We start from the raw sequence: 72,089 nt of genomic DNA, 5'->3' as shown, positions 1-72,089 counted from the left end.
ACTTTGATCTTTTACAACTTTCGTAATTTATTTTAGAAAATATACACATTTTTCACAAAGTTCATTGAGTATTATACAACTTCTATGTTTCCCTGGTGGGTGTGTGTATGTGTGTGTGTGTGTATTTTTTCAAATAAAAATTTGTTTCAGCAGTAATCATGTGAAGTCATTTTTGCTCTCCCATAATAAAAAAAAAAAAATAAAATAAAAAGATTTGGCACTTAGACCACATTGCCCCGCCACTCTATAACTTGTTGTGGGACAGGTCTTGCCTTAGAAGCTTCAACACAATGTAATAATAGCCACAATAAGTCTCGGAATAACTACAACCCCAAGGGTAAGTACTGTTATTTCTACTTTCTCTTGGACAACACAGCAAACATGAAAAATGTGCCCCTCCATGTAACTGGTCTAAACAGGGACATGGGAACCAGTCGCTGAATTAGTGGCAAGTTCTGCTGCCCAAGGCAACTTCTGCAAAAGCTTCCTAACTATTAGGCAATGGAAAAATGGGATTGCAGTTTTCAACTGACAGAGGGGCTGATGTTTCTGTAATTTCAAGTAACTCAATGGTTAATGTTGAATCACCATATAAATTGTATCAAACAATGGAAAAATAGGCCTTGTTGGCCGAAAGCTCACTTTCAGACAGTCCTTTTGTTGTGCCTATCTGCAACTGAGCATCTCCACTATAGGATAAGTAGGAACTATCCTTTTCATAATTGTTACATATAAAGGGCGTATGCTGCTAATGGCACCAAAATTCCTACAGTCTGGATTGAAGTTCATACCATCAATTTGGGAGTACGACATCAATTTCAATGGACTTTTATCATTGCAAAAAATTAATAAGTCTACATAGAGAGCCAACTTTTTGAACAAATTCCAATTATTAGTAGATGTCCACAATAAGAGATTAATATATGATACAACCAAGCTTGCCTCTGAAGGAAAAGTTGTGCCTTCTAATAGGGAAATGTTGTAAGTACCATGAGTCAAAATACAAAATCTACAAACCTGCTGTTGCAGTATCGATATAACTAAATGATGTCAAACACTACACTTTCTAAGGCAAGACAGTTTGATCCAAAGCACATGGGAATGACATAACAAGAATTTAAATTCAAATTGGAGAATGGCATCATCAGGACATCTAAATCTGCATGGGCTACTCCTGCTCGCATTTTAGGGCTATTCAAGCAGGACGGCTCAATACATCTGCTTAGAGAATACAGACATTTACGTCAAAAAATAGTCCCCAATTGTTATCCTGTATCTCCCACACTAGATGTCCACTGTATTCTGCAAGGCAAAAATATATTTTCTAAAATTGATCTGTTTAGGACTTACAGTCAAATACCCATTGCTAAAAGGTTTTAATCACACCATTTGGATTGTATGAATTTAATGTAGTGTGTTTTGGCCTGTGGAAGCACCTTCAACATTCCTGCAATTCATTAATGAGGTTCTGTTTGGGTTGGATTTTGTGTTTCCTTACCTCAGTGACATTTAATCACCACACCCAGTAGAACTGAAGAACATCAAACATGCCTCAAACTAGTCTTAGTGCAATTGTTTAGTTACAGACTTCAAAACATCTCAAAATCAACCTTGAGAGTAAATGAAGTAGAATTCCTCAGGTACTGGATAACATCAGAGAGATCCCATTCACTACCTATGAAAGTGCAAGCAATTTTGGAGTACAAGTTACCTAACAAACTCAGTGATTCCATGCGTTTCTCGGTACTGTCAACTACTATCATGGGTATCTTATAGAAGTGGCACAAACTCAGGCTATATTGGATGTTTATCTTAACCTTTGAATGGGTGCACCATTTTTTATAACATGAGCAGGTAAACAACATACTTTGTACTCATGTAAATAATAGCTGTCTTTATGTTACCAAGTTAAACATATATGAACCAAATCACAGTTTAATCTTATTTAACTGAACAATGATACACTAAACACATATTATATGAGTTAAATCACTATTTAATTAATCAATAATACAATAAACTTTCATTAAATCACTCTGTTGCCATGTACAAGTGTTACTCCACAGTAATGACTCACTAGAAGCATTAAACAGAGTGTTCGCATCAAATTCCAGCCAACTGCTTATTCAGTTGTTAATTATCTCATAGGTAACTGCCTAATTGTGGGATTGTGCTACTGGCTCGGGATCTAGGCCATTTTTTTGCATGTATGGTAAATTTTTTCTCACTTAGCTCATTGTTTATTGTAGGTAACTGCTGTTCATTTGGACATACGGCAGCACAGCTTATCACTGTGCTACCTGAAGCAATAATGAATAGATAGGTATGGACTCGAAACTGAATAACAAGAACGGAATGGCACAAGACAAAGTTATTTGAGGATGGTGCACTTTATACATAGTCGCGCCCACTCAAGGGTTAAGGAAGCAGAAAGGAAGGATAACAGACAAATGTAGTAAATTGAGGAACCAGAGAAAATGTTCAAAAAATGTAAACAAGATATTGCAAATTTTGCATTATTGGCTTTTCCTAACCATTACACCTAATGCTAGCATAGATGCAATAGATGTTGCCATTGGTTCAGTACTAAAACAATTGGAAAGTGGAAATTGGAAACCATTTGCATATATATATATATTTTTCTTTTTTTTTTTTTTTTTTTTTTTTTTTTTTTTTTTTTTTTTTTTTACAGAAACTGAGTCAACTGCGTAAGGTTTACACTACCTACGACCAAAAATTGTTGGGAATTTACCTTTCTGTAAAAAGGTATAAGCATTTACTGAAAGAAAGGGACTCCATAACCTTCACTGATTATAAACCACTCCCATTTGTTTAAACAAAACAATTAAAAGGTATCTCCTCAACAGATGAGATAGCTGCAGCACATTTCACAATTTTTGATCAATATTTGTCATGTCAGTGGTCATGACAGTATTGTTGTGGATGCCCTATCCAGAGTTGTTGAGATAATGCACTGTGATGAAATCACCAAGAGCCAGCTGTAACATTAAACATTACAGTAACTCCGAACAGGGAACAACCCCCTAAACTTCTTGAAGTCATGTCCCCTTCCATCAGAAGAAAACACTTTGGTGTGACACTTCAACTGCACGTAAAAGACATTACATTCCTCAAGCACTTTGTTATCAAATGTTTCTCCATTTTCATGGTTTACCTCTTCCCAGCATAAAGACTACAATGGAATGGCTAACTAGTAGAGTTATTTGGTCAAACGTAAAAAGGGATGTGTGAAAATGGACTCAGTTCTGCTGCTTTACTGTATGGTTAAATGATGAGGGTGTCCTCTTGGGTAAAATATTCCGGAGGTAAAATAGTCCCCCATTCAGATCTCCAGGTGGGAACTACTCAGGAGGACATTGTTATCTGGAGAAAGAAAACTGGCGTTCTACGTATCGGAGCATGGAATGTCAGATCCCTTAATCGGGCATGCAAGATAGAAAATTTAAATAGGGAAATGGATAGGTTAAAATTAGGTATAGTGGGAATTAGTGAAGTTCAGTGGCAGGAGAAACACGACTTCTGGTCAGGTGAATACAAGGTTATAAATACAAAATAAAATAGGGGTACTGGAGGAGTAGGTTTAATAATGAACAAAAAAAAAAAAGAACGTCGCTGAGCTACTACAAACAGCATAGTGAATGCATTATTGTAGCAAAGATGGACACGAAGCCTGCACCTGCCACAGTAGTACAAGTTTATGTGCCAACTAGCTCCGCAGATGACTAAGAGATTGATGAAATGTATGATGAGATAAAATAAATAAATAAGATAGTGAAGGGGGATGAAAATTTAATAGTCATGGGTGACTGGAATTTGAAAGTACGAAAAGGAAGAGAAGGAAAAGAGTAGATGAATATGGAATGGGGGTAAGGAATGAAAGAGGAAACCATCTGGAAGAATTTTGCACAGAGCATAACTTAATCATGGCTAACACTTGGTTGAGGAAACAGTAAAGAAGTTGTATACATGAAAGAGGACTGGAGGCAGTGGAAGGTTTCAGACAGATTATATAGTGGTAAGACAGATATTTACGAACCAGGTTTTAAATTGTAAGACACTTCCAGGGGCAGATGTGGACTCTGGCCACAATCTATTGGTTATGAACTGTAGATTGAAACTGAGGAAACTGCAAAAAGGTGGGAATTTGAGGAAATGGGACCTGGATAAACTGAAAGAATGAGAGATTGTAGAGAGTTTCAGAGAGAGAATTAGAAAACGACTGACAAGAACGAGGGAAAGAAATACAGTACAAGAAAACGGGTAGCTTTGAGAGATGAAATAGTGAAGGCAGCAGAGGATCAAGTAGGTAAAAAGACAAGGGATACTAGAAATCCTTGGGTAACAGAACATATATTGAATTTAATTGATGAAAGGAGAGAATATAAAAAATGCAGTAAATGAAGCAGGCAAAAAGGGATAGAAACGCCTCAAAAATGAGATCGACAGGAAGTGTGAAATGGCTAAGCAGGGACATCAAGAGAACAAATGTAAGGATGCAGAAGCATATATCACTAGGGGTAAGACAGATGCTGCCTACAGGAAAATTAAAGAGACCTTTGGAGAAAAGAGAACCACTTGTACGAATATCAAGAGCTCAGATGGAAACCCAGTTCTAAGCAAAGCAGGGAGAGCAGAAAGGTGGAAGGAGTATATAGAGGGTCTATACAAGGGTGATGTACTTGAGGACAATATTATAGAAATGGAAGAGAATGTAGATGAAGATGAAATAGGAGATATGATACAAGGCCCCAGGAGTAGACAACATTCCATTAGAAATACTGATAGCCTTGGGACAGCCAGCCCTGACAAAACTCTACCATCTGCTGAGCAATATGTATGAGACAGGCAAAATACACTCAGACTTCAAGAAGAATATAATAATTCCAATCCCAAAGAAAGCATGTGTTGACAGATGTGAAAATTACTGAACTATCAGTTTAATAAATCACGGCTGCAAATTACTAACACAATTTTTTTACACACAAATGGAAAAACTGGTAGAAGCTGACCTCGGGGAAGATCATTTTGGATTCCATAGAAATGTTGGAACACATGAGGCAATACTGACCCTGCAACTTATCTTAGAAGATAGATTAAGGAAAGGCAAACTTATGTTTCTAAGCTTTGTAGACTTAGAGAAAGCTGCTGACAATGTTGACTGGAATACTTTCTTTCAAATTCTGAAGGTGGACAGGGTCAAATACAGGGAGCGAAAGGCTATTTACAATTTGTACAGAAACCAGATGGCAGTTATAAGAGTAGAGGGGCATCAAAGGGAAGCAGTGGCTGGGAAGGGAGCGAGACAGGTTTGCAGACTATCCCTGATGTTATTCAATTTGTATATAGAACAAGCAGTAAAGAAAACAAAAGAAAAATTCAGAGTAGGAATTAAAATCCATGGAGAAGAAATAAAAACTTTGAAGTTTGCCGATGACATTGTAATTCTGTCAGAGACAGCAAAGGACCTGCAAGAGCAGTTGGACAGAACGGACAGTGTCTTGAAATGAGAGTATAAGATAAACATCAACAAAAGCAAGACGAGGATAATCGAATGTCATTCAATTAAATCGGGTGATGCTGAAGGAATTAGATTAGGACATGAGACACTTAAAGTAGCCGATGAGTTTTGCTATTTGCGGAGCAAAATCACTGATGATGGCCGAAGTAGAGAGGATATAAAATGTAGACTGGCAATGGCAAGGAAAGTGTTTCTGAAGAAGATAAATTTGTTAACATTGAGTATAGATTTAAGTGTCAGGAAGTCGTTTCCAAAAGTATTTGTACGGAGTGTACCCATGTATGGAAGTGAAGCATGGATGATACATAGTTTAGACAAGAAGAGAGTAAAAGCTTTCAAAATGTGGTGCTACAGAAGAATGCTGAAGATGAGACAGTTAAATCAAGTAACTAATCAGTTACACAATACACGATAAATCAGTCTAATCTATAGGCTGTAAATTCAAATAAATACCTAGGTATTACAATTACGAACAACTTAAATTGGAAGGAACACATACAAAATGTTGTGGGGAAGGCTAACCAAAGACTGTGTTTTATTGGTAGGACACTTAGAAAATGTAACAGACTTACTAAGGAGACTGCTTACACTAAGCTTGCCCTTTTTTACACTACTGCAGCGCGGTGTGGGATCCTTACCAGATAGGACTGACGGAGTACATCGAAAAAGTTCAAAGAAAGGCAGCACAATTTGTGTTATCGCGAAATATGGGAGAGAGTGTCACAGAAATGATACAGGATTTGGGCTAGAGATCGTTAAATGAAAGGCACTTTTCTTTGTGGGATTGTTGCCAAGATAGATACGAAGCCCACACTTACTACAGTAGTACAAGTTTATATGCCAACTAGCTCTGCAGATGACGAAGAAATTGAAGAAATGTATGATAAAATAAAAGAAATTATTCAGATAGTGAAGGGAGACGAAAATTTAATAGTCATGGGTGACTGGAATTCGAGTGTAGGAAAAGGGAGAGGAGGAAACGTAGTAGGTGAATATGGATTGGGGCTAAGAAATGAAAGAGGAAGCCGCCTGATAGAATTTTGCACAGAGCACAACTTAATCATAGCTAACACTTGGTTTAAGAATCATGATAGAAGGTTGTATACATGGAAGAACCCTGGAGATACTAAAAGGTATCAGATAGATTATATAATGGTAAGACAGAGATTTAGGAACCAGGTTTTAAATTGTAAGACATTTCCAGGGGCAGATGTGGACTCTGACCACAATCTATTGGTTATGACCTGTAGATTAAAACTGAAGAAACTGCAAAAAGGTGGGAATTTAAGGAGATGGGACCTGGATAAACTGAAAGAACCAGAGGTTGTACAGAGTTTCAGGGAGAGCATAAGGGAACAATTGAAAGGAATGGGAGAAAGAAATACAATAGAAGAAGAATGGGTAGCTCTGAGGGATGAAGTAGTGAAGGCAGCAGACGATCAAGTAGGTAAAAAGAAGAGGGTTAGTAGAAATCCTTGGGTAACAGAGGAAATATTGAATTTAATTGATGAAAGGAGAAAATATAAAAATGCAGTAAATGAAGCAGGCAAAAAGGAATACAAACGTCTCAAAAATGAGATCGACAGGAAGTGTGAAATGGCTAAGCAGGGATGGCTAGAGGACAAATGTAAGGATGTAGAGGCTTATCTCACTAGGGGTAAGATAGATACTGCCTACAGGAAAATTAAAGAGACCTTTGGAGATAAGAGAACCACATTTATGAACATCAAGAGCTCAGACGGAAACCCAGTTCTAAGCAAAGAAGGGAAAGCAGAAAGGTGGAAGGAGTATATAGAGGGTCTATACAAGGGCGATGCACTTGAGGACAATATTATGGAAATGGAAGAGGATGTAGATGAAGATGAAATGGGAGATACGATACTGTGTGAAGAGTTTGACAGAGCACTGAAGGACCTGCGTCGAAACAAAGCCCCCGGAGTAGACAACATTCCATTGGAACTACTGACGGCCTTGGGAGAGCCAGTCCTGACAAAACTCTACCATCTGGTGAGCAAGATGTATGAAACAGGCGAAATACCCTCAGACTTCAAGAAGAATATAATAATTCCAATCCCAAAGAAAGCAGGTGTTGACAGATGTGAAAATTACCGAACAATCAGTTTAATAAGCCACAGCTGCAAAGTACTAACACGAATTCTTTACAGACGAATGGAAAAACTAGTAGAAGCCGACCTCGGGGAAGATCAGTTTGGATTCCGTAGAAATACTGGAACACGTGAGGCAATACTGACCTTACGACTTATCTTAGAAGAAAGATTAAGGAAAGGCAAACCTACGTTTCTAACATTTGTAGACTTAGAGAAAGCTGCTGACAATGTTGACTGGAACACTCTCTTTCAAATTCTAAAGGTGGCAGGGGTAAAATACAGGGAGCGAAAGGCTATTTACAACTTGTACAGAAACCAGATGGCGGTTATAAGAGTTGAGGGACATGAAAGGGAAGCAGTGGTTGGGAAGGGAGTAAGACAGGGTTGTAGCCTCTCCCCGATGTTATTCAATCTGTATATTGAGCAAGCAGTAAAGGAAACAAAAGAAAAATTCAGAGTAGGTATTAAAATCCATGGAGAAGAAATAAAAACTTTGAGGTTCGCCGATGACATTGTAATTCTGTCAGAGACAGCAAAGGACTTGGAAGAGCAGTTGAATGGAATGGATGGTGTCTTGAAGGGAGGATATAAGATAAACATCAACAAAAGCAAAACGAGGATAATGGAACGTAGTTGAGTTAAGTCGGGTGATGCTGAGGGTATTAGATTAGGAAATGAGGCACTTAAAGTAGTAAAGGAGTTTTGCTATTTGGGGAGCAAAATAACTGACGATGGACGAAGTAGAGAGGATATAAAATGTAGACTGGCAATGGCAAGGAAAGCGTTTCTGAAGAAGAGAAATTTGTTAACATCGAGTATAGATTTAAGTGTTAGGAAGTTATTTCTGAAAGTATTTGTATGGAGTGTAGCCATGTATGGAAGTGAAACATGGACGGTAAATAGTTTGGACAAGAAGAGAATAGAAGCTTTTGAAATGTGGTGCTACAGAAGAATGCTGAAGATTAGATGGGTAGATCACATAACTAATGAGGAAGTATTAAATAGGATTGGGGAGAAGAGAAGATTGTGGCACAACTTGACCAGAAGAAGGGATCGGTTGGTAGGACATGTTCTGAGGCATCAAGGGATCACCAATTTAGTATTGGAGGGCAGCGTGGAGGGTAAAAATCATAGTGGGAGACCAAGAGATGAATACACTAAGCAGATTCAGAAGGATGTAGGTTGCAGTAGGTACTGGGAGATGAAGAAGCTTGCACAGGATAGAGTAGCATGGAGAGCTGCATCAAACCAGTCTCAGGACTGAAGACCACAACAACAACAACGGTATCTTCTCATGAAATTCCAATCACCAACTTTCTCCTCCGAATGCGAAAATATTTTGTTGACACTTACCTACATAGGGAGGAACGATCACCGTGATAAAATAAGAGATATCAGAGCTCGTACGGAAAGATATAGGTGTTCATTCTTTCCGCGCGCTATACAAGATCGGAATAGTAGAGAATTGTGAAGGTGGTTCGATGAACACTCTGCCAGGCACTTAAATGTGATTTGTAGAGTATCCATGTAGATGTAGATGTGCTGAATAGAATTGGGGAGAAGAGAAATTTTTGGCACAACTTGACTAGAAGAAGGGATTAGTTGGTAGGACATGTTCTGAGGCATCAAGGGATCACCAATTTAGTATTGGAGGGCAGCGTGAAGGGTAAAAATTGTAGAGGGAGACCAAGAGATGAATACACTAAGCAGATTCAGAAGGATGAAGGTTTCAGTAGGTACTGGGAGATGAAGAAGCTTGCACAGGATAGAGCAGCATGGAGAGCTGCATCAAATCAGTCTCTGGGCTGAAGACCACAACAACATATGGAATGAAAATTCAACACACAATGCTGTATCATCCTCAATGCAATGGCAAGAATGAGTGACTACATAAACTTTGAAATCTGCAAACATGGCCCATAATACTTCTAACTGGGTAGAAACTTTATGTATTATTCTACTGCTGTTGTACACTGCAGTACGAGAGACATCAAACCACTCCAATGTGCAGGTGGTGTGTGGAAAGATTATAAGACTTACTTGCGAATTTGTTGAAAAGCCACCTATGAAGAGTGACCCTGTCTCATTTGCATCTGATTTGCAAAAGCAAATGTTACATCTGAAACCCAGCTGACCTACTTATAGCCCATCAAGATCAGTACTTTTCTCAAGACACTTGCAGGCATGTTTCCATGTCTTCCTGGGGTATGATAACGTTAGAAAACCATCTGAATCTACATATGATTGTCATTTCCCTGTCATAGCAAGGCATGAAAAATATTTCAGCATTGAAAGGGAATGCAAACTCATAAGGCTGTCAGTGGACGGATTTAGAACAGCCTATCCTTGCAGGAAAAAAGGAAATCAGGAAAGAATTTTCAAAACTTTTTGGACATCCAACCACAACAGTCCCCAGAGGAACCACCACCAAATTTCAAAGTACTGAAGTCAAGAAGCATTACAAGGTTTCTACCTTTATTCTTGGAGCAAGTTATCTCTCTGGAGAATCAATGAACTAACACATCAGGCACTGTTAATAGTTTCTTGTAATTAGGTTGCATTTTTGTGGCATTTGTATCATTTGGACTTGATGATTTTGTATCTTTTTTTATTCTAATATGCTTTATATTTGTTTTGTTTTAATGTTGTGTTGATCTTTTGTACAAAATTTTCTTCACCACCATCGATTAATTCACAACTTCATTACTGGTGGGAGAATAATGTAGAGATCACAGTGATAAAAATTGGAACAGAACATTCAACTTTTATGAAGTTGGCCAGACCAACAAAACAAGTTCTGGAAAAAAAAGAGGGGAGGGGGGGGGGGGGGGGGGGGGGGAAGAAGCAAGTGACATTGTTTGATTAGCAGTGTATATTGGGAACTGTTAATAAATATTGTCGAACGACATTTTATAAGCTCCTGTGCATATACCATGTTATGGCATCTGTAAGTAAGTCTAAATGAGGTTTTATATAAATAACAATTTTACATATTCCTGTTTCCTGTACATACGATATATTATGTTTGTACCTGGATTAGACACCACAAACAGAGCTCAAAAGCTAGTTAATACTGTGTTGCATTACAACTGTCTGCGGGGCTACACATCTATCTGTTAAAGATGAGTGCTTGCCTTTCCTTTATTCTGAGTATTGTTCTCTGTCTCATTTGTATGCCTATCAGTCACTCAACCCCTGAATTAGCTGATGTATTGCTAACTTTGTTCCTCCCACTGTGGACATAAGACACCATGTACATTATCATTTTGGAGCAAAAGGAGAAGTCAACAGAAATTAAGTAGATTATAAATTAGATTAGTAATCATGGTATTCATACATAACTGAAGAACTATATAGATGACACTTTATTTATATAGAATTTGCAAGTAGTCCATTGCACTACATCCAATTCTAAACAAAACTTATACCTTGATAAGTTAAAATACAATGTCTTCCATTTTTATTAGGCAGGAGGTGATAATTTCAGGTAATACCTTGTATATTATAAGTCTTTTTATTACTTTTATATGCCATGGTCTTTGCACCCTCCCTTAAGGGTACCCAGCATCATTTTTATCCAAAGAAATACGTACAAACTTCGGCTGAAATTGCTCCAACTGTTACAGATTTATGCTGACATGTCACAACTTTCCAACAAAAAGAGATGCTGGGAGTACCCCTACCCATAGTATTTTTTCCTAGATGGTAAGCTTATGTGTACTAATTTTGGTTGGAATTGCTTGATTCATTCCAGAGTTATGCAGACATGTTACCCTGTTATCTACCCTATCTCCAACGCCACACTAAGGAGTGTTACTGGTTTCCAGGCCCCACACCAAACTTTCTTTTCCTCAACAAATGTCAGGAAGTAGTTCGATTTTTTTTTTTTTTTTCCCCCTGGAGTGAAGGCCTGTGTGGAAATGAAACAAGGACAATAGGCAATTCAAACAGGAAGAAGATAGAAGCTTTTGAAATGTATTGCTGTAGGAGAATGCTAAAGATAAGTAGTTTTAACAATAAATAAGTAATGAGATATTGAATCAAACTGAGTCTGGTACTGTGCGCTGCTGGTTTTTAATCAGCAACAGACAGCATGGACGTCGAAGACCACTAGAGGTCGCTGCACCATTGTGCCGTAAGCCGTGACGGCACGCGCCTCCTGGCCCACGTATAATGTGAGGGCACCACAGTGGAACACGTGGTCCCAGCGGTCAATAGCGACATCCCCGATCATGTATTTAAGAGCCTGCCTCTCGCTCAGCCAATCAGCCTGGTCTTTGCGTGCATCTATCGACATTTCGCCAACAGAGAGCATGTTTACATTACTTTGTTCCATGTACGAGTGGAAGTGGTTGATTTGTGAGGTTTTCTTGTGACTCCGCTGCTTCTTGCGTGTTGTTGTTCTTTAGATCTCGCTCGGTTGTCCTTCATTGTTCATGTCCGTTCTTTCCTGTTTTTGTTGTTGTTTGTGGGCTGCTCCTTGGGTCCCACCGTGCTTTCCTTCATGGCAACCCCGCGACCAGAACGGTCGCGACTACAACACTGAGGAAAAATGGAATTTATTGTGAAACTTATCGAAATAAAATGGGGGGACTCAGTTGACAAAACACATCCTGAGGCATTAAGGTGGGGGTGGTCAAGATTTCAGCTCTTGGGCCCTCCCTTGGCATGAGTGTCATAGTTCTCAGCCTCCCAGCACATTTCCCCCACTGCCACACCATGCTGTCTGAGCAGGAGGTGGCAAGAGGGGTAAACTGTGAATGCACCACATTTAAATGACAGCACTGTCACACACTGCATATGACTTTGTTTTACTTTTCACATTTATTGATGGCATAGATCACAAACAAAACACTTTTCCAGCATTACTCAATTATTTCTGGTATGCTGAAGATGTAACATAGTCAAATTTTTATCCGGTACAAACTGTCAGCATACAGATGAACACAGAAAATTTCACAGATTTTTGCAGACAATTTGCCACATAATTGTGACTTATTTAGTTTCATAATCAAAAAAAGGTTTTTCACACAAATATATTAATAGAGATATTGCAGCATTTTTCAACCTCATTATGCAGATATGAAACTTTACCTGAGGAAAACAATTCAGACACATCAGACAGTTTTAACATGCAAGGATTTGTCATTAAAATGGGAATAAACTTGCAGGTCTATCAGCTGCATCAGCAGATGCATGGGGTACTTTGAACTGAAATGACAAACAGTCTTGTAAACAGTTCAAAAACATATGAAAGATTAACAGGATCCTCAAAATATTTAGAAAACTATCCTTGTAATTCTTTCAAGTCACCATTGAATTCTTCAAACCTCGTGTTTTCTTCAATGGCAGTGAGCTTAGGGAACTGGACTATGTTTGTCAAAACGTGTCCCTTCTATAATGTGATTTTCTTTTCAAATGCATCACAATCAAAACAGAAGGAAGTTGTTTCTCAACTTGCAGTGTCATGCTGCAGGCAGTGTGCAGTCAAGTCCACTTAAAATGCGAGGTCTGCAACCCATTTTGGATGTTCTAATTTTTGTTCCTGCACTCCTTTCCCTTGTAACAACTAAAACGGCTTCTGACATCAAATGTAACAGTTGTGTTACTAAATGTGACAGTTCTGTCACTCAATGTAACTGGGTTTTCTCTTTTGATGCTGTCAATAGTCAGGATGAGCATTCTAAAGCATTCTGTCAGGGTGAAAATATTAAATAAATTAACTTTTCTCTCTTACAACATGTGGACAGGGTGGGTTCTCCCTTGGCTCGGGTATGAGGTCGAATGAAACATCATTTTTACATAAGATAACTTTTATTGAAAGTTTCGTACAACTGTATCTTACTGGGACGTTCTGGTTCGGAGAGCGGCAGCTGTGTCGTTTGCGTAGCCTTCTGCTGCGGCAGCGGCGGCGGCGGCGTCTCTGATTACGCGTAGTGGTGTGTATCTCGTGTCGCCGTCTCGCCCAGCTGACCGGAGACACGCAGCGCGAGGTGGCCCGTTTAATTATTGCGAGCGACGTCGTGCATCGGATGGTGATGTTGTGCATCGACCAGCGGAGCGGCGCGGCGGGGGAAGGCCAGTGTCCCGAACTCGAACCACGGACTCCCGCTTGCCAGTCTTCGGCTGTCAGGTCTTCATCCCAGCTCGCAGGTAACTACTGATGTGAGGCCGTCTCCTTCCCGTCCTCACGAGTCACCCGGGTATGTAAAAACCAGACTTCCAATACCTTTTAACTTCTGTCTTCTGGCGCCGCGGCTGCTGCTTGCTATTCCATTACAGCGGCGGACTTGGTGCGACTGTGCATGATGTAGTCTCTTCTTGCATGACGGTCTTCAGCACCGAAACTGACTGAAAACTACTGCTACTCTTCTTTTCTTCCTTCGTCTCTCGTCTTCGTCTCCGTCTTCGTCTTCATCCCCGTCTTCATCTGTCTTCCTCTGTCTTCATCTGTCTTCATCTCTTCATCTGTCTTCATCTGTCGGGCCCACCGCGTCTCGTGTATTTATTCACTTCAGTTTACTGGAGGTAAACGACTTCACGGCCATTGCCTCTTCTGTCACGTTGAAAAGCTTCTCGAAGAATCTTCTTGACCTCGGTCACTGGCTCTTGGAATGTAGGCGAGGGCCTTTGCTCACATGCGACAACTGATAAACACGTGAGCCGGTCGGGCGATGCCCAGACGGCTGAATCGACAGCGCCCGCTTATGTGGAACTGCTGACTTCACGGTCATTGTCTCTTCTGTTCTGCTGTTCTGCACGCTGAATGCCAGTATGTAACTCTCTAAACTAAACCAAGTTTTGCATTTATATTCTAATTTCTAGTTCACTTTGATTTCACTAATTTATTTACTTAAGTAACACTCAACATTCCTCCACCCTTCGGAGAAATTCGCCCTCGAATTTACCACTCAACATTCCTCCACTCTTCACACGGAAAAAGCACAAGCACTGAAAACTCTCGACTTAGAAGATTACACACGCTTCACATTAAGTATGTGGAAAATACTTTATCACTTTACAAAAGCACTGTACGGTCATGAATCACATAGTTCTTACATAAATGGTTGTAATAAGTGTGACAAATCTTGATGACAATGAATAAACAAAAAATAGATTTTGCACTTAGAAAATTACATAGCAACAGCTGTTTAATCTACGCTATACTAATGCAAGAATATCTATTCTACAGTATTGTTTATGTTAACAAGAGACTGTTTAATAAAGAATGAAGTAAAATAAAAAAAATTAATACACTAATGCTCAAAAGTAACTACTGAAGTACACCAGTTAAAAGTGTGGTATCCAGTTAACAGGGATTTGATGAAGTGGTATATTATTATTTGGCTTATTTTTTCGTCTTAAATAAAAGAAAACTGTACAAAGCAGAAACACCAACACAAAGGTTCCAGATATACCCATTCCTAGCATTATAATTTTAGTTTTGTGTTCACCTTTTAATTTTAAGACATGTTGCATCATAACATTGGCATCAATTTTGCCTTGCTGTGAGTTTATGAACATATCTAATGACTTCAGAAGGGAACTGTCAAGGGAGTCATTGAGGTAGGACAGGTTTTGTGTAGGAAATGCTTGCATGGCGTTTTCTGGCCAATAAATTAGAGGGAAGGATGAATTAACATTAGTTGTACCAGTGATTGTTGCGGGTAAATGAAAATTCGCTCCTGAGATGGAACATAACGTGCCGTTAATTATTAGCCCGCTTCCATGAAGTTCAAAATGTTGTAATGGTGTAGCTACACCGTTCTCGTAACATTGTGCAAAAATATCAGTTGGATTACTGACCGCATATAACCAGTGATTTTCTACTTGCTCGAAAAAACATGATGTGGAAGTTAATATATCGCGTGGGCAATTGATGGCGTCAGATTTTTCGAAAAATAATTGAGATTCACAACTAGTGGCATGTAATTGGATTGCGCGAGATGGACATATAATAACTTGTTCGGATGTGCAACTATTTAATTCAGAAGTTGTCATTACCGTGCTCGTATTGCTTGTTTGGGAGATTAAAAATACTTGGTGTGTTCAGAACTGTACAAATTTATTTATTTTGCCCCATTTTACCGGAAATGAGTGTACTCTGTAACAGTTATATATACCCATTTTATCTGTAACCGGGAAAGATATACGAACTCGTATTCTTGCATTATCTGTGTCAACTAGTACTGTAGCTAAGTGGTAATACTGTGGTAAATGTTTCTTATCTGCAGGAAATATTAACTTAAGTGAATCTGGCAATTGTTTTTCAATTTTAACTAATAATGAGATGAATTTAACCGGCGATAGTAACGTGGGTGACAAATGTCCCTGTACTGCATAGTGGATGGCTTCCTTTAATTCCTCCGCTGCTAGCCGTGCATCTATCACTTGATCAGTGAGTAGCCTAAGCGATCTTCCTACTGCAAGTTTCTCATCCACAATATCGAGCCTTGTTTGTATGACCTTTAGGTCTTTATTCAGCGTAGTAGCTAGGAGATAATCGTTTAATTCTTGGGTAAGGTTCCTGATGACCTTGGTATTAGTAAAAACTGTTTGCTCCAATCCGTTTAATCTTGTCGTGTGCCATTCTATAGTGTCTTTATTTAATTCCGCGGTACTCTCTATGTTCTGTAATGAATTATTTAACTGATTAATATCTTCGTTATCCGCTGTACCGAAAATGGTCTTTAGTAGTTTACCTCCTGCGTCCACCCATCCACGTTTAGCTCGTTTAACGGTCTGCGGAAGTATATCTTGTAACTGACGCAACTGTCCTCTCAACTGTTCGTATGAGTAGTGTAATGTTTTAAATTCACTGGATATTTCTTCAAAAATCTCTGGTGAACTTGCCCTTTCATGTAGTGTGTCAAATTCTAATTCAAGGTTCTTAAGTTCATTACGTAAGGCCCATAAATTATACTCTAATGAAATAGTCCACTTATGATTGGTCAGAATGACAGTACCCTGTTTTACAAAAATTACACCACTCATCAACTGATTGATCTGTAGTCCGTTATTCGTATTAGTCAATAATGCAATTATGATGAGCAGTACAGTCACAATAGTTGTCCATTATGCTAGAGGCGTTACCTGAAAAAGCAAACAACATGGTTATGAACCTACAAACCTAGTAAAAACAAAAACAAAGAACAGAAGGAATACATTGTTAACTACAAGATCTACATGTTTCTACGTTCAACTTTTCTTTCTTAAAAAATAAACCATTATAATTTATTAATTATTTACATTTGTATACTGTCCACAGTCTACTAAGATTCAACTAGGACATTCGCACCCTTGATCGAAGATTGTATGGTGCCATGTCTGTATGTTGTGCTGGCGTGGCCACTCTTTTTCCTTTACGGGAACTTCCTCCACCCTTCGGAAAAGCAAACACTATCGTTGAAGGAATTACATCTGGAGCGCCCTTAAAAGGTTTTAAACGACTTGCATGGACAATGGTAGTTCGTGTGGGCAGTTGCAATTTAACGTTGACTGGTGACGTGATCTCAATAATTTGATAAGGACCTCTGTAGTTTGTTACAAATTTCTTCGTTTTTCCTTTCGCTATGTAAGGAGTTGAAAGCATAACCCACTGACCGATTTTGTAATTTGGATATTTAGCTTGGGTATTACCTAATCTTTCCGGTCGTTCCAAAGCCTTTGTATTAGATGTTTGAACCTTTTTCCATACATCCTTCATCATTCGACTGAAATCTTTTACTGTTTCTCCGACTTTTCCGTTTTTCTGCCTGATTACATCAAAAGGGGACGGCATTTTTTTCCCATAGACCACTTCATAAGATGACATGCCAGTTGCTTCATGCGTTTCGGCGTTGTATACCGACACGATTATTGGTAAATACGTATCCCAATTAGAATGTTGTTCGTTAATATAATAACTAAGCATCTTGCCAATTGTCCGATGAACTCTTTCTGTGCGCCCGTTGCACTGAGGGTGTAACGGAGTTGTGCGTAATTTGCGTATTTTTAATAAGTGGCATAGCTGTTTCATTAATTCAGACATAAAATTAGATCCCTGATCTGTGATAATAGCTTCAGGTACTCCAAATTTAAGTATCCAGTTGTTAACTAAAGCTTGGGCAACTGTATTCGCTTGCTGATCTGGGAGACTCACCATAGCTAGATAGCGTGAAAAGTGATCTATAATTGTAAGAACATACTTATTACCAGCAGGTGTTTTATGAAATGGCCCGTAGAGATCCACTCCGCAGATTTGAAATGGACATGAAGCCTCGGGGAGCCTCTGTAAGGGTATTTTTGAACGACAAAGTTCAGCTCGTTGTGTGCACGCAATGCAATTATGAACGTACTGGGCAACATCCTGCTTTCTGGTTTGCCACCAAAATCGCTCTGCTACTCGTCTTTCGGTTGTCCGCTGTCCATCGTGTCCTGCAAGGATATGATCGTGGGCCTCTGCCATTATTTCTTGTCTAAGGTGTTGGGGAACAACAATTCGCGGTCCAAGTTTTGTTTTACGGCATAATACACCATCTTCAAAGCAAAATTGTTTTTGAGTTGTGTATTTTTTACATTCTGTATCCTCATCTTGTGCCTTTCTCCAGTCCTCAGTATCTCGGCCTGTTGCTTCCAAAAGTGCTATTTTCCGACTTAGGCAATCTGCATTCGTGTGTTTTGTGCCTGGTTTATGGATAACTTCGAAATCCATTTCGGAAAGACATAGGGCCCAACGGGTAAGACGACTAGATGGATCCTTTAATCCAAGCAACCATTTTAAAGCTGCGTGGTCTGTAATGACCTTGAATTTCCTACCATACAAGTAGCATTTAAAGTATTTGATACCATAAATAACACTTAACAATTCTTTCTCCGTTGTGGAATAATTTCTTTCTGCCGTTGTTAGTTGTCTCGAAGCATAGGCTATGGGGTGTTCCGCGCCATTAATATTCTGACTCAAAACAACTCCTACTGAATGACCACTTGCGTCACAGGATAAAATAAATTCTTTGTTATAATCTGGGTAGGCTAATACAGGACTGTGTGTTAACTTATCTTTAAGGGTTTGAAATGCTGATTCACAATCTTCAGACCAATGAAATTTTGCACCCTTTTTCAACAATTGGGTTAAGGGTCGGGCAATTTCAGCAAAATTTTGAACATATTTTCGGTAATACGATGCGAGACCAATGAAACTTTGTACCTCCTTAACGCGTTGTGGTGTTGGGAAGTCCTTAACTGCCGAAATTAATCGAGGATCTGTTTTAATTCCTTTTTCACTAATGACATGCCCTAGGTATGTAACCTCTGTCAATGCAAAACTACATTTTTCCATATTTAATGTTAATTTAGCTTTTCTAAGTCTCTGAAAAACATTACGCTGACGCACAGCATGTTCATTAATGTCTCTGGAGAATATAATAATATCGTCTAGATATACACAACATTGCTGAGTTTTGAGTCCTCGCAATACTCCATCGAGTAGTCTTTGAAAAGTTGCTGGTGCATTTTTCAAATGGAAAGGCATTCTTTTAAATTGCCAGTGGCCTCCAGGGGTAGAAAATGCTGTTTTATGCCTATCTTCAGGTGCAACTTCCAATTGATGATATCCGCTACGTAAATCGATCATTGAAAAGTATTTACTGTTGCCCAAACTGTCAATGATATCTGTAATGTTTGGAAGAGGATAAACATCTGAGATAGTTTGTTTGTTAAGGTGTCTGTAGTCACAACAAAATCTATATCGTTTCGTACCGTCGGGAGACTTCTTTGGAATAATTACAATATTTGAATTATAAGGCGAATCAGAATATTCTATAATTCCATCTTTTAGATGCTGTTCTATAAATTCATCCAGTACTGGCTGTAAGTGATGCGGAACTCTATAAGGCTTCCTATAAACTGGGGGGCTATTTCCTGTTGGGATCCTATGCTGTGTGATGTCTGTTGCTGGCAATGGACCTTCTGCATTAAATAAATCTTGGAACTCAACCAAAACTGCTTCTATCGTGTCTCTATCCTTTCCTTTCAAATGCTCAATCTTCTGGCGCAATGCGGTTTTATAGGTGTCTGGTTTCTGACCATCATTAATATCTGACCAAATGAAATCTTCTTCTTCAAAAGTACTCACTGTAGCTACTAATATTCCCTTATGCAACTCTTTGTCCTCCACTCCGAAATTGTCAATATGTACCGGTACTTTTCTTCCTCCCTTAACGTCTTGGACCCGTACAACACTCCTACGTACAAAACAATGGGATACATCTAATTCCTCATTTTCCTCTAAAGGCTCTATTAGACACACTGTATCTGTAGGTACTTCGTGGTCAACGGTCATCCAGAGAAGTTTTCCTGAGCCAGATGGTATCTGATCCCGCGAATCAACCTTCAAGGACGTCGCACGCAGTATAGTTGATTTCGCCTTCCGGTTAGGGAAATCTTGTGGCAGAGGGCCCTTTGTAGCGGTGTCACCTAGCTGAAACACTATTCCGCTAAGTTCTACAGTTTGCTGTCTGAGGTCGATTTTAGCGTGATGTTTATTCAGGAAATCCAACCCTAGGATTGCGTCGTACCCGTCAGTTACCTTTGTTACCACTTCTACATCTTCCTGAAATTGTACACCGTGAATATAGAAAATCAATGATATACATCCTAATGACTTCACTGTACCTCCTCCTACTCCACTCAATCTATACCTTGGAGGGTCATATTTCTTTTCTCCAATACATTCATTACTTACTATTGATACGTTTGCGCCTGTATCCACCAGTATCCTTGCCTCTTTATCCTGTATGGTAGCAGATAACCAGCATTCCGCCTTCACATTCGCCTTAATGGCATGAAATTTTATTGGGAACGCCTGGCGGCGGCTCCGACATTCCCGTTTGCGTTTAACTGATTTCTATTTCCAAAAACTTTCTTAGACCTGAATTCCTTGAATGTGTGACCTATTCTTTGACAATTAGTGCATTGAGGTTGTCTGCAGTTTTTTGCTATATGACCGTGTCGATCGCACCTAAAACATCGTACTCCTGCTGAAAATACATTTCGCTTTTCCTTGTATCTGGTGGCAATGTCAATTTCTTCAAAAGCTGTCGTCACAGATACAGCTTCTGCTAAATTTTTAGGAAACTCTGCCCTGACACGACGGGACGTCTCAGGTGTTAACCCACGTAAAAATGTATCCAGAGCTCTATCTTCTGCCTCTTGTAACATAACCTTATTTGCTTCATCACTAGTTGTCAACTGATAGGTGTTAATATTAACTTTTCTAATCCTATCTACAAAGCTTTCTAACGACTCGTTTTGCCTCTGAGTGATAGTGTGTAATTTTTCCCTATAAAATCTACAGCTGTTCTGTTTTTGAAAACGTTTAAGTAATCCTTTCTTCAATTCCTCAAATGTTGGAGCATTCCGTAATTCTTCATGGTATAAGACGTGTGCTTTAGCCTCTCCTGTCAATCTTAACTTTGTCATTTGTAAGAGCTGTTCATCTGACCATGATCCTAACTTTGCAGCTGCTACTAAATCATCAAAAAAGGCTGTTATGTCCTCACCAGGTTTACCTGAAAAAGGAGTTACTAAGGCTGCTGCTGAGGAATCTAGGGTGGGAGGGATTGAACTGGTTTGCCTAACCTCACTCAACTGTTTAAATAATGCATTATTATCACTTTTAAGCTGTTCGATCTGATTAACTAAGATCTGAATAGCTTCATCAGTAGAAACCGCTTGTGGTGCTGACTCTGCCTTTGTACGATTTCGTGTCATCATTTTACAAACTGTTAGTTACACAATCTTCCTATACTGAATTTAAAAGATGTTTAAATATTTCCGACAAACTCTTAAAATCATGAGAGAAAATACACTTCTAAATAAAGAAAATATTACGACTGCTATGCAAACCTCTATCCTTTCACACATTAAAAAATACTAACTGGGGACCTTTAGTGACTGTCATTCACACCTCATATTGAGCCAAGGGTTTTTTCTCTGACACCAATTGTACCAACTAAAACGGCTTCTGACATCAAATGTAACAGTTGTGTTACTAAATGTGACAGTTCTGTCACTCAATGTAACTGGGTTTTCTCTTTTGATGCTGTCAATTGTCAGGATGAGCATTCTAAAGCATTCTGTCAGGGTGAAAATATTAAATAAACTAACTTTTCTCTCTTACAACATGTGGACAGGGTGGGTTCTCCCTTGGCTCGGGTATGAGGTCGAATGAAACATCATTTTTACATAAGATAACTTTTATTGAAAGTTTCGTACAACTGTATCTTACTGGGACGTTCTGGTTCGGAGAGCGGCAGCCGTGTCGTTTGCGTAGCCTTCTGCCGCGGCAGCGGCTGCGTCTGATTACGCGTAGCGGTGTGTATCTCGTGTCGCCGTCTCGCCCAGCTGACCGGAGACGCGCAGCGCGAGGTGGCCCGTTTAATTATTGCGAGCGACGTCGTGCATCAGATGGTGATACCTTGAATGTGGCGTCCCAGTGTTTCTCTTCTCTAAGCGGCCGCATGTGTTGTGCGTCGACCAGCGGAGCGGCGCGGCGGGGGAAGGCCAGTGTCCCGAACTCGAACCACGGACTCCCGCTTGCCAGTCTTCGGCTGTCAGGTCTTCATCCCAGCTCACAGGTAACTACTGATGTGAGGCCATCTCCTTCCCGTCCTCACGAGTCACCCGGGTATGTAAAAACCAGACTTCCAATACCTTTTAACTTCTGTCTTCTGGCGCCGCGGCTGCTGCTTGCTATTCCATTACAGCGGCGGACTTGGTGCGACTGTGCATGATGTAGTCTCTTCTTGCATGACGGTCTTCAGCACCGAAACTGACTGAAAACTACTGCTACTCTTCTTTTCTTCCTTCGTCTCTCGTCTTCGTCTCCGTCTTCGTCTTCGTCCCCGTCTTCATCTGTCTTCCTCTGTCTTCATCTGTCTTCATCTCTTCATCTGTCGGGCCCACCGCGTCTCGTGTATTTATTCACTTCAGTTTACTGGAGGTAAACGACTTCACGGCCATTGCCTCTTCTGTCACGTTGAAAAGCTTCTCGAAGAATCTTCTTGACCTCGGTCACTGGCTCTTGGAATGTAGGCGAGGGCCTTTGCTCACATGCGACAACTGAGAAACACGTGAGCCGGTCGGGCGATGCCCTGACGGCTGAATCGACAGCGCCCGCTTATGTGGAACTGCTGACTTCACGGTCATTGTCTCTTCTGTTCTGCTGTTCTGCATGCTGAATGCCAGTATGTAACTCTCTAAACTAAACCAAGTTTTCCATTTATATTCTAATTTCTAGTTCACTTTGATTTCACTAATTTATTTACTTAAGTAACACTCAACACCCTGCATAAATTCGACAATACCAAGTTTTTAATGAAAAAACTTTTCCACGCATGCCCCTCGACTTAACCAACAATATCTGTAGTAATACATAAAGTCTCCACACTCTTTGTCCAATTCCAACAAAAACTGTTGCAGCTGACTGGAATAATGTGTTCAACATCAGAAATTTTACTACACATACCATCAATATCTTCACATGCTGCTTGCCTGCAAATTTAGCATAAAGAGCTTCTTGATTTACTGAACAACAAATCCTGTCTATCGATCATTGTAATTCTTGGCTCTTTCGTTGTCAACTAAATCTTTAAATTCTTTCAGCATGGTACTGCAATATCATTTCATAGTAAATTTGCAGTACCCATCACTTATGCAAATGCATAACATGTACTCAGAATTCCCATCCCTCTCTTCCATCATTTCCGTTCATTTTTAAAGGCTTGTGATGACAAATCTCTAGACTGCCTCTTTTTCTGCAAACATTCACTGGACCTGTGTCAGTCCTTCATACCATAAACAAATGGCAAAGGGTAAACAGTGCTAACATAATGATTCTTCTGAACTGTTGAGAGGTGTACCAATCAAAAAAATGCCACACCACAATACTAAATGAAATGTCATGCTGTAAAGCATACTTCCAGGAATGAACTGGCAAAGTTGAGGCAGTTAGAGCCATGGCCCACACACCTGGCCTGCACGAAAATTGACACACTATGGCTGCCCTTCATTGAGGAATTATCAATTTATCAATTTGGTAATGGAAGGAAGTGTGTGTGTGTGTGTGTGTGTGTGTGTGTGTGTGTGTGTGTGTGTGTGTGTGTGTGTGTGTGGAGGGGAGGGGGGGGGGGATGGAATTGTAGAGGCAGGCCAAGTTTCGAATCTTGTACACAGGTTCAAATAGGTGTAAGTTGCAGTAGTTATGTGGATATGAAGGGGCTTGGAAAGGATAGACTAGCATGAAGAGCACCATCAAACAGTCTTCAGACTCACCACATCGACAACATTGTAATTTACAGGAGCAAAAAGTTTGGATGAAATTGCTTCAAGTATTCCATATTTTTACTTTACATATCACCCTTTCCCTACCTCCATCTCCATCGCCAGTAGTTAAATGCTATCTGGACTGTCACCAATCAGCATAGCAATCTGAACAGTGAGCTTTATACACTAAATACAGACCCAAGATACAAGCAGCCCCGTGTCAGTAACACACATATTCAGTCACAGAAAAATATTATTTATTTAATACAACTTAAGAGTAATATATTTTGAAAACAATGGACATTCAACATCCAGCTGTTGCAGAAACAACCATACAGTTTCTTTCACACTAGCTTTTAATTTTCTGCAAAATGTTTGCATCCACTTCCACAGCTCATACTGAAGGCTTACAGTTGCACTTACAATTCAAGACATTGTCACTGGTCATTAATTTCTGAATACTACTTTTTGCAGAAATTAGAGTTCAGGAATTGTTCATTAAAAATTTCATGCATCTTCATAAATGAACTAAAAAGGATGTATGTTCAACTATATGCCGTTATATACAACTACACAAACCCTTTAATTAATAGAATACTTTACTTGGATGAGAAATGTCATACCCACTATCCTTCCCACACCTCCTACTGTCGTATTCCACCGTCCACCAAACCCTCACAATATACTCGTCCATCCTTGCACAACCCCTGCTCCCAATCCCTTACCTCATGGCTCATACCCTTGTAATAGACCTAGATGCAAGACCTGTCCCATACATCCTCCTACCACCACCTACTCCAGTCCAGTCACTAACATTACCTATCACATCAAACGCAGGGCTACCTGTGAAACCAGTCATGTGATCTACAAACTAAGCTGCAACCACTGTGCTGCATTCCATGTAGGCATGACAACCAACAAGTTGTCTGTCCGCATGAACGGCCACCGACAAACTGTGGCCAAAAAACAAGTGGACCACCCTGTAGCTGAACACGCTACCAAACATGATACCCCTCATCTCAATGACTGCTTCACAGCCTGTGCCATATGGATCCTTCCCACCAACACCAGCTTTTCTGAATTGCGCACGTGGGAACTTTCCCTGCAATACATCCTATGTTCCCGTAACTCTCCTGGCCTCAACCATCATTATTCACTGTCCTCACCCATCCAGCCCCCTCCCTGTTCCCATTCCAGCACTACACAGCCGTCATTTCACCGCCACACCCAGTCTTTTAATTTCTTTTATTTTTATTTCTTTCCTTTCCGCTACTTACCCCCTCCCCCCTCCGCACCTTCTCTCCTACCCTCCGTCTAAACTGCAACACTTCACTGCCCGCCACTCCCATCATACTATCCCTCCCCCTCCCCACCCCAGCCTCCTCCTCACCCCCACCCAGTCGCCACTCCCATCATGCACTGATGCTGCTGCTCGCATTGTAGTTTCAGCTCTCTCAGACTGCAGATGTGTGTGCAAGTTGTGCTTCCGAGTGTGTGTGTGTGTATGTGTGTGTGTGTGTGTGTGTGTGTGTGTGTACTGCTGACAAAGGCCTTAATGGCCGAAAGTTATGATTGTGTGAATCTTTTTATTGTACCTATCGCGGCTCAGCATCTCCGCTATATGGTAAGTAGCAACTTTCCTTTTCTCGTATTGTTACTTGGATAACTCGGAGTGTGACAAAAAGGCACTCAACAAACAAGCAACAATTATTAGTAGTAAAACAGGTCAGCTATTTTTATTATCAGCAAAGTGATCTCATATATGAGCATGATAAAGATATAAACAAGAAAGTAGTAAGATTTGGAAACACATGCAGAACAATGAACAGGCACTTTTGAAAAAAAAAAAAACACACAAAAAGTAACACAAATCAAGTTTTATAAAGTAATGGCCATCCCCACATTACTCTACAAAAATGAGTCTTCGGGGGTCATTCACAAACGACAAGGAAGTAACATCCACACAACTGAAAGACATTTCTTAGGTTTGTGATAGTCTGTTCCAGAGTAGGCAGATTAAGAAACAACCATGTTCCAAAAGGATTATTTAAATAAGTTTAATATAAGAAACAAAACTGAAGCCAACAGGATAAAATGGAGTTAACTTCTCAACAGAATGAACAATGGTAGACTGCCTTACAATGCCAGAAATCATAGTCTGGTACATTGAAGATTTCTGGGAATGCCAAGGAAGAGATGGGTACTGTAACAGGAAAACATTTAATACTTGAAGTGCGGAAAAAGAACAAACAACTTTTGTGACTTTGTAGGCTTTCCCGATGTAATAGGTCTTGAAAACCTCTTCAGGTTTGCCTTGGCATCAGTTCTCAGATACACTCAGCAGCATTCTTCTGAAGATAGTGAACAGTTGGATTGCCAAAATATAGAATCAAGTTGATTTTAGGAACCTGCAGCAAACCCAAAGAGACTTTCAAAACTGTATTTCATTTTAATCTGAGGTACCTTTGAATGCCCCAACCCCCATGAACCAAGGACCTTGCCGTTGATGGGGAGGCTTGCGTGCCTCAGCGATACAGGTAGCCGTACTGTAGGTGCAGCCACAACAGAGGGGTATCTGTTAAGAGGCCATACAAACGTGTGGTTCCTGAAGAGGGGCAGCAGCCTTTTCAGTAGTTGCAGGGGCAACAGTCTGGATGATTGACTGACCTGGCATTGTAACACTAACCAAAACAGCCTTGCTGTGCTGGTACTGCAAACGGCTGAAAGCAAGGGGAAACTACAGCCGTAATTTTTCCCGAGGGCATGCAGCTTTACTGTATGATTAAATGATGATGGCGTCCTCTTGGGTAAAATATTCCGGAGGTAAAATAGTCCCCCATTCGGATCTCCGGGCGGGGACTACTCAGGAGGATGTCGGTATCAGGAGAAAGAAAACTGGCGTTCTACGGATCGGAGTGTGGAATGTCAGATCCCTTAATTGGGCAGGTAGGTTAGAAAATTTAAAAAGGGAAATGGATAGGTTACAGTTAGATATAGTGGGAATTAGTGAAGTTTGGTGGCAGGAGAAACAAGACTTTTGGTCAGGTGAATACAGGGTTATAAATACAAAATCATATAGGGGTAATACAGGAGTAGGTTTAATAATGAATATGAAAATAGGAATGCGGGTAAGCTACTACAAACAGCATAGTGAACGCATTATTGTGGCCAAGATAGATATGAAGCTCATGCCTACCACAGTAGTACAAGTTTATATGCCAACTAGCTCCGCAGATGATGAAGAGATTGATGAAATGTATGATGAGATAAAAGAAATTATTCAGATAGTGAAGGGAGACGAATATTTGTCATGGGTGACTGGAATTCAATAGTAGGAAAAGGAAGAGAAGGAAACACAGTAGGTGAATATGGAATGGGATTAAGGAATGAAAGAGGAAGCCACCTGGTAGAATTTTGCACAGAGCATAACTTAATCATAGCTAACACTTGGTTCAAGAATCATAAAAGAAGGTTGTATATATGGAAGAAGCCTGGAGATACTGGAAGGTCTCAGATAGATTATATAATGGTAAGACAGAGATTCAGGAACCAGGTTTTAAATTGTAAGACATTTCCAGGGGCAGATGTGGACTCTGACCACAATCTATTGGTTCTGAACTGTAGGTTGAAACTGAAGAAACTGCAAAAAGGTGGGAATTGGAGGAAATGGGACCTGGATAAACTGAAAGAACCAGAGGTTGTAGAGGGCTTCAGGGAAAGTATTAGGGAACAATTGACAAGAATGAGGGAAAGAAATACAGTAGCTTTGAGAGATGAAATAGTGATGGTAGCAAAGGATCAAGTAGGTAATAAGACGAGGGCTAATAGAAATCCTTGGGTAACAGAACATATATTGAATTTAATTGATGAAAGGAGAAAACATAAAAATGCAGTAAATGAAGCAGGCAAAAAGGAATACAAACGTCTCAAAAATGAGATTGACAGGAAGTGCAAAATGGCTAAGCAGGGATGGCTAGTGGACAAATGTAAGGATGTAGAGGCGCATATCACTAGGAGTAAGATAGATACTGACCACAGGAAAACTAGAGACCTTTGGAGAAAAGAGAAGCACTTGCATGAATATCAAGAGTTCAGATGGAAACCCAGTTCTAAGCAAAGAAGGGAAAGCAGAAAGGTGGAAGGAGTATATAGAGGGTCTATACAAGGGCAATGTTCTTGAGGACAATATTATAGAAATGGAAGAGAATGTAGATGACGATGAAATAGGAGATATGACACAAGACCCCAGGAGTAGATAACATTCCATTAGAAATACTGATAGCCTTGGGACAGCCAGCCCTGACAAAACTCTACCATCTGCTGAGCAATATGTATGAGACAGGCAAAATACACTCAGACTTCAAGAATATAATAATTCCAATCCCAAAGAAAGCATGTGTTGACAGATGTGAAAATTACTGAACTATCAGTTTAATAAATCACGGCTGCAAAATACCAACACGAATTCTTTATAGACGAATGGAAAAAGTGGTAGAAGCTGACCTCGAGGAAGATCAGTTTGGATTCCGTAGAAATGTTGGAACACATGAGGCAATACTGACCCTATGACTTATCTTAGAAAATAGATTAAGGAAAGGCAAACCTACGTTTCTAGCATTTGTACACTTAGAGAAAGCTTTTGACGGGGTTGGCTGGAATACTCTCTTTCAAATTCTGAAGGTGGCAGGGGTAAAATACAGGGAATGAAAAGCTATTTACAATTTGTACAGAAACCAGATGGCAGTTATAAGAGTCGAGGGGCATGAAAAGGAAGCAGTGGTTGGGAAGAGAGTGAGACAGGGTTGTAGCCTATCCTTGATGTTGGAGTAGGAATTAAAATCCATGGAGAAGAAATAAAAACTTTGGAGGTTTGCTGATGACATTGTAATTCTGTCAGAGACAGCAAAGGACCTGGAAGAGCAGCTGAACGGAATGGACAGTGTCTTGAAAGGAGGATATAAGATGAACATCAACAAAATCAAAACGAAGATAATGGAATGTAGTCGAATTAAATCAGGTGATGCTGCGGAAATTAGATTAGGAAATGAGACGCTTAAAGTAGTAAATGAGTTTTGCTATTTGGGGAGCAAAATAACTGATGATGGTTGAAGTAGAGAAGATATAAAATGTAGACTGGCAATGGGAAGGAAAGTGTTTCTGAAAAAAAAAGAAATATGTTAAAATCGAGTATAGATTTAAGTGGCAGGAAGTCGTTTCTGAAAGTATTTGTATGGAGTGTAGCCATGTATGGATTGAAACATAGACGATAAATAGTTTGGACAAGAAGAGAATAGAAGCTTTCGAAATGTGATGCTACAGAAGAATGCTGAAGACAGCACATGGGTAGATCACATAACTAAAGAGGAGTTATTGAATAGAATTGGGGAGAAGAGGAGTTTGTGGCACAACTTGACAAGAAGAAGGGATCGGTTGGTAGGACATGTTCTGAGGCATCAAGGGATCACAAATTTAGTATTGGAGGGCAGCGTGGAGGGTAAAAATCGTAGAGGGAGTCCAAGAGATGAATACACTAAGCAGATTCAGAAGGATGTAGGTTGCAGTAAGTACTGGGAGAAGAAGAAGCTTGCACAGGATAGAGTAGCACGGAGAGCTGCATCAAACCAGTCTCTGGACTGAAGACCACAACAACAAAACCTTTGAATGGAAAGCTCTGCTTTCATTTTTATTGAGAGTAACTTCATGCAGTATTCCTAGTTTTGGGTTGAATGCATTACCTCCTCCTTCTTCTATATTTTCACTTACTTGTGCCAGACACACACTCTTGTGATTGCCCTTGCTTCTGATTGTCGTAAACCTCATCACAGAGCTTTCCTCTATCATCCTTCCACTGTCTTTGAATTTTTGGTCTGCCTCGGACTGTTCACTGTCACTAGGCTAAATGCATCAACATTACAATTTTGTCTACCTAATTTGTATATTCAAAATGGGCAAGTCAAATTAAAAAGGATTTACAGGAAGCTGAAATTTCATTTGATGACATTCAGGATCGTGAAGTTTTCAGAGAAAAAGTCAAAATTACTAAAAACCTTATTCCACATACGATGCCAGTTCCACGTCCTGTCTGCAAATGGTCAAAACAGAGAAAAGAAGCACAGTCAGCCAAAATGAAAATCTACTGGCAAAAGAGGAAAATACAATCAGGGAAGAGATAAAAATCTTCGTGGTCCATAGCAGGCCGAAACAACAGCAAAATGAAAAAAAAAAAAGGAAAAAGAAAATAATGTTGATAACTTCCTATAAACTAGATGTTCTGCTATATTGTAGCAGTAAACTGAGTAAGTTGGAATATGTTTTGTAATAAATATTTACAATCATTCCTTTGCCCTTAAGAAAAAAGAAGAAGAAGAAGAAGAAGACAGTATTGATGAACTGTCTTAAACTCTCTTCATAGCAATTCCTCTTGAGGCATATACTAACTAAACTTAATTATTATACAAATGCCATACTGTAAATGATTGTCACATGAGATTCAATTGTTAGCTTTCTGCTTCCTGGCTACTTCTTCTACAAACTTACAGCAAATCCAAGCAGATTCAGGCTTCTCTACCCCACTCCTTCATCGCTAATAATCGTACCAACACAATTCACTGAAACTTGATATAATGTCTTCTTAGTGAGTAATATAAGAGAATTTGATTTAATGGCATATTAATAAATCCTGTAAACCATTAATTCCTACTACACAAGACCTTTTAGTATGTGTAATTATTAAACGTGGATACACTCTTTCAAAGGTGTCATTTTTTGCCAACTAAGACTCAAAAAACTGATACCGTTCACAAGGGACACCTTCGGCCTCAAACACTCAGAACCACATGAAACGTTACTTAGACTAACACTCAGCCATAAAATCAACTGTTGTCTCTGTGATTTCCATGCAAAACTCCGCGCTTGTCTGCTAGTGCCATCAGACGGTGACTTGTTGTAGCTGTAATAACAAGCACTCGAGTTGTATTGTACTGTATTGTGTTTTTTGGAGTGTTGCTGTGTATAGTGATATGAAGAGAATCAATCCTACAAATGTAGTCCAAATATTAGGAACGAAATTGCAGCATGCTGAATATGGAAATGAAATTTGGGGTCAAGGATAGGGAGCTCACAGATATACTACATAATGTGATAATTCAAAAATATAATAGGTATGACACAAAAATACATAACATTATGCTGGACAGATATACTGATTTTGAAGGACATGAAGAAGTTGGTTGCTCAAGTAGTAGGTGACATTAATCTCCACAGCAATAGCAACAGTCCAGTCAAAGTATGAGTATGAACTATCTCCACCCAATCAGTCAAAGCCCAGTGTATTAGAAGATACTGATGACACCATACTAGAGAAAATTTATGAAGACTATTACAATTGTGGCATCATTCCTATAGCAGACTGATGAAGCATATTAAAAGTAAATCAAATTGCAGGTTAATTCTAAATTATGTGTTTAGCAAAAGGAAGTAGGAGCTTGTTTCAAAGGGAACAGACTGCCACAATTATAAACTATAGAAGAACATGTAATATTGCAATTCAGTAGAGCAAGGTCTTATAGATCTGCAGTTCATTACTGGCATCTGCAAATGTGGGCACAAGAAGCATCTAAAACAGCTGGCTTGGACAATTTCAGAGCTTTAATTTCTTTTAGGAACAATCATAAGGCTGAATATGGCATTACATCCAGGCATATTACTACATTTGTGACACATAAGGACAAAGAAGACAATAATAGTATATGTCAGATGGTACAACAGATTGTGGAGGATGTGAACATGTTTATGAAAGAACAGGATTTGGAGAAAGGAAATGTTTGGAACAGTGACTGAAGTCAGTTCCAGTATGAAATGTCTTCATCATAAACATTGTCTCACAGAGGATAGGAAACTACAGCTAGTATGTTACCCAGTCTGTCCATACCTCTCTACCCACAGATATACAATTGATGTGGCTTTATCAATGACAAGCAGATCAGTAAACAAGTTGTAACTCTGTTTTCAAGAGGCACATGGCAGTTTCTGCCCAAATACTTCAGCCCACAAAACATACATGTGGAGCCAGGCAAAAGTGGAAAAATGACTAAGAACACATGAAACATTTTCCAGTTTGAGTCCTTGGTAAATACGTAACAAGTAGAAAGAGGCTATCACTGAGCGCACTCTTCTAGAGCATTATTTCATAATCAAACTTCATTCTACGATTTACAAGTAATTTTTTGCACCAAAGTATACACCTATGTTGCAATATGCTTGGGGAAAGTCAGGTTATGACATTGACATACCCGTATCATCATTTACAAATGTAAATAGTGTGATTTCTGATATTAAACTGTCTGAATGTGAAAGTGATTTTGAATGTAAAACTGTGGCTTCAGTCAGGTGTGCACATTGTTCTCTTCCACTTCGTTTTAACCGCTTCATCGAAATCCCGTACCTGTAGTATGAGAACTAACATAACCATTATCAGGTGGGTAGGATATGTGTTTTGCACTATTGTAATTCCTTGTTTGCCTTTCGATGTTATGATGTTACAAGCCCCCTCACTCAAAACCAAGGCCGGCCGAAGTGGCCGTGCGGTTAAAGGCGCTGCAGTCTGGAACCGCAAGACCGCTACGGTCGCAGGTTCGAATCCTGCCTCGGGCATGGATGTTTGTGATGTCCTTAGGTTAGTTAGGTTTAACTAGTTCTAAGTTCTAGGGGACTAATGACCTCAGCAGTTGAGTCCCATAGTGCTCAGAGCCATTTTTTTGAACTCAAAACCAGATACACACACACACACACACACACACACACACACACACACACACAGACACCTTATTCCTGGCTGTCACCACCATTTCACACTTCTTTGCCTTAAATTTCAATCCCATCTACTTCTTTTCACACTATAATAAGTCTGCTCAGTGTCCAGGAACATAATTACTAAATCCTTACCGCATTGTTAGTGTCTCTCTTGAAGCAGCCATGCACAAAAAAAATTGGATCCATGTTGACCTTCTGGATTCTATTAGATAACTGTCTCCAACAACTGGCGTAATTTGATTCTTTCATATGGACAGAACCTTAAAATATGATTTCAGGTTACACTTCTTATAAAATATTGTTTATGAAGAAGAAAACAAACTGACTATGAACAGGAACTGAATATATATGTAGAATTTGAAAAAAAAAAAAAAAAACTTTTTTTATATTTCCTGTGGATAGGTGATGAGTCTCACTTTCATCTTAGTGGTCAAATTTATACATAAAACATTTAGTACTGATATAAAGAAGATCTCCATGAAGAGCATCAACCAGAACATGCTGAAGTCGAAGTAAATGGCCCTTTCTTATTAAAACAAGACAGGATACACAGAAACATCTAAACTGCATGCAAGCATGTACCTATCATTTGAATTCTCAATCATCTCTTCAAATCCTATATTTTGGTTCCAAGCAAACAAACAACAAGAAAAATTCTGGTTCCAGCAAGAGGACACTTAAATCACATTACATGAGAATTTCACCAAAGCTTTATTTTCTGACAATGCGTAATTTTAAGTATTGTTGACACAATTAGATTGTGAATACTTCCTACAGAATATCTTAAACTATATGCAAACCACCAAAATACTGTTGTGAATGACAGGAATGAAAAGAATTACACTTACACTGAAAACAAAAATAATTCTATTAACTGGTTGGAAAGTGATATAGACAAATTCTGTCACATGCTAACATTAACATAATGATAATTAAAAAGATAAACATTTCAATTCATCAGTGGTACCTAAAAAGCCACTACTTTTAAAAAGTTAAGTGTGTGTGCTATAATAGAGTGAAATAGTTTTTGTTCATTTAGAAACAACCATTATGGGCCATGCCTTATATCTGAATTTTTGTGCATGATCTACATATGTTACACTCTTTTCATAATACGGACTTCATGACAACATCTACAATTATGGTTTTTTTGCATTACTTTTTCTTTTTTCTTCTGTAATCATTACATCCAATCCACATGCTGAGAAACTGAGGTAGCCTTTGAACACTTAGTAAGTTGTCATGCTGTTTAACTGGGAAAGTTGGTTATATTGTATTTGTAAACTGGCAAATGTCACATATCAGAGAGACCACAATTATGGTTCACTGAATAAACAAAAATCTAATTAAATTCCTGAAATATAAATAAGTACTTGATCATATAACAATAGTTACTGGTTTCACTTTTTGTGCTCTTATACACATAAAATCATATTCTCTGCAGCAATTGTTTTGTTCAGTTTTAACCATGTTACAACATTTGTTAGGTAGTGATCAATACTGTGTAACTGTGAACATAAGCTAGTAATGGTAAAAATATTTTATTGGGTGTTTTCTCAAGTTGCTAATATTGTTACACAAATATTGGAAACAAAATGCAGTGTCAAAATTGGTGTATACTTTGTGATAGAAGTCACCATCAGTCTATCTATAGTCACATGATTCACAGTGGGCATAGAATTCACAGTCAGAGAAACAAAAAACGTGACATGATATTGTTGCCGGAGCCGAGCTGTTCTAGGGGCTTCAGTCTGGAGCTGCGCAACCGCTACAGTCGCAGGTTCGAATCCTGCCTTGGGCATGGATGTGTGTGATGTCATTAGGTTAGTTAGGTTTAAGTAGTTCTAAGTTCTAGGGGACTGATGACCTCAGATGTTAAGTCACATAGTGCTCAGATCCATTTGAACCATTTTTGACACTGTTTCAAAAACAAAAAACAAACAGAAACTGTAACTCCTCATAAATACAATGTCTTATTTTTCTAAGTAACATGTTAAAGAGCACAGCACATTGTTAAGACTGATGTTTTTATGTAGGCTACAAAGAAATTAAATTTTTTATGCAACACTCACTATGATGTAAATAACAAAATTATATTTCTTGCACACCTGGTAGGTGCTTTTAGCTTAAGCATCGTATTCTTAACATTAACTTGCTAAACAATGAACCTGTTTATCAAGATATTTGCGACTATGGTACACCCAAAATTTCTCATTCAGTACATGATATATTTATTCACATCACTAATGGTAACCATAGAAAATATAGAAGATTGGTTTTCATCTGTAAAATTCTCCAAAATTATTCGGAATTTTTACATATTGAAGAAACAGTTTGTACAGCAGTAAGAACATACATACAAATGTACATCACATAAGTAATGTAACACATGGGCACTGGTGGTTATAAGACACAAAATGCAACATTAGGTCATTCTGACATAGAACATTAGCTCAGTTAGAGGAGGATGGGGTGGGGATGGCTTCATTAAGAAATTATCCAACTTTCAGCTCTTTTGTTTTAAGGAAAACATGTAAACCTTATCAGGATACACAGATATGGATTTTAAACCTGTTCCTGGTCAATATAAGCTCAGCATTTTTCAAAGCAAAATCCTAATGAACTGATTCTTCACTCTCATTGCAGATAAAATTTTGGTAAATACAATGATATAATGTATATAGCTCATTATAGTGGATAAAGTAACATTATTTTAAATGTCATTAATTTCATGTATAACCCAGACTGGAAATTGCAAAAGACCACACCATTTTATATGTCAAATTGTAATTAGGCTGAATAACATGTCTATTGCTTTCAACTTACATCGCACATCTTGTCCCATTTTGGTTCTGCCAATGTGAATGGTGCTCCTCTCTGATAGCTCATCAAGACAAAAACCTTGCTCAAACAGCTCAATGTTCAAGATCTTTGAAACAGCCCTGGTCTATTCATTTCAGTTTCAATAACTGACAGATGGATGTTGTTCTTATTCTTAGCCATAGTTTTGTATTCAAATTTGACTCTGGCATTGCAAGTTCGCTCCAACATATTTATGTATATTTACTTACAATGTTTGCATTTTTTGACTTTAAAGCAATATAAAAATGAAACAATTACAACAACAAAATTATCAAGGTAGAAAGACACAGCTCGTTGTTTACACCTTTACCACCACCACCACCACCACCAACTCCACATATAATTTGTTCAATAATGCTTCATGCACTTATTTATTAGTAACACAAAGATTATATGGAATGCATACATAAGTTGGCAGCTCAGTTCATAAGATGTACATAATTCACTATAGTGCCAAAAAATTCATTATCATGTTGTAGAAATATCCTTTTTCCTCCTTAGAGCTTTTTTGTGTTTGTCATAGGAATCTAACAACTTCAGCTGAAGGTTAGCACATTCAATAACCAATGGTAGGGAAGACTGAAAGTTAGTTTGTGCTTGCCGTAAATTCTGTGGCACTAAAACACCAAACCACCTAAGAGGATCAGAATCTTGAGTCTTAAATTTGGAATCAGGTTTCTCCTCCATTAGTTTGTTCTCATCAGTGATGTTTCTCTTCCGGGGAGCAGGAGTCACATCATCCACTTGTTTGCCTTGTTCTTTGAAATCTAATATGAGCTGAAACTCTCTATCTTCAGCTGAACTTTTCTCTTCTAAAACGACCTTACTTAGTGCAGTGACATCTGAAGCATCTTCTGAAGGCAGTTGCAATGATGAAACAGAAGTTTTTCCCATTATATAACGAGCTTTGGCGATATTCAGGAAACCAGCTTTCATTAGCTTTTCCAATTCAACCTTGCAACGAATATATTCTTCCATTATTTCCAGTTCCTCTATGCAAAGCAAATCCAGTTTCTTACAAGTTTCTTCAATGTCCATTTTCACCTGTGAAAAGTAATGAAAGGCTATATAGCAAAAAATGAGTAATAACTTATTATAATGCTGCAAAAGAATAATTCCCAAGTATAGAAACTAAATTTTCCTTTCAGTCTTTTACTTGTCAACAATGAGATAACCAAAGTTCTTTCTCTGTTTTGGCTTTTTTGTGCTGCGTTGTTTGATTTCAACCTATATATTACTTTAAGAAATTATTACTGAGTCTTGCCTCAGCAGCCAGAGACTATGGTCATCAATTATGCTTCCTTTGATGTCCTATTAGAGAATCAGCTGTTTCTGAGGGCAGACAAAATAGAAAGTATGAGAATTATTTTATCTAGATAGAATTTTTGTTGGCAGAATAAAAATTTTATATTTGGCTGATTGGAGTCTTCCAGGCTGTCACTTTAACTGGCAGTCAGACTTAGCTGACAGACACAGGCAAATCATACACTCATCACTGTGTTATCAGGCACACATATGAATATAAATCACCGTTGAAGTTCCCCACTTACCTTCCTCTAATGTATTTCATGACTGTATAATTCATTTATGGAGTGACAAGACTTCCATCTCAGACAAGATGAATATTTGTTTTATGGGCATAAGGCCATGGTTCAAGACATAACTGTCTACCTAACATTTCATCTTCCTGTGCTGGAAACATGAGAAATCAGTTACTGACTCAAGAAGGTTCAGCAAGCCAAACGGTTAAAAGCTAAACAGTTCAGGTTGCTGAGCTTGTTTGAGTCTGTAACTGCTTTCTGGGTCATTAGAGCTTCTGATGAATGTCTCCTGCACTGGAAGATGAAACATTAGGCAGACAATTATGCCTTGGACCAGGGCCTTATGCACATAAATATCAGCAACATCATAAATACCAGACAAGAAAGCCTGCTTTCTGTGATGAAGAGGAATATTCTGAGAAACAATTCAGTTAATGTTAAAATCTAAACAGACTCTTTTCCTCAGTATCAAAATATGAATCAACAAGAAGTTTTAATGCTAGCTGGAAACTGATGGCTAAACCAGAAACGGAAAGAAGTTCAATAATGTAATGACAGGCTTACTACAATGGTACTGTGCATCGTTTCTTTTTAAGGTGTTTGTGTTCTGTGTTTATCTCAGAACACTGAGCACAATGATTTATGTCATTTACGAATTCCTCAATAAGATTTTCTAATAATCAGTTCTGCATCACTTTCAAAGTGAGTTTTCTATCAAAAAGGGTGGATCTTATTATTTATTCAATAGAATGAAATACCTGAAAATATCAACATATGGTTCAAAGACTCCAATCCATATACATATTTCAGTACTTCTTACAGAATGTTAGACGCTATAACTACAATTACTTCAAACACTGAATTAAAAGAAACAGATACTACAACTGCTGGTCCCGGGACCTCGGTTTACAATAGATGGGGTAGTAGGGAGGGGGGATCAGGTGCGACAACAACATTAAAACACCTGAGTCAATCTGGCTCTGGATAGTAGTACGTAATGGGCAATGCCGTCACTGGGTACGGATGAAACCCAGCAAATGAGCTCGATAGCTGAACAGGAATTTGATTTCCAAAAGGCAGAAAGGGAGGAAGAGTGGCTCAAATATATCAGATAAGATTTATATTCCCAGTTAGAAGTATCTGCCAAAGGCCATTTTTCTGTATGTCACAGGTGGTGTAAATTCAACTCTTGGGGCTAACAACTTCGTTGCATAGCTGGACGGGCTTGAGTTATCCTAGCAAAATTATTTCTGAAAAACATGGAAAGGATGATTTTACAGGATATAGTTACACTGTAACCATACTCAAGACCAAATATGAAAGCAGGCTCACCACTTAAATAAAACACTTTGCACTGGAAGCATGTTTACTATGAACAGCAATGCATAGTTGCACAGAACTAATTTCCGAGGTAGAGAGTGCATGTATTTACATAAATACTCAATACTACAAAATACTGGTATTTATACAAATGTTGAATATTCTACAATATACAACGTTACAAACATAAGATATTTCAAGAACCTCCCAGGAAAGATAATTACGGAATAACAAATAACTGCTAGTAGTCAAGTATGAACAGGCAACCCGAAGCTTGACTGCCAGCACAGCTAACAATTATGCCACACTGCATGAATCATAGCTTGTGGCATTGCTCCCCCTTCGGGAGAAAGAGTGAGCCACTGTTTTAGAACTTTTCATTGGAAGCGACTGCAGCAAATTGATCTAGATCTTGTCAACATTTCTCTGTATGGCATCACTGGCACATCCTCACACTCTACCCATTTTGTTACATCCTCTTCATCATGATGAGCATCAAAGCTAGCCACTCACTATGAAGCTTGAGGATTGTGGAGTGGGTCATCAGTTTCCTTGAATCTCCCATCATCAATCTAGCCCTCTGGACTGTAGTAGGGCTCCATACTGAGGACATGGACACTGTCTCTGCGGTTTTGTCTTCTTAGTGAAGGGTTAGTAACTTTTTCAAGAGTCCCATTTTCTGCATGGATGTAAAAATCTATACTGTCTCCATAGCTGTCCCTCAGTGGCCAATGCTTGGCATTACAGTACTCTTGGTCTTTCTCCTGGGTATTTAGGGTCTGTATGTGAGCCAGCTGCCTTGCTTCTTCGGTCCTGGTGATGATGTATCACGTAATCATCCCAACTAGCATCTGGTTGAAATGGGAACAGTGTATCCACTGTTGTTTCGGCCTCACAACTGTGAAGCAAAAGAGTAGTGTAAAGTCTGTAGTGTCTTGCTTCACTTTGCCATATGCGAAAGTTACATAGGGCAGTACTAAATTCCCGTCTCTCTCTCTCTCTCTCTCTCTCTCTCTCTCTCTCTTCAATATCAACATACATCTAACTCATATCTGTCAATGTGTTATTACAGCATTCTGTGAGCCCATTTGTCTGTGGATGGCAGGCAATTGTCATCCTGTGGGTGATGTTGGAATGTGAGAGTACCTCTGGTACTAGTCTTGACTGTAAAACTTTTCTACGATCAAAGATAATCATAAAGGGGGCTCTGTCCTTCAAAATAAACTCAGCAAGTTCTGGAGCTGCAGCAGTCAGAACAGCTTTGGTGGCAGCATAGCACATGAGGTATTCAGTGGAGACTATTATCCGCCAATTGCTATTTGTCAACTTAGGGAACCCTACCCAAGTGGTAGTTTCCAATTAGGTGACCTGGTGCTGCTGCACATGGGATTGGTACAAGATGCACCAAAAGTAATTGTGGCACCTGCTTCTGTCATTGGCAGACCTTACAATGGCTAACATAGGGTCTAATGGATCTGTAGAGACCTGACCAGTGATACTTGTGTCTGATTTTGTCTAGAGTCTTCAAGAATCATGCATGAGCATATGGTGGAGCATTATGGAAAAACTTCAGGATAAGTTAGCTGTAGACGAGCTGGGATGGCGAGCAGCTATTTCTGCCCCATTGGATCACAGCTCCTCTTATAGAATTCTCCTTTGGGTGGTTTCTTCTCCTTCAAGGCTTCTATTGTTTTCAACAGTTCTGGATATTACCTCAGTTCAGCAGCATTGTCATTTAATGCACTGATGACTGAGACTGCATCCACACTGCTCTGCTGCACCAAGAGATTCCTTGAAAGCCAGTGGGCATCCTTGTGTTTTATGTCTGCTTTTCTATACCACTGTGACATTGTATTACTGAAACCTCAGTACCCATCTCGCCAGTCGACCTGATGGATCCTTCAGACTAGACAGCCAGAGTAGAGAACAGTGGTCTATCACAATGGTGAATGGTTTGCCAAAAAGTATGGTCAGAATATGTTCATAGACCAAACAGCTGCAAGGGGCCTTTTCCAGTTTAAAGTAGTTCATGTCAGTCTTGAAGACTACTCTGTAGTCATAAGCTACACCTTCTCAGCACTTTCTTAAATTTGTACTAAAACTGCACCTATCCCACAATTGCTAGTGTCAGCACGAAGTTCTATGTAGGCTTTTAGTCATACAATGCTAGGACTAGAGATGTTATTACCTTCTTAAGGAAAAGGAAATCTCTTTCTTGCAGCTCATTCCAGGAAAATTTGACACCTCCTTGCTGTAATTCTTGAAAGGGACTTGCCTTGGTACACAAATTCTTTATGGATTGCTGGTAGTGTGACTACATTCCAACGAAACTTTTTACATCACATATGTACTGAGAAGTCAGAAAATCTGAGACTGCTCTTATTTTATCTGGATTAGGGATGGGAAAAACCAACCGGTTAAAACCGATACCTGTATTTTAATTCTAAATAAGCAGTATTTTTCAGTATTTGTTTGGTCTTGGTCATATTTCTTCACTAATAGCCAAGTAAAAATTGAAATATAAGTTATCCACAGCAGCAGTTCTAAAATTTTTCAGTTTTAAAGAAACCTTTTTTGAAAAGGGAGTACTTTTTATTCGTACAGTTTGCACTGATTTGAAATATTGTGTTATTACAGAAAATTGGAAAAGCAATCAGTGCTATTTTAATTACAATGTCAACAGAAACTGGCAACAGCCATGTGCATAAGATTTGGTACAGCAATGCTGAGATAATAATGTCCCTGTTGCCATGTGTTGTGAATTAAGGTACACATACGTGCAGTTGCAAGATCCGCCCCCCCTCCTCCCCCCCGTTCTATACAGTAGATTTTCGACATCATCACCGGACATCTACTGCATTGCAGCTGTCTGTCATTTCTATAATTACAAAAATATGGCAATTATGGCAACCGTAAAAAATTCAAAACTTAACAATTCATTCATAGTATACAATAAAAATAGACAGTAGCTGATCTGCTGCCTATATCTACATAATATGCGTTTATCTGCGTGTAGCCTTTCCAGACAAAGAAACACAAGAAACAGAGTTTTTCCTACTTCAGTTTCCACCCTTTAGCCCTGACTATTGCTACTGTCCAAATAGTGGTTTGACCCCTGATAACATGATTTTTGAGCAGAGTTTCAAAAAAAAAAAAAAAAAAAAAAAAAAAAAAAAAAAAAAAAAAAAAAAAAATAGAATCGGTAGGAGAAGACTGGTGATTTTTTATAGTATTCAGCCACTTATCACTTTTTCGGGAAAAGCAGTAAATGGTGGACTTACTAATTTTGTTGTTTTTGGCTATATAATTTAATATTTTGATTCCATGCATCTTGAAACTGAGAGAGTCAACATTTTTCAATCTATGTTTGATTTGTACATTTATTATACGAAACAATAGGAAGAAAAAAAATTGAAAGTCAGTTATTTCACAAAACAGTTGAGTGGTTTAACCATCAGATCTCATAAAATTGTTATGTTGAGCAGTTTAAGAATCAAGTAAACCTGGAGTGGAGACTGATATAACTAAAAACCAGTTGTTTCAGTGATAATTGCCATCCGTAATCTGGATGAGGACAAACTCCATCACCATTTACTTGGTGTCCCTAGCTTTTTACTTCATGGGCAGTGAAGAGGCACTTTTCTGGATTCATGCAGAGACCTGCAGTCTGAACACACTTCAACACCATTTTCAGACAACTTGTATGTTCTTCAATGTTTGTGAAAAAATGACAATGATATCCAGATAGCAAAGACACGTTATTCATTAAGTTGACAGCACAGGTCGTCCATCATAAGTTCGAAGGTGTTTGGTATGTTACACAGTCCAAACGGTATAATTTTAAACTCACAGACGTTGCCCGGAGTTATTAAGGCAGTCTTTTCCTGGTCACCCTCATCTACATCAGTTTGCCAGCAGACTGTCTGCATAACCACAGTCAATAAATACTTTGCTACTTTCAAGAAGCCTAAGGTGTTGCCAATGTGTGGCAATGGAAAGGCATTTTTCCTCATGATTCTGTACAGTCGTTGATATTCAATGCAGAGAACTGGCATGTACGTTAGATTAGATTAGATTAGTTTTTCGCTCCATAGATCGATGCTGAAGAGATCCTTGTGGATGTGGAACATGTCAACTTTTTTTTTTTTTTTAGCTGAAGTAACAATACTAATAGTATGAACATCATTTGTTTCTATTAAAAAATTCGTCAATGGAGTAGAAGGAGTTGGCCACTAGTAAGTCTTTCAGGCTCCTTTTAAATTGATCTTTATCTGTAATTAAATTTTTTATGTTTGCTGGCAAATTATTAAAGATGAGTGTTCCTGAGTAGTGGACCCTTTTTTGAACTAAAGTAAGTGCTTTTAAGTCTTTGTGCAGATCATTTTTGTTCCTGGTATTGTATGTATGGACTGAGCTGTTTGTTGGAAAAAGAGATATATTATTTAGGACAAATTTCATTAAGGAGTAAATATACTGAGAGGTAGTGGTTAGTATACCCAGTTCTTTGAAGAGGTTTTTACATGACGTCCGTGAATCTACTCCACAAATAACATATCTTACACGCTTTTGGACTCTGAAAACTTTTGTTTGACTTGAAGAGTTACCCCAAAATATTATACCATATGACATTATGGAATGAAAGTAGGCAAAGTATGCAAGCTTTTTCATTTTTATGTCACCTATGTCTGCTAACACTCGAATTGCAAATACAGATTTGTTAAGGTATTTCTGCAGTTCTTTGGTGAGCTCCTCCCAACTGAATTTATTATCAAGTTGTAATCCCAGGAATTTAAGACTGTCAACCTCTTCTATCTGCTCTTCTTCATACTTTATGCATATGCTGGGTGGAAACCTCTTACATGTTCTGAATTGCATGTAGTGAGTCTTTTCAAAGTTTAATGTCAATGAGTTGGCTTCAAACCATTTATTAATATCCATGAAAATATCATTAGCAGATCTTACACTCGACATACTATTTATTGCAATACTTGTGTCACCTGCAAACAAAACGAACTCTGCTTCTGGCAATGTAACTGATCATTAATGTACACAAGAAAAAGCAATGGCCCTAAGATGGATTGTTGTGGGGCACCACATGTAATTTCTTCCCATTCTGATGATGACTGATGACTTAATTCACTAGTCCCTTGTATTGACACCCTTTGTTTCCTGTTTGCTAGGTATGACTTGAACCATTTTGCAGCACAGCCCGTGACACCATAGAATTCTAATTTATTTACAAGGATGTTGTGGTCCACACAATCAAATGCCTTTGACAAATCACAGAAAATATCTGCTGCTTGTAATTTGTTATTTAATGAATTAAGCACATTTTCACTGTAGGTGTAAATAGCCTTCTCGATATCAGAACCCTTCGGAAATCCAAACTGTGTTCTTGATAATATGTTATTTGTGGTCAGATGGTTGAGAAGCTGCCTGTACATTACTTTTTCTAAAATTTTTGAGAATGCTGGCAAACGTGAAATCGGTCTGTAGTTCGATGGTATCTCTTTATCCCCTTTCTTGAATAGAGGCATAACATCTGCATATTTTAGCCAGTCAGGAAATGTCCCAGTTATAATTGATTGGTTACAAAAGTAACTTAGAATTGTACTAAACTCACAAGAATATGCCTTAATTAACTTTGTTGATATTTCATCGTAACCACTAGAATGCTTTGTTTTCAAAGATTTTTATAGAAGTTATTTCTTTTGGTGAAGTGAGTGACATATTCATGTAGCTGAAGCTATTTGTAAAGGCTAGTTTCAGATATTCAAAGGCATTATTTACTGATCCTGACAATCCCATTCTATCAGTAATGGATATAAAGTACTTGTTAAATAGATTTGCCACACTATGCCCATCGGTTACTAATGTGTCATCTACCCTTAATGCTATTTGCTCCAGTTCCTTTCTGGTTCTACCAGTCTCCTCTTTCACTATATCCCATATTGTTTTTATTTTGTTCCCTGACATTGCTATCTTCTTCTCGTAGTGCATTTGTTTAGATGTCTGAATTATTTTTTTTAATATTTTACAGTATTCCTTGTATTTAGCTAAATCATCAATATTGGAGCTATTCTTGGTTGACAGATACGTTTTCCTTTTTGTCTTACAGGAAATCTTTATTCCTTGTGTAATCCATGGTTTTATTATAGACTTCTGTTTAATTTGAGTAACTTTTAGAGGAAAACAGTTTTCAAACATGGTACTGACATTGTTCATGAATGTATTATATTTTTCATTCGTGTCATGGGCACTATAAACATCTTTCCAGTTCATATCTTTGAGCAGTTTCCTAAAACACTCAATTTTTGGTTGACTGACTACTCTCCTTTATTCAGACTTAGCAGTCTTGATAATCTGCTCAGAATTTACATCTAAAACAAGGAGCTGCATGTCATGATCTGATAGTCCATTTATTACAGGTCTTATGATATGATTTTGTTCCTTTGATCTGTGTATAAAAATGTTATCAATGGCTGACCTTGAGGATTTAGTGATCCTAGTTGGAAAGTTTACAGTGTGAGTTAGATTGAAAGACAACATTACTAACTGCAGTAAATGTTTACTGGAAGATTGCTTTAGAAAATCTGTATTAAAGTCACCAGCAATCAAAATTTCTTTGTTTCTTCCTGTTAAATAACCCAAAAGAGCTTCTAGATGATTTATGAATAGATTATAATTTCCTGCAGGTGCTCGGTAAATAGTTACTATTATATAGGATCTGTTATGGAACTCTACTTCTGATGCACATGCTTCTAGATGCTGGTCTAAACAGAATTTATTAAAGTCAATGTTCTTGAATTTATGGCAGTTTTTAATAAATGTGGCAACTCCTCCTCCATCCATATCTACTCTGCAGAAGTAGGAAGCTAGCTTAAATCCTGGAATGTCTAACATATCTATGCCAGTGGTCACTTGATGTTCAGAGAGGCAGATTATGTCAATTTGGTTAGAGGAATTCATTTCATCAATACAAATGAGTAGTTGATCAATTTTATTTCTGAGTCCCGGAATGTTCTGGTGTAATAAAGATAACTGATACTGCATACTAATGGGATTATAACTGCTTTGGCTAAGATGAACTGGCAGTTTCTGATTACTTTCTGTTAAACATTGTTTAAATGGAATCTGTATGCTAAAATCTGACTCCTGTTCATCTGTTTTCTCAAACTGAGTGTGTCTGCCAATCTCTCTTAAAACTCATTTTCTTTCCCCCTTCCCTATCCTAAAACAGGCATTCCTCTGACACCTGTGACCACTGGTATTTTACCACTTGTGACAGTGCCCCCCCCTTACGTTTTCTGCAATCAACCCAGACAGTTTTCCCTTCCCTTTCCTATTGAGGTGAAGGCCATGCCTAGTGTAGTCCCACCTATCTATAGTGTGGTGTCACCGCCAGACACCACACTTGCTAGGTGGTAGCCTTTAAATCGGCCGCGGTCCATTAGTATACGTCGGACCCGCTTGTCGCCACTGTCAGTGATTGCAGACCGAGCACCACCACACGGCAGGTCTAGAGAGATGTCCTGGCACTCGCCCCAGTTGTACAGCCGACTTTGCTAGGAAAGGTTCACTGACAAATACGCTCTCATTAGCCGAGACGATAGTTAGCATAGCCTTCAGCTACGTCATTTGCTACGACCTAGCAAGGCGCCATAATCCTTTGCTATATATATTGTGATGCCTGTACCGTCAGACCAATGTTCTCCAATTGTGGATTAAAGTTAAGTATTATATCAACTATGTACTTTATTTGCTACTATTAATTCCCTTATCTGTTCCAGACCTCACGCCAGTTAGCGTGTAATTAAACGCGTGCATTTCGGCCTCCTCTAGCAACACAGTGTTGGCTCTTCTGCCAACACTACAGATAGCATCCACAGGAATCAAACTAATATGGGACCCTATATCCGTCCTAAGCAGCCACTCCAACTCCAAGTTCACCCTCCTGACGGAAGAGTTCAAATGAGGCCGATCATGGCGTCTCAACACAGACACAAATCCCACACTCGTATGCTTCGTTGCTGATGCTATCTTCACCAGGTCACTCTCTATGGAATAATCAGAGTCTCTGTCAATGTTATTTCCCGGACCACCCACTATAACCACGGCATCCTCCTTCGTGAAATCTTTGCATAAAGAACCTACATCCTCTGTTACCTGACCCAGATCTGCACTAGGCTTGAAAACGTTTGTGACCTGGTACTCTGGACCTAGATTTTCCTGCAGTAGTTGGCCAACACCTCTACCATGGGAGCTTCCTAACAACAGAACTTTCTCTTTCTTTACATATTTCCCTACCTTTTTCAAGTCCTTGAAAGCTTGTTGTGCCCTTTCTACAGCTTCAGCTACATGAGGCTCATCCGATTCTGACTGAGGCAACAGGTCAAATCTATTTTCAAGATTTATAACAAAGCTGTCTGATGCTCTCCTTTGCCTGTTCCCCCTATTAGCTGTTGCCACTTCCCACCTCTGTTCACCCATCTCCCTCTTTAACCTGTCCAGTTCCTCCCTTGCCTTGTCTAAGTCAGCTTGAAGAGCTGTAATTTTTCCTTCCTGTTCCAGTATTTTCCTGTCTCTACTGCAGATCCTACAATACCACTGGTGAGCCTCATTTACGTCCCCATTTCCCATGCCACTACATTCGCCCCAATGAAAGAAACTACAGCAGCCATTCTGTTCCAAGACATTCTTTAGCCACTTCTAGTACTGCGTCCCTGTACCTTGTCCATTCCTTTTCCAATGACTGTAATTGACTACATTCAACTAACTGGTACCTTTCTGAGATCACTGTTATGTACTTGTGCCTGGTTTCCTTATCCTGAAGTTTCTCCACTCTTATCCTCCTACATATGGACCTGACCTCCTGCACTTTCGGCCTCACAATACCAGTTTCACTGCAGATTAAATAATGATCAGTGTCATCAAAGAATCCCCTGAATACACGTGTGTCCCTCACAGCCTTCCTGAATTCCTGATCTGTTATTACATAGTCAATGACAGATCTGGTTCCCCTGCCTTCCCAAGTATACCGGTGAATGTTCTTATGTTTAAAAAAGGAGTTTGTGATTACTAAGCCCATACTGGCACAAAAATCCAAGAGTTGTTTCCCGTTCCTGTTGGCCTCCATATCCTCTCCAAATTTACCCATAACCTTTTCATACCCTGCTGTTTGATTTCCAATCCTGGCATTAAAATCACCCATGAGCAGAACACTGTCCTTGTCCTTCACTCTAACAACTACATCATTGAGTGCCTCATAAAAACTATCCATCTTATCTTGATCTGTCCCTTCACAATGCGAATATACTGACACAATCCTAATTTTCTTGCTACACACTGTCAAATCTATCCACATCAGTCGTTCATTTACATACCTTATTGCAACTACGCTGGGTTCCATTTCTTTCCTGATGTAAAGCCCTACACCCCATTGTGCTATTCCTGCTTTGACTCCTGACAGGTAGACCTTGTATTCTCCCACTTCCTCTTCTTTCTCACCCCTTACCCGAATGTCACTAACAGCTAAAACGTCCAGCCCCATCTTACTTGCAGCCTCTGCCAGCTCTACCTTCTTCCCAGAGTAGCCCCCATTGATATTAATAGCTCCCCATCTCATTACCATTTGTTTGCCAAGTTGTACCTTAGGAGTCCCTGGTTTGTCAGTTAGAGGTGGGACTCCGTCACCTCCTAAGGTCCGAGGCATTTTGCTCTGATTGTTGCCAGCATCATATTTAAAGTACCAGGGAAGCAGGTTGTTAGCCTTACTTGCCCCGAGTCCCATTGGTTTTTAACCCTAGCGGCTGAGGGACTAACCGGTGGATTTGGTAGTCTTTGCCGTATGAGCACAAAGGTGACCATGACTCTGAATGTGTCCGAGAAGCCCAGCCTTATTCCAAAGTAACTGGTATCCCGACTGTCGGGACCACTTACTTGGCCACTCATACGTCGCCCGTGGTTCATGAACTAGGACATGACTACAGGAACCCACACCATGAACCACCCAGTGTTGATAAGGCGTTTTATTGCTGGCCACTTGGTTTGTCCTTTCTCCAGTCCAGTTTCGAAGCATTTGAAGACTGACATGGAATGTCTATCACCTTTTGATGTTGTTCCTCGGTCAGGTCAGACACTGCTGGCAGTTCAATGTAGCTTCCTCTCCTACTCTCTGCACTGGCAGTGGCACACAATTCCTTGCCGATGACACTACACTGCTCTTCCTGGATTGGCTTGGCTGTCAATAACACATATCTTTAGGAATGAGTTGTGGATACTCAAAATGATTAGTGATGCAATGTGTTCCTTGACCAACGACAATGCTAATGATCATCGCTGGCATGTAGAGTTCTTCTGCGAGCCTGAGTAACTTTTTACAAATGACAAAAGCTTCACTGTTTAACTGAGCATCTCGACTGACAACTGGAACTTGTCTTGTTGATGATAATGATGATGATGATGAGGTAACAATGTCTTCAATGGCAAACTACTGCTCAGAGTAATCTTTGTCATGTGCTTGTTGGAATAGCTTCCTCAACCTGGAGCTCTGATCATCCACAATATATTTATGATGCTGAGCGCTCACTGCATTAGCTTTGCTACACCTCGCTTCCAGTTCTTTCACTATGTTGGCATCCTGTGAGAATATGCATCCTAAGTACTTGAAACCGTCCACCTTTTCTAACTTTGTTCCTCCTATTTGGCACTCAATCCATTTATATTTCTTTCCCACTGACATTACTTTCGTTTTTGGAGATGCTAATCTTCATACCATAGTCCTTACATTTCTGATCTAGCTCTGAAATATTACTTTGCAAACTTTCAATCGAATCTGCCATCACAACTAAGTCATCTGCATATGCAAGACTGCTTATTTTGTGTTCACATATCTTAATCTCACCCAGCCAGTCTATTGTTTTCAACATATGATCCATAAATAAAATGAACAACAGTGGAGACAGGTTGCAGCCTTGTCTTACCCCTGAAACTACTCTGAACCATGAACTCAATTTACCGTCAACTCTAACTGCTGCCTGACTATCCATGTAAAGACCTTTAATTGCTTGCAAAAGTTTGCCTCCTATTCCATAATCTCGTAGAACAGACAATAACTTCCTTCTAGGAACCCGGTCATATGCCTTTTCTAGATCTATAAAGCATAGATACAATTCCCTGTTCCACTCATAACACTTCTCCATTATTTGCCGTAAGCTAAAGATCTGGTCCTGACAACCTCTAAGAGGCCTAAACCCACACTGATTTTCATCCAATTGGTCCTCAACTAATACTCGCACTTTCCTTTCAACAATACCTGAGAAGATTTTACCCACAACGCTGATTAAAGAGATACCTCTGTAGTTGTTACAATCTTTTCTGTTTCCATGTTTAAAGATTGGTGTGATTACTGCTTTTGTCCAGTCTGATGGAACCTGTCCCGACTCCCAGGCCAGTTCAATTATCCTGTGTAGCCATTTAAGACCTGACATTCCACTGTATTTGATGAGTTCCGACTTAATTTCATCCACCCCAGCTGCTTTATTGCACTGCAATCTATTGACCATTTTCTCCACTTCCTCAAATATGATCCTATTTCCATCATCATTCCTATACCATTCTACCTCGAAATCTGAAACATTACTGATCGTATTTTCACCTACATTGAGCAACTCATCAAAATATTCCCTCCATCTGCCCAAGGCATCCACAGGATTGACCAGCAGTTTTCCTGACCTGTCCAAAATACTTGTCATTTCCTTCTTACCTCCCTTTCGAAGACTGCTAATTACACTCCAGAGTGGTTTTCCAGCAGCTTGACCCATAGTCTCCAACCTGTTTCCAAAGTCTTCCCAAGATTTCTTCTTGGATGCTGCAATTATCTGTTTGGCTTTGTTTCTTTCTTCAACATAACTTTCTCTGTCTAGCTGAGTTCTAGTATGTAGCCATTTTTGATACGCCTTCTTTTTCCTTTTATAGGCTGCCTTGACTGTGTCATTCCACCAAGCTGTTTGCTTCATCCTACTTTTACACACTACTGTTCCAAGGCATTCTTTAGCCACTTCTAGTACTGTGTCCCTGTACCTTGTCCATTCCTTTTCCAATGACTGTAATTGACTACATGCAACTAACTGGTACCTTTCTGAGATCACTGTTATGTACTTGTGCCTGGTTTCCTTATCCTGAAGTTTCTCCACTCTTATCCTCCTACATATGGACCTGACCTCCTGCACTTTCGGCCTCACAATCCCAGTTTCACTGCAGATTAAATAATGATCAGTGTCATCAAAGAATCCCCTGAATACACGTGTGTCCCTCACAGCCTTCCTGAATTCCTGATCTGAGATCTGGTTCCCCTGCCTTCCCAAGTATACCGGTGAATGTTCTTATGTTTAAAAAAGGAGTTTGTGATTACTAAGCCCATACTGGCACAGAAATCCAATAGTTGTTTCCCGTTCCTGTTGGCCTCCGTATCCTCTCCAAATTTACCAATAACCTTTTCATACCCTGCTGTTCGATTTCCAATTCTGGCATTAAAATCACCCATGAGCAGAACACTGTCCTTGTCCTTTACTCTAACAACTACATCACTGAGTGCCTCATAAAAACTATCCATCTTATCTTAATCTGTCCCTTCACAATGCGAATATACTGACACAATCCTAATTTTCTTGCTACACACTGTCAAATCTATCCACATCAGTCGTTCGTTTACATACCTTATTGCAACTACGCTGGGTTCCATTTCTTTCCTGATGTAAAGCCCTACACCCCATTGTGCTATTCCTGCTTTGACTCCTGACAGGTAGACCTTGTATTCTCCCACTTCCTCTTCTTTCTCACCCCTTACCCGAATGTCACTAACAGCTAAAACGTCCAGCCCCATCTTACTTGCAGCCTCTGCCAGCTCTACCTTCTTCCCAGAGTAGCCCCCATTGATATTAATAGCTCCACATCTCATTACCATTTGTTTGCCAAGTTGTATCTTAGGAGTCGCTGGTTTGTCAGTTAGAGGTGGGACTCCGTCACCTCCAAAGGTCCGAGGCATTTTGCTCTGATTGTTGCCAGCATCATATTTAAAGTACCAGGGAAGCAGGTGGCTTGCCTTACTTGCCCCGAGTCCCATTGGGTTTTACCCCTAACGGCTGAGGGACTAACCGGTGGATTTGGTAGTCTTTGCCGTATGAGCACAAAGGTGACCATGACTCTGAATATGTCCGAGATGCCCAGCCTTATTCCAAAATAACTAGTATCCCGACTGTCAGGACCACTTACTTGGCCACTCATACGTTGCCCGTGGTTCATTAACTAGGACATGACTACAGGAACCCACACCATGAACCACCCAGTGTTGATAAGGAGTTTTATTGCTGGCCACTTGGTTTGTCCATTCTCCAGTCCAGTTTCGAAGCATTTGAAGACTGACATGGAATGTCTATCACCTTTTGATGTTGTTCCTCGGTCAGGTCAGACACTGCTGGCAGTTCAATGTAGCTTCCTCTCCTACTCTCTGCACTGGCAGTGGCACACAATTTCTTGCCGATGACACTACACTGCTCTTCCTGGATTGGCTTGGCTGTCAATAACACATATCTTTAGGGATGAGTTGTGGATACTCAAAATGATTAGTGATGCAATGTTTTCCTTGACCAGTGACAATGCTAATGATCATCGCTGGCATGTAGAGTTCTTCTGTGAGCCTGAGTAACTTTTTACAAATGACAAAAGCTTCACTGTTTAACTGAGCATCTCAACTGACAACTGGAACTTGTCTTGTTGATGATAACGATGATGATGATGAGGTAACAATGTCTTCAATGGCAAACTACTGCTCAGAGTAATCTTTGTCATGTGCTTGTTGGAATAGCTTCCTCAACCTGGAGGTCTGATCTTCCACAATATATTTATGACGCCTGCAAGGAATCCCATCCAATAATAACATTATGACTTAAATTCTATCAAATGATAAATTCAAAGGGAAGTGTAATGTCATTGATAGCTTTTCTTGCAATACATGTTCCTGTTGGCTGGGCATATTTCCCATTTGTGACTTTCTGCACAATCGCTTTTGTATCACAGAAAATAGTCTTCTTTAGCTGACAATGATAAGCACCTGACATCAAAGAAAATAAAGCCCTTGAGTTGGTTAGTGCCCAGACAGCTTGGCCATTGATGGTAGCAATCAAATTTCTGGAGATCTTCGTGACTGCTGTCCATGGAGGATTTGTATCTGTGGCAACCTCATATCCAAGATGGTTGTCTCACTTAATTTTCCTGAAATTGGCCACTAGGCAAATGGCTGGTACCTCTGTACGGTGACAGATAATGGCTGTGGCATATTGGGGAGCAAAATCATCCAGAGTACTTTGCTTAATTGGAGAGACGGTGGTGTCAATGTTTTCGATTACTCATTGTCTCCAACAAACAATGTTACATTATAACCACACTCAAGTTCAAATCTGAAAGCAGAGTCATCAATGAAATGGAAAACTTAGCACTGGAAGCATGTTTATCATGAACACCAACACATAGCCAGGAAGAAAATAACTTCCAGGATGGAAAGTGCAGCTATTTATAAAAACATTGAATATTCCAGAATATGCAAACATTACGAACATAAGATATTTCAAAAACCTTCCAGAAATAATAAATATGAAACAACAAAAACTTGTGATAGTCAAATTTCAACAGCTGACCTGCAGTATGACAGCCAGTGACTTTAACCACTACACCACACTGCATGCACCAGAGCTTGGGGTAATATGGATTACCTCCATTTACTGAGGCCAACACAAGCAAACTATTGGATTGTGGAGAACATCCACAATCCCATAAGCTGTGTGAGGGAAGAGCTAGTTAGTTAGTTAATTTCAAATTCCATGAAACATTTTGCACAATAAATCATAAAGATGTTGAATGAGTCATTTTTCAGTCACGTCACAAATTAAGATTTTCAGAATGTGTACCATAAATATACAGACAATACCAAAGGTAACACCTGCATGCTTTGGTACAGGGTTTATTCTTGACAAAATAGATAAACACTACTTAACTGAGGAGAGGAACAGGTAAAGGCACTGACATTGAGTTTCTGTCACAGCATTAGCCACTACACCATGGAAGTTCATTTTTAGATTTAATGCTATCCTCTTATTAGGAGATACAGAAATACATATGCCATAAATATCACATACTGGTGAGTTCTCTCTGTCATGTGACTCAGACCAATTTTACATATGGCACCAAAACAGGGGCACTTATTTCTGTAATTGGAGCAGATTCATGATATGTGTGTTGCTTTAGTAAAAAGACCTACAGTGTGACATTAACTTTGTGTTACGCAACCCTCCCCTTCAACAACTGAATGACAGCATGCATGGAAAGAGAAATTGAACCACAGTGTGCCCACTTCTTGATTAGTTAATCAATTTGCTTATTTCCATGAATTCCTTTATGACTTAGTATCCAGAAAAACCTTTTATTTCCTACTTTTATGACATGAGCAGGCTTAGATCATTTTAACTACTGAGAACATCTACTAGATCACTTGGTGGATCTATACAAAAACTGTTAGAGATGTAAATGTTCTTTCATCAAGTACAACTCATTTATCTTACAGCTGCATACATATTTATGCTATAAAGAAATAATTCAGCTGTATAGCAATTTTAAAAAAGTTGGGCCAATCTAGACAAAACAGCACGAAATTTGGAACATTTGACAATAGCAGTAGAAAAACTGACTCAGCCTCAGAATGAGGATCAATTCAGGAAATGTGACATTTCCCACACTTACTCTGCAACTGCCTATTTCCCGTGTGTAATGATTGCTTCCTTACCTGGCAGGAAGAGGGCACTCCAGGGTCCCTGCTGGCTATGAAACAGATTGTGAACCTGACTAAATTATCAAAAAGTGCTGACACCAACTGGATACCACCATAAATGAGGCACAGAAGCTATAAAATTTTGAAGAATCTTTGTACATTTTGGTATGTAGATTAAAGCCAAAAAATTAACTGCAACAAGTGCATGGACTTTGTGATCACGGAGAACATTGTCTGATGTCAATTTTCATGTTGCATAATGACTTGAAGAGTGGGTGGCAATCTGAAAATGCACTTTTTTTATCTTTTCAATGAATGAATTAACTTAAAGAAAATGACTGCAAAACCTAGGGGAATGTTTACCTACATATGCAATTGAGTCTGAGAATAACAACCAGATGGCCCTAGTACATATGAGTTGTACTGTAATTTGAATATTTTTCTTCTTCAGATCACATACTGGTGAGTTCTCTCTGTCATGTGACTCAGACCAATTTTACATATGGCACCAAAACAGGGGCACTTATTTCTGTAATTGGAGCAGATTCATGATATGTGTGTTGCTTTAGTAAAAAGACCTACAGTGTGACATTAACTTTGTGTTACGCAACCCTCCCCTTCAACAACTGAATGACAGCATGCATGGAAAGAGAAATTGAACCACAGTGTGCCCACTTCTTGATTAGTTAATCAATTTGCTTATTTCCATGAATTCCTTTATGACTTAGTATCCAGAAAAACCTTTTATTTCCTACTTTTATGACATGAGCAGGCTTAGATCATTTTAACTATTGAGAACATCTACTAGATCACTTGGTGGATCTATACAAAAACTGTTAGAGATGTAAATGTTCTTTCATCAAGTACAACTCATTTATCTTACAGCTGCATACATATTTATGCTATAAAGAAATAATTCAGCTGTATAGCAATTTTAAAAAAGTTGGGCCAATCTAGACAAAACAGCACGAAATTTGGAACATTTGACAATAGCAGTAGAAAAACTGACTCAGCCTCAGAATGAGGATCAATTCAGGAAATGTGACATTTCCCACACTTACTCTGCAACTGCCTATTTCCCGTGTGTAATGATTGCTTCCTTACCTGGCAGGAAGAGGGCACTCCAGGGTCCCTGCTGGCTATGAAACAGATTGTGAACCTGACTAAATTATCAAAAAGTGCTGACACCAACTGGATACCACCATAAATGAGGCACAGAAGCTATAAAATTTTGAAGAATCTTTGTACATTTTGGTATGTAGATTAAAGCCAAAAAATTAACTGCAACAAGTGCATGGACTTTGTGATCACGGAGAACATTGTCTGATGTCAATTTTCATGTTGCATAATGACTTGAAGAGTGGGTGGCAATCTGAAAATGCACTTTTTTTATCTTTTCAATGAATGAATTAACTTAAAGAAAATGACTGCAAAACCTAGGGGAATGTTTACCTACATATGCAATTGAGTCTGAGAATAACAACCAGATGGCCCTAGTACATATGAGTTGTACTGTAATTTGAATATTTTTCTTCTTCAGAAAATAGTGAAAGATACAGCATCTAATGTCAGTAAAAGTATCCAACCTTTAAAATTAATTTTCAGAAAGTGATTTTTAACAGAAAGAACCCAATTTTAATGTTTCCTCTCTTGCAAGTTTCCCTCCCTTGCACTTTTACTCCATACTCATAAAAATAATAAAAAACAATCAGTCTTCATTTAAATTATACTTTTTCTTTTAATCTCTCTCTCTCTCCCCTCCCACCCATTTACTTGCATCCTCTACTATTACTCCCAACTTTTACGAAATGGCTGAATTTTAAATCCCACATTTTATTACCCATTCTTCAGTCTCAAACTTCCTGCCTTGTATACTTTCCTCTCTCCCCCAGCATAACACAGGTCGGTGAATAAGAGAAATCTTAGAAACTGGCATTTTTAATAGAGGTCTACCTTATAATGCAAATAAGTAGGAGTCAGAGACTTCTTTAAAAGAAAATGAGATAGTTCTTGTTTTTAACACTGATCCTGTGTTTTTTTTTTTCTTTTCAGTGTTATATTTGCTTGTAAGGGGTAAATTTGGATCCAATTGTAAGGGTCATTAAGCTTTGTATAACATTCAGAAAGTGTTTTTCCTTCATTACCCCCTCAGGAAAGTTTATATTACTAATGTTAGTGAAATAAAAAAAAAGAAAAAACAAAAGTCTGACAGGCTAAGCCAGTCATGTACAAGGGCAAGAGTATATTCAAAATGTCATACAGCTTACATTCTCTGTAGCTTAGGTGACTTTTGTAGGCTTATTTGAGGTTGTTTCCTGGCTTGCTGGATCACAAGTGTTCTGAATAAAATGGTTCAACTTCCCCTACACCACTGTGGTAGATTTCAAACAGTTACCATTTGCACCCTGTATATCTTGACAAAAATAAATAAACAAAAATAAAAAATAAATAAATAAAACAGAATAACTTTCTCCACTGAAATCAGTATGGGTTACAAAAATGTCAATCATGCGAAAGTAATTCATGTTTTTCCTCATAGGCCCTAAATCCTCAGTGTTACAGATAGAGAAAATCAATCTAATCTGGTGTTTCTAGACTTCCCCAAAGTTCTGAATTGAGTACTACACTGATGACTTCTGAAGAAACTATTTTCTGATGCAATACATAAAAAGATTTGCACCTGTATTGTAAACTTCCTGACAGGTAGGACACAACACATTACCCTTGATGAAGAATCATCCACAGACATTGTACAAATGTTTTTGGTGTGGAGAGGAAGTGTAATATTACTGCTGCTGCTCAACAATTTTAACAAATTAGGGGGATATTTAACTGCACAATATATTAAACTTCCGAGATTAGTGACACTGTCAACAACTGACAGAACAGCTCCCCAAATTGTGCCTGGTGGCCTGTCAAAATGTCTGTTGATATGATTCCTCTGTTGGCAAGAAACTGGATATTTATGCCTACACAGGAGACTCAGATATACTTCCTGTATGTTTCTGGGTATATACAACAATTACACAAAGATACTGCTTCTGGATCTTATTGGAAAGACTGCATTGGTAAATAAATCAAATGTAAAAATTACACGATACACACTGTTTGATAACGAAGATGTTTTTTTGTGAAGGTTGGATACAGAGACGTGTCACATTTAATAAATGAAGTATTCCACCTATCATCATACACAATGTACATATGGTATCATATCCACTAGAGGCATACAACATTCACATTTCAATGCAGGGTTATTTCGTGTCTTTGACACAGCTTCATCAATTCACAACCAAGTCTTTGGATTACTGAACCACATGATACTCCTGCCAATATAGTGATGATATCATCACCACAGGAGGATGTGAGCTTTAAGAAATGGCCAATAGTTGAAATCATTAACAACATAAAAACATTACCACAAAAAATGCTAATTTTTTTAAATGGGAATGAAGCCAGGGAATATTGTTATTACAATGACCACAGAGTGTAAATAAGGCTTTTCATCAAGGATGAAAACGTTCCTATTTAACGCAAGGTGTATGAAAAGTGGAAGATTGACACATTAGTCACTTTCGCCAAATCAGTTTCACCTTATAACCTAAATTAGACATCATGCTATGCTATTGGTCAGTCACTAAAAACTCATAAAAAAAATACAGTCAAGATCATCAGTCTGAATGAATCACCATCTCCACTAAAACTTTATATGTCTTGTAAACAACATGCTCCAACATACAACAAAGAAGAAATGTGATTGTGACAAAACAGAATTGTAACATGTAGATACAATCCACTTTGTGGTCTCTGTAATCCATGTAATACAATTAATATGTGTTGAGTACACAATAAGCAATACCTATGAAACAGTATTTCCAAATAAATCAATTCAAGCAAATTCAAATTTAAATCCACAAGCAAAACTTCAAGCAAAAACATTCCGTATGCCATCCACTTAGGTAAATACATACAAACCTGGAATATTCAACTGGAAACCAAACCTAGCTAGCAGGGTCATGGTACACATAACACACATAATGTAAGCACGTAGCCTGCATGCACCATCACAGTCAGCAGATTACTGAATACAAATTGTGAGATCAAAAACTGAACAACATGACTGGATGGTTACTCTTGTTATGAATAAAATGTTACCTGCAGAACGACATCATATGGCATATGAATTGTCTAAAACACGGTTATTAAAGAAGTTAGTGTATAATAACGAGCGGAAAACTCACAGGTTTACTTATATATAAGGGTTTTCCTTCGGTCTTGTTTCATCAGCACGGCAGAAAATTGCACTCTTAAGTTCAACCGGAAAGAAGAGCGTGTACAACACACACATAGCACTTAAGAATTACGTTGACAGCAAATGTCACAGTTCTTGTTAATTTGTTGAATTCGTTGTATTGTAACAGTTAGACGGCATATAACATACTTAAAGTAAGAGTAATGAAAATTTCCTTACGGTTTTTTCTGTAAAACCAGTATGCTCCATTTCAAGAAAATTCACTCAGATTTTTTGAGCAATTAAAAAAATTTAATTACTAAAATTGCGTGTTAATTTTGCCTGTCAAACAGACATTTGGCAGTTGCTCGCTGCTGCATTAGTAAATAATGGTAACGTTCATTTACACTCTCGAAAATTATTTCCAACAACACGTCTGATCAACTGTCCACTGTTTACAAACACCAGTATCGGCTTCCGTCAGAGATTTAATTTAGCGTTTCAGAGAGGGGAGATGCCATGACGTCACAAACTTGAAGCCGACAGAAACCGAGCTCCGCCATTGCAGTTTGGTCAGAAGACTCGTTTCCGATTGTGCTACTGTGTAGAGCTGCTGAAGGTTTTTTTCATTTTAAAATGCCGGTTTGCGTTGTTTACGGGTGTACTAATCGTTGGAATAGTGCTACCAAGTTAAAAGGAATCATGTTCCATGCGTAAGTGGCCCCGTTCGTAAAATATTGTCGTTTATATTCGTGAGATGTGCGGCCTTGTTTATGTTTTGTGAAACTGTTTTCTTCTTATTTTATTTCAGATTTCCGATCAATGAAGCTCGTAGGGCTCTGTGGGTTCATATGCTTATTTTTCTTGATAAAGCACAAACAATGTTTGTATTTACAAATGAAATTTTGTATAAGTGTGTAAACGAGTAAGAAATATCATCCGGTATATAAACTAGCATAGCTTTTGGGTTCTGCTTTCAGTTTACATCGACACAAATACAGTAAAAGGTGATTTGAGTTTGAAAAGAGCTTTGTACACTGTTATTTTTCATCATTCGAAGTTCGTATCCAAAAGAAACACTTAAGTTAACGAGACCAAATCAGTTGTATTGCTGGGGCACAAACGCATTAAAAACAAAACGAAAACACCTGAAAAAGCTATTCTGACGTTGTGTTATGCATGTAAACATTGTAACACTCATCATCTGAAATTATTTCGCAGACATAACGTTAAATATGAAGAACACGCAATTCTAACAAGAGCTCTGTCACTGTTTTGACCAATCAAACATGGCGGTCCACCGGCTTCAAACAGACGTACAGCAGACGGTCATAGTGCCATCTCCCCTCCTTATACCTCCATGGACTTCGACCATAGATATCAGTATCTATGGTCGAAGGTTTCAAAACAGTCGCGTTGCCAACTTACTGGAAACTTGTACCAGACAGAACCTACCTCCATGGTAAAGGTGGGCCAAACGGTTATTCTGGAGTAACCGTTATCACAGTTCCAGTTATTCTTTGATAACCGTTATCGTTAACGGTTATTAATAATTGCCAAGTTATTTTTCGCTAGCGAATACCGATAACTCCGACAGTTAAATAACGACATAGTTGGAATCCATCAGTTTAGTTATCAGTATAACTGCGAGTAGTGTGAAATAGCAGGAATGTCGTATGAATCGTGTCATAACCTTAGCTTATTAACTCCGGGTACATTTTAGTTGATGTTAGAATGATTATTAGTGTTTCATATTATATGCTTGTAGTTTATCAGTCGCTATTAGAAATATTATCTTCGCAGCTGCGACAGAAAGTACGCGGAACTTCGTCAAAGCACTGTTTAAGTAAAATGTTAACAACGTGCGTTTTTAAGTATGAAGTAATATGTAAACTGAGTACTGTAGGTTAAATTCGAAGCTTAATTTCTTGTGCTGCTCACATAATAGAATAAAGTGTACAGCCTTATAATACAACAAAAAATATACGTAATGTGACAGATTCGTTTACTCCTGTGCTGTAAAAGCTAGTCCTATTGGGGAAAGTGTGAGTACGCTAATCCAAGTTTTATGTCAGATTTGCAAACTGCTCGATTTCTCCAGCGACAGCATGTTTATAACATATGAAGACATGCAGATCGAAAAGGTTGACAGTGTTACATTTCTGGGACTACAATTCGATAATAAATTCAGTTGGGAAGGGCATAACACATTTTTTCATTCTATTATTTCATAAGGGAGCATATTCTGTGGTAACTTATCAAACGTAGCAAAAGTTTTTCGCGTGTAAAAGCGTGTAATAAAAATCGTTTGTGGTATCAATTCAAGAACATCATGTAGGAACCTGTTCAAGGAACTTTGTATTCTAACCACTGCTTCCTAGTATATCTATTCCTTTATGAAATTTGTTTCAAGTATTTCCAACCAATAGCTTAATACATAATATCAGTACTAGAAATGGGAACAGCAATCTACATAAAGACCTAAAATTAGTTACCTTGGTCCAAAAGGGGTCCAATATTGAGGAACATGCATTTTCAATAAACTGCCAGCAAGTCAGCAACCATTAAAAACTTGGTTTCAGATAAGGCACGGTTTACAGTGTGTTTGAAAGACTATTTGATACAGAAGTGTCTGATTCCACCCGTCATCAATATGCCGGAAATGGCTCTTTTGAGTGTGTCTATGACGTCACTACATACACATGGCAAGAAACACGAAGATGCATATAAATAATACAATAACATTTCCCACCAAAAATACAATCAAACCAATGGGGGTTTTAGGGTGAGGACAAGCTAGTAAAAAAAACACACCATGATCCCAAAACACAAAATGAAGAACAAAAATAAAAAAATACAGCATTCTGCTACACCAACAAAAATCTGCAGGAATCGGACACTTCCCTTGAACAATATAGGTCAACTATAGGTGACCATACCAAAACACCAATACCCACAACTAGAAGTACGAAAATTGGAATCAGACATTTCCCTTGACCTACATAGGTCACCCTCAGATGACGATACTAAAACATCAACACACACAAAATGGGAATCGGTCATTTCCGGTGACCTATATAGGTCCACCACAGCTACTGATGCCAAAAAACCAACACCTACAACTGCGAAAAATAAAACCACAATCCCAAAAGTCCACAAATCAATCATCCCTACATAAATTAAATCACATTCAATACTTCATAAATACACAAAACATCACAGCTAGAAAAAAAATATATATTAATTACCACCAGCAAATTCGGGCACTGCAACCTAGATCGACAGCCCCCCCCCCCCCCACACACACACACAGACACACACAAAAACCAACTCATAAACACCGTGCCGTAATGACATTCACACACCACAACACCTTTACGTCGAAGCAGACGGGTGGAATCAGACGCTTCCATTGACCCCTCCTACTCTGTAGATGAATATCGTAACAGAGACTGATAGACCAGCTTAGGTAAAAATTCTGCTATATTTCAGTTTTGACAGCACTTGGTTGCAACAGTCAAGATCGGGTATTCTGTGTACGATAAATTTATTAAAAGTACGTAACTGTGTTTTATTCTGTCAGTGTACCAATTCTGTAAATATTAGCAGTTACTGTGATATATTCACATATTTTGACAATCTCCTGACAAATGATGAGGATAATAATTATTATATTCCACTGTATTATGTTATACTTTCTGACATGTTATTTGTCATTCGCGATGGCCAGCGGCTATTTCCGTAGCAGTACGAAAATATTTGTTCGCTCCAGTTACTATCCTCTCTGGAAATATCACCTGGAACCACGACCTTTAACTGGAGTCACCGAGTCAGGAACGTCTACACACACAGTTATTCCGTTACCAGCTTCCAGGTTATCTGTGGTGGTAGCCCGATAACTACCAGAGAACTAGAACTACGAGCCAATAACGATAACTGCCAGAGGAGAATACAGGTCTCTGACAGTTATTTCCATAGTCGCTCGAATTCCTAAGTAACTTTCCTTGTACTACCCGTCCAAGCTAAAGTAACACGTAAGGCGGTGGCTTAAGGGAACGACCGTACTTGTTAATGCCTGTACTGCAGCTCCTATCAGCCACGGCTTGGACGTTAACTTTATTTAATTGTTTATGCTAAAAGTAATGAAGGCCCACGAAATAGTACACAGTTCTTATCAACAGATGGCGCGCAGTCTCACAGTTATTCCCATGGTCTATAGAACGCCTTCCAAATGCGCAGTACGATCTTCGGTCAACAGATGGCGCGAGGCACTTGACACTAAACAGTTATTGAAATAACTGTCAGAATCAGAGGAACGGTTATCGCAGTAACCGTTACTTCTCAGTAACCGGTTATTTCTATCAGTTACGTTATTTTCTGCCACCTCTACTCCATGGACAGAACATTGCTCGACAGTTGGAAGATACCATCGGGTAGTTTCCCACACAGAAGACCACCCAAGGGCAACTGCCAGTATAGGTGGAACTGCTCTCACCATCTCTCTACTGTCCATTTCACAATGACTGACCCCTGATTTTGAGCTCATATTTTCGTTACATTGCATAACAAACATTGATGTGTTGTACCTTGCTGGTATCGTGGAAATGTTTACTTTCATTTGGAGTTTGAGTTTTAAATTTTAGCTGAAATGGGGCCGACATACGTTGTCATATTTAAGAGATATTGTGCTTTTCCGAGCATGTTTTGCAGAGTGTGTGATTTGAAGAGTCACAGATGACAGATAATAAGTAAGCGAAAAAGAACTATTGCAGTGTATGTCGCTCCCACGTTAACTAGAAAGTAATATTCATACACTAAATAAAAATAGATATTTCCACGTTTCAAGAGAGGTACAACACATCGATGTTCGTCATGCGATATAATCGGAATATGAGCTCAAAGTCAAAGGTCAATCATTATGAAATGGATAACAGAGAGGGTCGTGTTTGTTTCACACGACCCTGAAGTGTTCGTATTGCAGTGCTGATCTCCGAGAGCGATACATATTTTTTTTAAAGACTGGTTCATTGTGTTGCCTACGGCTATAGCAATAAAACTGGGTAGTCAGACGCTACTTTTCACAGGTAACTACTTTAGCTCAATTAATACTCATGGTTTCATGGAGGAAAGGAGGATATAAGATGAATACCAACAAAAGCAAAATAGGATAATGGGTGCTGAGGGAATTAGATTTGGAAATGAGACACTTACAGTAGTAAATGAGTTTTGCTATTTTGGGAGCAAAAAAACTGATTATGGTCGAAGTAGAGAGTAAATAAAATATAGACTGGAAATGGAAAGCGTTTCTGAAGAAGAGAAATCTGTGAACCTCTAATGTAGATTTAACTGTCAGGAAGTCGTTTCTGAAAGTGTTTGTATGGAGTGTAGCCACGTATGGAAGTGAAACATGGATGATAAATACTTTATACAAGCAGAGAATAGAATGTTTCGAAATGTGGTGCTACTGAAGAATGTTGTAGATTAGGTGGGCAGATCACATAACTAATGAGGAGGTATTGATTAGAATTGGGGAAAAGAGGAGTTTGTGGCACAACTTGACTAGAAGGAGGGATCGGTTGGTAGGGCATGTTCTGACTCATCAAGAGATCACCAATTAAGTATTGGAGGTCAGTGTGGAGGGTAAAAATCGTAGAGGGAAACCAAGAGGTGAATACACTAAGCAGATTCAGAAGGATGTAGGTTGCAATAGGTATTGGGAGTTGAAGAAACTTGCATAGGATAGAGCAGCATGGAGAGCTGCATCAAACCAGTCTCTGGACTGAAAACCACAACAACAACAACATGGTTTCAACAGGGACTGACTATTTCAACTAAATGACTTGCTTCTAGGATCCCGAAAGATAATGCAATAAGAAGCTTGTGGGTCAAGGCATTGCGATGAAAAGGCTGAAAACCACTGGAATATTGCAGAGTACATTCAGATCATTTTTACAAAGTTCACGTAGATTGAACGACGTTGCCATGTATTTTCTCATTTCACTCATAAATGCAGAATATAAGTTTCACAAGTTGTTACTTAAATAATTGTAATGTTTCACTGTGTTGTGAAATTTTTGGAATTTGAAGTTAGACTGGTATCTGGCGTCCCTGTACTGGGTGCTTTTACTTAAGTGACCACGTTTTATGCTAACACAGGGAGTAAATATCGTAATATAGCAAGAAATAGGTCTTCCAAAGTTTTCAACCTTTTTGTTCCTATATTTGCGTCCAATGATAATTATATGTGTGACCTGTGCAATTTATATGTTTTCAGATTACGCTGCTATTTTTTAAAACCATATACATTATGATTTATTGTGATATGTATGCCTACATGGAAAAATAAGTGTGTGCTAAAAAAGGCTGCTGTGAATCAGTTGCAGTACATAATCTCCTCTTAAATGCTTTTGTGTAGGTTTCTAAAAACTTTCATGTGATTGTATACATTACATAAATGATATGAATCATACTGCAATGTGATGACTAGTTGAGGGAAACTTGTCATGAAATATATAGTGTGCTAAAGATATGATTAAATCATTACATGACAGCAGTTTTCACTTTGTTAAATGCAGTTTCTGCTTCTCTATTCCACTGTAATTTATTGTAAAACATTGAAAAAAACTGCAGTTTTAACTGGACATAAGTGTTGATGTATCAACGTACCTGTCTTCTCAAACACCTCGCTGCAACAGTGATATCTGTCGTCTCTTGGCTGTCAGTGGTTCCACAGTTAAGATATATGTGTATGTGACACTAAGCCTTCGTTTTGAGTTAGTGTGGCGATTTATTGTGGTAGACATAGTATACCCCATCCTTGGAGAGGGCCCTTTATTAGTGTATGGCCTGTTACTGGATCTACATCACTGCCACTTCGACATTTACTCGGTCATTTACACTATGTGGACAGCATTGCCATACACATAATCGCTGGTGATTCTCTATTCTTAGAACTCCAAAAAGCAGCTCCCAGAGTCCACTCAGTAGCTACCTAAACCAGTGTCTGTACTGTGCTCAACAGCACATTATATACGAGCCATGCTAGGACCACCGATTCAAATCAACCACATCGATACCACCCAAGAAACTGAATGTGGTGAAGAAAGAATTTTATTTTACGCAGTTCCAAGGGATCTGTCACCTGTCAGACAAAAGGGGGGCGTCGCCCTCCACATCCTTCCAAGGAAAACCAACGGATGGCGAGCATGTGGTGATTACTGGCAACTGCCGCCGTTGGATAAGCAGCTGCCAGCAGAAACTCGTATACTCCTAGCTCACTTATTTGTTACATAGTTTAATTCTTAATTTATTTGCGTGTTTTTGGTACTTGCATTGTTTAATTCATAAATTTCGGGCGTATTATAGTATTTGAGAGTTGTAGCATCGCGTTTTAGTACCCGAATAGTGTAAATTCGCGTAGTCGCCTGTCTTCTGTTTTTGCTTTGAACGGCCAGTGTCGGTTGGTCACAGCCAGTGTGCTCCCTGCCGCCGTTGGATAAGCAGCTGCCAGCAGAAAGTCGTATACTCCTAGCTCACTCATTTGTTACATAGTTTAATTCTGAATTTCTTTGTGTGTTTTTGGTACTTGCATTGTTTAATTCATAAATTTCTGGCGTATTATAGTATTTGAGAGTTGTAACATCGCGTTTTAGTACCTGAATAGTGTAAAATCGCGTAGTCTCCTTCCGCCGCCGAGCAGTGTGTCAGCAGTGCGCAAGTAGTAGCATTACTGCATTTACTAGGCAATCTTGTATTTTAATAACCGTTTAAATTTTGTGTCGATTTGTTTGTGATCTCTGTAGATTAGTTCAAACGTTCTTTGCACAACAGTTTTAGCATGGATAGGGACTGCAACTCCTGTGTTCGGATGCAGGCTGAGTTGGCATCCCTTCGCTCCCAGCTTCAGGCAGTGTTGGCTTCGGTCACACAGCTTGAGGCTGTTGCCAATGGGCATTATTGGGGGGGTCCGGATGGGGGTTTGTCAGGGAGGGCCAGCTCGTCCTACGCATCCCCCGATCGGACTACGACTGTGGCTGCCCAGGATATTGCCCACATTGAGGCTGACCACTCACCTGTGGTAGGGTGGGAGGTCGTCTCGAGGTGTGGCAGGGGGCGAAAGACATTCCGGACGGCCGAAAGGAAGGCCTCTCTAGTTTGTCTGACGAACCGGTTTCAGGCTCTGTCTCAGGCTGCTACTGATCTTCGGCTGGACGTGGCTGCTTGTTCTGTTCCAGAGGTTGCCCCTCAGTCTGCAAGATCCGAGTGGTCGCAGAGGGTGGGCTTACTGGTAGTTGGGAGCTCCAACGTCAGGCGCATAATGGGGCCCCTTAGGGATATGGCAGCAAGAGAGGGGAAGAAAACCAATGTGCACTCCGTGTGCATACTGGGGGGAGTCATTGCAGATGTGGAAAGGGTCCTTCTGGATGCCAAGAAGGGTACAGGGTGCACCCATCTGCAGGTGGTCACTCATGTCGGCACCAATGATGTGTGTCGCTATGGATCGGAGGAAATCCTCTCTGGCTTCCGGCGGCTATCTGATTTGGTGAAGACTGCCAGTCTCGCTAGTGGGATGAAAGCAGAGCTCACCATCTGTAGCATCGTCGACAGGACTGACTGCGGACCTTTGTTACAGAGCTGAGTGGAGGGTCTGAATCAGAGGCTGAGACGGTTCTGTGACCATGTGGGCTGCAGATTCCTCGACTTGCGCCATAGGGTGGTGGGGTTTCGGGTTCCGCTGGATAGGTCAGGAGTCCACTACACGCAACAAGTGGCTACACGGGTAGCAGGGGTCGTGTGGCGTGGACTGGGAGGTTTTTTTTTAGGTTAGATGGCCTCGGGCAAGTACAGAAAGGGCAACAGCCTCAAAGGGTGTGGGGCAAAGTCAGGACATGCGGGGACCAAGCAGCAATCGGTATTGTAATTGTAAACTGTCGAAGCTGCATTGGTAAAGTACCTAAACTTCAAGCGCTGATAGAAAGCGCCGAAGCTGAAATCGTTATAGGTACAGAAAGCTGACTGAAGCCAGAGATAAATTCTGCCGAAATTTTTACAAAGGCACAGACGGTGTTTAGAAAAGATAGATTGCACGCAACTGGTGGTGGCGTGCTTGTCGCTGTTAATAGTAGTTTATCCTGAAGTGAAGTAGAAGTGGATAGTTCCTGTGAATTATTATGGGTGGAGGTTATACGCAACAACCGAGCTAGGTTAATAATCGGCTCCTTTTACCGACCTCCCCACTCAACAGCATTAGTGGCAGAACAACTGAGGGAAAATTTGGAATACATTTCACATAAATTTTCTCAGCATGTTATAGTCTTAGGAGGAGATTTCAATATACCAGATATAGACTGGGACACTCAGATGTTTAGTACGGGTGGTAGGGACAGAGAATCGAGTGACGTTATACTGAGTGCACTATCCGAAAATTACCTTGAGCAATTAAACAGAGAACCGACTGTGGAGATAACATCTTGGACCTACTGATAACAAACAGACCTGAACTTTACGACTCTGTAAGTGCAGAACAGGGAATCAGTGATCATAAGGCCGTTGCAGCATCCCTGAATATGGAAGTTAATGGGAATATAAAAAAAGGGAGGAAGGTTTATCTGTTTAGCAAGAGTAATAGAAGGCAGATTTCAGACTACCTAACAGATCAAAACGAAAATTTCTGTTCCGACACTGACAATTTTGAGTGTTTATATGTATAAGAATCGCGGTTGAATGCTAACAGTCATAACCAGTATAACGACAACTGCTACCTAGACTCCATAATGGATTATATTAAAAAGAGTTATGGAAAAAGTCCAAGGCAATCGTAAAATCGTTTTAGACAGGTACGTGCCGAATAAAACTTTCAGTGGTTCAACAACAAAGTTAGGAAACTACTGCGAAAGCAAAGAGAGCTTCACTCCAAGTTTAAACACAGCCAAAACTTCTCAGACAAACAGAAGCTAAACGATGTCAAATTTAGCGTAAGGAGGGCTATGCGTGAAGCGTTCAGTGAATTCGAAAGTAAAATTCTATGTACCGACTTGACAGAAAATCCTAGGAAGTTCTGGTCTTATGCTAAATCAGTAAGTGGTTCGAAACAGCATATCCAGACACTCCGGGATGATGATGCATTGAAACAGAGGATGACACGCATAAAGCTGAAATACTAAACACCTTTTTCCAAAGTTGTTTCACAGAGGAAGACCGCACTGCAGTTCCTTCTCTAAATCCTCGCAGGAACGAAAAAATGGCTGACATCGAAATAAGTGTCCAAGGAATAGAAAAGCAACTGGAATCACTCAACAGAGGAAAGTCCATTGGACCTGACGGGATACCAATTCAATTCTACACAGAGTACGCGAAAGAACTTGCCTCCCTTCTAACAGCCGTGTACCGCAAGTCTCTAGAGGAACGGAAGGTTTCAGATGATTGGCAAAGAGCACAGGTAGTCCCAGTCTTCAAGGAGGGTCGTCGAGCAGATGCGCAAAACTATAGACCTATATCTCTGACGTCGATCTGTCGTAGAATTTTAGAACATGTTTTTTGCTCGCGTATCATATCGCTTTTGGAAACCCAGAATCTACTCTGTAGGAATCAACATGGATTCCGGAAACAGCAATGGTGTGAGACCCAACTCGATTTATTTGTTCATGAAACCCAGAAAATACTAGATACAGGCTCCCAGGTAGGTGCTATTTTCTTCGACTTCCGGAAGGCATTCGATACAGTTCCGCACTGTCACCTGATAAACAAAGTAAGAGCCTACAGAATATCAGACCAGCTGTGTGGCTGGATTGAAGAGTTTTTAGCAAACAGAACACAGCATGTTGTTATCAATGGAGAGACGTCTACAGATGTTAAAATAACCTCTGGCGTTCCACAGGGGAGTGTTATGGGACCCTTGCTTTTCACAATATATATAAATGACCTAGTAGATAGTGTCGGAAGTTCCATGCGGCTTTTCGCAGATGATGCTGTAGCATACAGAGGAGTTGCAGCATTAGAAAATTGTAGCGAAATGCAAGAAGATCTGCAGTGGATAGACACTTGGTGCAGGGAGTGGCGACTGATCCTTAACATAGACAAATGTAATATATTGCGAATACATAGAAAGAAGCATCCTTTATTGTATGATTATATGATAGTGGAACAAACACTGGTAGCAGTTACTTCTGTAAAATATCTGGGAGTATGCGTGCAGAAGGATTTGAAGTGGAATCATCATATAAAATTAATTGTTGGTAAGGTGGGTACCAGGTTCAGATTCATTGGGAGAGTCCTTAGAAAATGCAGTCCATCAACAAAGGAGGTGGCTTACAAAACACTCGTTCGACCTATACTTGAGTATTGCTCATCAATGTGGGATCCTTACCTGATCAGGTTGACGGAGGAGATAGAGAAGATCCAAAGAAGAGCGGCGCGTTTCGTCACAGGGTTATTTGGTAACCGTGATAGCGTTACGGAGATGTTTAGCAAACTCAAGTGGCAGACTCTGCAAGAGAGGCGCTCTGCATCGCGGTGTAGCTTGCTGTCCAGGTTTCGAGAGGGTGCGTTTCTGGATGAGGTATCGAATATATTGCTTCCCCCTACTTATGCGAGTACCTCCCGAGGAGATCACGAATGTAAAATTAGAGAGATTCGAGCGCGCACAGAGGTTATCAGACAGTTGTTCTTCCCGCGAACCATACGCGACTGGAACAGAAAAGGGAGGTAATGACAGTGGCACGTAAAGTCCCCTCAGCCACACACCGTTGGGTGGCTTGCGGAGTATAAATGTAGATGTAGATGTGGAACACCAGAAAAATTCCCTATCAGTATCGTGTTCTGAATGTCGAAGACTTCTCATTCAATATCCAGGGTAAACACGTCTTCTCAACAATAGACTTTGTACATTCTTTCTACCAAATATCCTTTGCTCTAGAAGACGTATCTAATGCTGCTGCCTGTACACCATTCGGCCTATTCGAGTTCACCAGGATGCATTTTGGATTACGCAACGCTGTGCAAACCTTCCAGCGTTTTATGGACGAAGTCATTCATGATCTCGAAATATACTATGTCTAATGGTGACTATGGTTTGCTGATGTCCAACTCCGAATAGGAACATCTGGAAAATTTATAGCAAATCTTCACTCTACTCTGTTCACATCGTTTATTCATCAATCCATCTGAATGCCTGTTTGTATCATCTGAAGTTCAATTCTTAGGTCATACAGTAACGCCCAAGGAATTCTCGGCCGCCACATGAGCCACAGAAAGTCATAAACACCTTCCCACAGCCTTTGACAGTCCATGAGATGCGAAGATTTCCTGGTCTTTCTAACTTTTATCCCTGTTTCGTGCAGAACCACACACTGTGGCCTTTCCACTGAATGATTTCTTTTGACATTTGCCTAAACCAATTGATAAAGTGCAGCGGACTACCCAGCAGAAACTGTCTTTAACAATGTGCAACCTGCTATCAGTGAGGCTGACTCTTAATACACCCTGTTCCACACGTGCCTCTAAGTTTGATGGTTGATGTGTCTGCAACTACAGTAGGGGCTGCCTATAACAACAAAGAGCCCAGCTTCAGCCAGAAACTCTCTCTGTCACAGCAGAGCTGGACAATGTACAACCATGAGCTATACACGTGTTTCCATAAGGAAATTCCGACATATGCTTAAATGCTGATAGTTCACACTGGTCGGTGATATCAAATCGCTAATTTATGCATTTCGTCAGAGACCAGAAAAAGCAGTCTTGCTAAACTTTATTGGCGTTGTGTACGCAACCACACATTTGTGGCCATTCAACTGAAGGACTTTTTATTAGGTTCATCTAAACTAACTGACAAATTACAGTGGCCTAGCAAGCAGAGACTGTCTTTAACAATGATAATTAATTTAGAGAGAACCACTTCAGTTCCGTTAATATTCATTCAAGTCATGACCTGTTTAGAGATTTTAAAATCCCATCTTGAGATGTGTCAAATTATAGTATTTGGTAATACATAACAAGCGGTTGGACCAGTCAGTGCAAGAGTTACAATCACTGCATGTTGGCGAAAAGTGATGGTGCTGGGAAGTCACATGCCTTTCAGTTGCTGATTTCCGACGCTGCAAATCTTGGTTTCTAACAAGGTCAAGCCTGCAGTTGCTGAGGCTGTGCTCTTAGCACACCCTGTTCCACAAGTGTCTCTCTTTTTGATGGTTGACACATCTACAACTGCTTCATCAGCAAAGAGACCAACATTGCCAGCCTTTGGCATTCTTCAGCCAGAAATTATCTCCATCATAGCAGAGTTGATCAATGTAGGACCGTGAGTTATATGTAGCATATGTTTTCTTTAAAAAATTCCGACATATACAAGAAGACCGACAGTTTAAGCTGATCAGTGATATCAGTGATAACAACATGGTAATTTATGCATTTCGTCAGAGATCAGGAAAAGCAGAACTGTGTCACCTACAACATTTGGAATGCATAGCGCAGTTCACGACACAGATTGTCCATGTCAATGGCAATTCAGTACACCACAGTTTTCCTCTCCCATTTAGACAAATTATAAGTGAAGTCCACT

At 39.4% G+C, this 72,089-nt stretch overlaps 1 protein-coding gene across 3 annotated transcripts; it reads right to left on the bottom strand.

The window, feature by feature from the left end:
* Window positions 1-34,358: 34,358 nt before the first annotated feature.
* LOC126475428 (coiled-coil domain-containing protein 115-like) lies at window positions 34,359-59,027 on the bottom strand. Of its 3 annotated transcripts, XM_050103276.1 has the most exons (3): window positions 58,775-59,027; window positions 56,571-56,716; window positions 34,359-36,666 (listed from the first exon to the last, which is right to left on the bottom strand). In XM_050103276.1, the coding sequence occupies exon 3, from the start codon at window positions 36,658-36,660 to the stop codon at window positions 36,091-36,093; it is 570 nt and encodes a 189-aa protein (XP_049959233.1). In that variant the 5' UTR covers window positions 36,661-36,666; window positions 56,571-56,716; window positions 58,775-59,027; the 3' UTR covers window positions 34,359-36,090. The 3 variants fall into 3 exon arrangements, with proteins under 3 accessions (XP_049959233.1, XP_049959232.1, XP_049959235.1); XM_050103275.1 differs by lacking the exon at window positions 56,571-56,716; XM_050103278.1 differs by lacking the exons at window positions 56,571-56,716; window positions 58,775-59,027 and adding an exon at window positions 58,545-58,563.
* Between the last annotated feature and the right edge of the window lie 13,062 nt (window positions 59,028-72,089).

Source organism: Schistocerca serialis, chromosome 4 (genome assembly GCF_023864345.2).
Source record: "Schistocerca serialis cubense isolate TAMUIC-IGC-003099 chromosome 4, iqSchSeri2.2, whole genome shotgun sequence".
NCBI lineage: Eukaryota > Metazoa > Arthropoda > Insecta > Orthoptera > Acrididae > Schistocerca > Schistocerca serialis.
The sequence above is the reverse complement of the archived record's forward strand: the minus strand, read 5'-3'. Positions and strand labels throughout refer to the sequence as shown.

Coding starts and splice junctions, on each gene's coding strand:
- LOC126475428 (XM_050103275.1), bottom strand. CDS start 58,804: ATGGAGCATACTGGTTTTACAGAAAAAACC. Junction 36,667..58,774: donor CTGGTTTTACAGAAAAAACC/GTAAGGAAATTT, acceptor TACTTTTCACAG/GTGAAAATGGACATTGAAGA.